The 71,235-nt window shown below is 44.6% G+C and overlaps 1 protein-coding gene and 1 long non-coding RNA gene across 2 annotated transcripts; one reads left to right on the forward strand and one right to left on the reverse strand.

Annotated features, from left to right (window-relative positions):
- Positions 1-2,182: 2,182 nt before the first annotated feature.
- Positions 2,183-3,531, reverse strand: LOC125906768 (uncharacterized). The gene is made up of 3 exons (XR_007452108.1): positions 2,937-3,531; positions 2,744-2,846; positions 2,183-2,665 (listed from the first exon to the last, which is right to left on the reverse strand). It is a non-coding gene; the product is annotated as an uncharacterized LOC125906768 (long non-coding RNA).
- Positions 3,532-16,907: 13,376 nt separating this feature from the next.
- LOC125908328 (uncharacterized) lies at positions 16,908-31,388 on the forward strand. Its single transcript, XM_049611026.1, has 2 exons — positions 16,908-17,672; positions 31,380-31,388. The coding sequence occupies exons 1-2, from the start codon at positions 16,908-16,910 to the stop codon at positions 31,386-31,388; spliced, it is 774 nt and encodes a 257-aa protein (XP_049466983.1).
- Positions 31,389-71,235: the final 39,847 nt, after the last annotated feature.

The raw sequence follows: 71,235 nt of genomic DNA on the forward strand, positions 1-71,235 counted from the left end.
GCCGACTCTGGGTTTCAAGATCGGAAGTTAACCTCCGACTTGTACGTTGCGAGGTCTCTACTAGTCCTCTCTGGAGCCACCATATATTTTCCGCACCGAGTCTGAACTCGTTGGGAAGCGCCAAGACAGGAGGATTTTACCGTCCGACTTGGCTTGGAACAGACAAACAACTTAGTCTTTGAGTTCTTGTGCTTGAAAGTCGATTTATTCATGCTTATTCCTGACTTATATACTAATTTTCTGCTGATCGATCGCGATCAGCAGTTTTTATTTGGTCGATATTGTTTACATTAGATTTGCTTACAATTGTTTTCGTTCGGTCGGTCAGTTCCCAGGCCGTGATGACCTAATTATGCGGCGCTGTCATCAACACCATCCTTTCCCTCCTTTCCCTCCTTTCCGTATGTCGCTTACGATAATTTAGCCTTAAAAACAAAGTGTTGCTAGGTAGCAATACTTGCGTTATGCAACGCGCCAGCGATTAAACGCGCTTAACGATTAAATGGAATTTAACGATTAAATGGAAAACATAGGCTAAGAAGAAAATGCTGATCGACGACGGTCAGCATTTTTAGAGTATAAATTCAATTGAAAAAATTAATGAAGGCATCATTTGCCAAGAGCCAGTTGGTGCGTTTATTATTGTGCTTAAGTCGGCGTGTACTGTGCCTGTCTTGGGCTGCTGCTCCGAAAGATAGTTTCGTGTGCGCGACCAATGGTGGCTCCAGAGAGGATGCATCAACCAACGGATCGGCAAGTAGTCCAATGCCCTCCTTTCCCTTCTTTCTCTCCTTCCCTCCTTTTCCTCCTTTCCCTCCTTTCCAACCTTTCCCTCCTTTCCCTTCTTTTCCTCCTTTCCCTCCTTTCCCTCCTTTCCCTCCTTTCCCTCCTTTCCAACCTTTCCCTCCTTTCCCTCCTTTCCCTCATTTCCCTCCTTTCCATCCTTTCCCTTCTTTCCCTCCTTTCCCTCCGTTCCCTCCATTCCCTCATTTTCTTCCTTTCCCTCCTTTTTCGCCTTTCCATCCTTTCCCTCCTTCCCTCCTTTCCGTATGTCGCTTACGATAATTTAGCCTTAAAAACAAAGTGTTGCTAGGTAGCAATACTTGCGTTATGCAACGCGCCAGCGATTAAACGCGCTTAACGATTAAATGGAATTTAACGATTTAATGGAAAACATAGGCTAAGAAGAAAATGCTGATCGACGACGGTCAGCATTTTTAGAGTATAAATTCAATTGAAAAAATTAATGAAGGCATCATTTGCCAAGAGCCAGTTGGTGCGTTTATTATTGTGTTTAAGTCGGCGTGTACTGTGCCTGTCTTGGGCTGCAGCTCCGAAAGACAGTTTCGTGTGCGCGACCAATGGTGGCTCCAGAGAGGATGCATCAACCAACGGATCGGCAAGTAGTCCAATGCCCTCCTTTCCCTTCTTTCTCTCCTTCCCTCCTTTCCCTCCTTTCCATCCTTTCCCTCCTTTCCCTCCTTTCCCTTCTTTTCCTCCTTTCCCTCCTCTCCCTCCGTTCCATCCTTTCTCTTCTTTCCCTCCTTTCCCTCCTTACCCTCCTTTCCCTCCTTTCCCTCCTTTCCCTTTGTTCCCTCCATTTTCTCATTTCCTTCCTTTCCCTCCTTTCTCGCCTTTCCATCCTTTCCCTCCTCATTCCTTTCCCTCCTTTTCCTTCTTTCCGTCTGTCGCTTACGATAATTTAGCCTTAAAAACAAAGCGTTGCTAGGTAGCAATACTTGCTGAATAGCTACGTTATGCAACGCGCCAGCGATTAAGCGATTAGTGGCTCCAGAGAGGATGCATTAACCAACGGATCGGCAAGTAGTGAAATTAATTTATAAAACATAAATAGGCTGCAAAAGCATCTGAAAGGTTAAGCACTTCGTGCAGTTAGCGGATCAATGCTTAACCCAGAAAACCGTTGCGCTCGTAATAACCAGGCTCGACAAAATGGTCGGGAACCCTGAAAGCATTTACATGTCTTTACTGCTAGAATTACTAGTGATAAAACATATAACGACAGATAATCCTTCAGCATTTTTAGAATTTTCCAACGCTTTGCGCAATCTCATTGACAACATGGTGTTGTTGAAGCAAGAAGGATTTTTGAATGACCAAAGGCTGCTAAACGATTTAACATCAAGGTTTTCAACCGAACTTCGGAACGAAAGGTTCCCAGATAGCAAAGCCGAAGGCCTTTGTATGGGAGCCATCGCGCTGATCAAGGCTCACTTTTTCGCGCGCATAAAGCAAAATGTGCGCGAAGGCGAAAAAAAACCCGAAAGCGCTTCGTGTCCTCTCTCGTGTTTCTAGTTTTATTCTCTCTCGCATGTCCCAGTTTTTCGACCCCAGACTCTCTCCCAGTTTTTCGGATTGAAATGAGAATTCACTCTCTTGATTTGGTTGCGGCAGTCTAGCTGCTTCACACTCTTTATTCTCTTCTTTTTGCAGTTCCCACAAGAAGATTCACACATGTGTTCTCACATACTTACATACACACACACGGTGGTTGGAAGCCTGGCGCGGCTGTTTCCAATTCTGTCTTTTCTTCTTCCCTCTTCACACCGCGCTGGAGCCCGTGGTGGTGCGCGTGTTCAGCCTGCTTGGTTCAGGAAAGATGTCATCAGATTTGGCGCGCCTCAACCGCGGTGTTGTATGAAGGCTGTTGATGAAAGTACACAATTAATAGACACACTTTGTTAAAAAGATTACACTTGATTTAAAGATGTGACAAACTTACCTTTGTGCTTGAGGATCAATTGAAACTCTAACGCCTGTGCACACAGTGTCACACTTTTTAAGTAGTTTGAGGAACAGCTAGCGGTAGCAGCACACATCTGAAACTTGTAATGTGCAAAACATTGCATATTAGAATAATATTAGAATTAGAATAAATGTCACATAGCACTAGACACTTAGAAAAGGACACTTACCCAAACAATTAGATGATAAAAATTCGTCCTCCGATGAAGCAGAAAGAACACCGCGGATGGCGCAGTATGGAAAGTGTTTCACGCAGGAAAAATAGTTCACGCAGCACACAAACACACACTCTCACATCCACGGTTCAGAGCACACTGAAGTCGCTCTTTGGCTTGGATGGAAAAGAGCAAACACCCTGATGAGTGCGATGGAAGAAAATGACGTGTGTTCAACAGGGATGGGTAGAATCCAACATACGAAGTGTGCAGGAGAATTCTCTTCGTGTGGCAAGAGAGAATTGACTAACACCCTGATGAGCGAGAACGCAACAAACGTTGTGGAATGTAGAAACGGGATAGGAATAGTAAGCGAAGGCAGTTTTTGGACATGAGGGGGTTGAAACTGGGAGAAAAAAGCTTCGGTTGCTACTTGGGTTGAACGAGAATCGAACCGTTCGAACAGTTCGGTAAAGTGCACGAACGAACGAGATTCTTAACAAAAAACGACCAGGACTTTTGGAAGAAACTGACTACACCGAACGCGTTCGAACGTTCCGTTCATTGTTCGACGACACACATAAATGTGGTAATGAAACGTGCAAAATCATATTGCTTTCTCGCTCTTTCTCGCACCGTGCGAACGGGTCGTCAGAGATCAAAATGTACCCTGTTGGTGTTGAAATCGTACCCATACAACTCAATTCCTCGAACGCCGTCGAATTTGTCAGGCAGTGTTCGATACGTGTGCTGCAAGGTGTTATAAATGACAAGGTGAAGTTGTTCAGAGCAAAATGACATTTCTCGACTTGACATTTCTCTTCCGGGGGCTACGGTATAAAAATCGGGGAGGGCTGGTGCGGGGTAATGAAATTTGTATGCAGAGAGTGACAGATGTCCCCCACAATGTCGCCCAGCAAAAGCGATAAAAATCAACCTTCTAAATACATTATCCTTGGTGTGCTGTTGGTTTGGAAATCGTATCTATACGACTGAATTCATCGAACGCGTTCGAACTGGTGCTCGATCTGTGTTCTGTTGGTGTGTAAATCGTACCTACACAACTGAATTCATCGAACGCGTTCGAACTGGCTCATTTGTGTTCGATCTGTGCTCTGTTGGTGTGGAAATTATACATATACAATTCAATAGATCGATCCCGTTCAAACGGATTATTCATTATTCGCGAATGAACTGAACTGGAATTGCGCTCATCATGTTGATCCATATTTAAGTAGTTTTTTTTATAGAATCCTTGAGTGTGTATAAGGCATAGGGTACAATATATGCTGGAGGCATCTATGCTCGTATTAGTTTTATACATGCTAGTTTTTGGTCGGTTTTTCGATAGCTAGCCAGACAGCAGATGGGCCGAGTCTTTAATGTTTTTAAATTATTGGTGTCAACCGCAGAATGAGTACTTCTTTGGCTACAGTATGCGTCTATGGCGGGTAAATGAAAAAGATAACGAGCGTTCTTTGTAAATAAACACCCCATGAAAAAAAGAACGAAAGAATCGTCGTTCACGTACGGTTCTTTTTGGTGAGCGAACTAGTTCGTTCGCGTTCGGTGAAAAGAATCGTTTTGCCCATGCCTAGTTGAAACACACGATAAGTACGAAACAAGATAACAAGAATCTTACGCTACAAGACCTAGCAGAATGGCTGAAACCCTCTGAAGAACTAGCCATTATGCGGCCACGAACGAAGGAGTATCCAAGCAAGAAAGGTCGAAACATCAAAATATACAGCATTGTCACAAAGGGCCAGAAAAGGAAACAATATGTATAATTTGTGGATTTCCTCACGAAACCACTCGTTGCAGGCAATTGAACGGTAAGACACCCAATATAAAATTAACTCTTTTTATTCGGCATAGAATTTGCACCAATTGCTGCAAGTACAGCAACCATAACACCAAAAACTGTCGCCTATCAGCACAATGTAGTGTGGTACGGTTACGGCAAAAGGCATCATAGTATCTGTTGTGTACTGGATTGCCAAACTACGATGAGTTTCAATCGATAGGTTTATTCAAACTGAACGTGTTATTTGCATTCCCTACTTTTTATAGTTCAGAATGTAACAACGTGAACTATGATCAATTAATAATTATTACATGAAAATGTTATGATTGCAATGTGTGCTATGATCCAACATCTCCCCCCTTATAACCGCAGGACTCCACACAGCATAACACGGAGCGCAACATAACAACTGACAGCTGCTTAACGCTTCAGCAAACGCTGTATTGCCGGTACCATGTTATGAATATCCGTAGCAGGCCGCTCATTTCTCATTGGAAAGCTACCAACCTGTACCGACAGTTAATGAAACGCTTTACCTCCTTTCCCAAGCGTTTTCTTACGCGTTTGGCAGCAGTCAGTTGTTATGTTGCGCTCCGTGTTATGCTGTGTGGAGTCCTGCGGTAACTGAATGATCCAACATCTCTCCCCTTAATTGGTACTTCTGGAATGAATTGAGTGTTCGGTAGCTGTTTGGTAGCTCGGAGATGCCTAATCCCGGAAACAATGTTTGAAGGTGTGTATTATGGATCTGTTGGTTAAAACATCTGTCTTCAAATTCAACCAGTTGGTGTGTGCTCGTATCGATTCCGGCTCAGCTCCTCCGTGCTTACTTGGGCTGAGAAGCGACGAAACAGTTTGAAACGGTATGGAAATATACCTGCAGTAACTTTTTCGTCCCAATTGGTGGTTCGAAATACATTTGATTGTGCGTTTCGAAATACTTTCCCTCCTTTCCCTCATTTCCCTCCTTTCCCTCCTTTCCATCCTTTCCCTCCTTTCCCTCCTTTCCCTCCTTTCCCTCCTTTCCCTCCTTTCCTCCTTTCCCTCCTTTCCCTCCTATCCCTCCGTTCCATCCTTTCCCTCTTTTCCCTCCTTTCCCTCCTTTCCTCCTTTTCCTCCTTTCCCTCTTTTCCCTCTTTTCCCACCTTTCCCTCCTTTCATTCTTTTCCCTCCTTTTTATCTTTCCCTCTGTCGCTGACGATAATTAAGCTTTAAAAACGAAGCGTTGCTGGTCACTACTTGCTGAATAGCTACGTTATGCAACGCGCCAGCGATGCGTGCTTTTTCAACGATTTTATGGAAAACATAGGCTAAGAAGAAAATACTGATGGACGACGGTCAGCATTTTTTGAGTATAAATTCAATTGAAACCAGTTGGTGCGTTTATTATTGTGCTTAAGTCGGCGTGTACTGTGCCTGTCTTGGGTTGCTGCTCCGAAAGACACTTTCGTGTGCGCGACAAATGGTGGCTCCAGAGAGGATGCATCAACCAACGGATCGGCAAGTAGTCAAATGCCCTCCTTTCCCTTCTTTCTCTACTTCCCTCCTTTCCCTCCTTTCCCTCCTTTCCAACCTTTCCCTCCTTTTCCTCCTTTCCCTCCTTTCCCTCCTTTACCTCCTTTCCCTCCTTTCCCTCCTTTCCCTCCTTTCCCTCCTTTCCCTCTTTTCCCTCTTTTCCCACCTTTCCCTCCTTTCATTCTTTTCCCTCCTTTTTATCTTTCCCTCTGTCGCTTACGATAATTAAGCTTTAAAAACGAAGCGTTGCTGGTCAATACTTGCTGAATAGCTACGTTATGCAACGCGCCAGCGATGCGTGCTTTTTCAACGATTTTATGGAAAACATAGGCTAAGAAGAAAATACTGATGGACGACGGTCAGCATTTTTTGAGTATAAATTCAATTGAAACTAGTTGGTGCGTTTATTATTGTGCTTAAGTCGGCGTGTACTGTGCCTGTCTTGGGTTGCTGCTCCGAAAGACATTTTCGTGTGCGCGACAAATGGTGGCTCCAGAGAGGATGCATCAACCAACGGATCGGCAACTAGTCAAATGCCCTCCTTTCCCTTCTTTCTCTCCTTCCCTCCTTTCCCTCCTTTCCCTCCTTTCCCTCCTTTCCCTACTTTTCCTCCTTTCCCTCCTTTCCCTCCTTTCCCTCCTTTTCCTCCTTTCCCTCCTTTCCCTCCTTTCCCTCCTTTCCCTCCTTTCCCTCCTTTCCCTCCTTTCCAACCTTTCCCTTCTTTCCCTCCGTTCCCCCAATTCCCTCATTTCCATCCTTTCCCTCCTCATTCCTTTCCCTCCTTTTCCTCCTTTCCGTCTGTCGCTTACGATAATTTAGCCTTAAAAACAAAGTGTTGCTAGGTAGCAATACTTGCTGAATAGCTACGTTATGCAACGCGCCAGCGATTAAACGCGCTTAACGATTAAATGGAATTTAACGATTTAATGAAAAACATAGGCTAAGAAGAAAATGCTGATCGACGACGGTCAGCATTTTTAGAGTATAAATTCAATTGAAAAAAAAATAATGAAGGCATTATTTGCCAATAGCCAGTTGGTGCGTTTATTATTGTGCTTAAGTCGGCGTGTACTGTGCCTGTCTTGGGCTGCTGCTCCGAAAGACACTCTCATGTGCTCGACAAATGGTGGCTCCAGAGAGGATGCATCAACCAACGGATCGGCAAGTAGTCCAATGCCCTCCTTTCCCTCCTTTCCCTCCTTTTCCTTCTTTCCGTCTGTCGCTTACGATAATTTAGCCTTAAAAACAAGCGTAGCAATACTTGCTGAATAGCTACGTTATGCAACGCGCCAGCGATTAAACGCGCTTAACAATTCAATGGAATTTAACGATTTAATGGAAAACATAGGCTAAGAAGGAAATGCTGATCGACGACGGTCAGCATTTTTAGAGTATAAATTCAATTGAAAAAAAAAATAATGAAGGCATTATTTGCCAAGAGCTAGTTGGTGCGTTTAATATTGTGCTTTCCCTCCTTTCCCTCCTTTCCCTTTTTACCCTCCTTTCCCTCTTTTCCATTCTTTCCCTCTTTTCCCTCCTTTCCCTCCTTTCCCTAATTTCCCTCCTTTCCCTCCTTTCCCTCCTTTCCCTCCTTTCCCTCCTTTCCCTTCTTTCCCTCCTTTCCCTCCTTTCCCTCCTTTCCCTCCTTTCCCTCCTTTCCCTCCTTTCCCTCATTTCCCTCCTTTCCCTCCTTTCCCTCCGTTCCATCCTATCCCTCCTTTCCAACCGTTCCCTCCTTTCCCTCCTTTACCTCCTTTCCCTCCTTTCTCTCCTTTCCCTCCTTTCCCTCCTTTCCAACCGTTCCCTCCTTTCCCTCTTTTCCCTCCTTTCCCTCCTTTCCCTCCTTTCCCTCCTTTCCCTCCTTTCCCTCCTTTCCCTCCTTTCCCACCTTTCCCTCCTTTCCCTCCTTTCCCTCCTTTTACTCCTTTCCCTCATTTCCCTCCTTTCCATCCTTTCCCTTCTTTCCCTCCTTTCCCTTCTTTCCCTCCTTTCATTCCTTTCCCTCCTTTCCAACCTATCCCTCCTTTCCAACCTATCCCTCCTTTCCAACCGTTCCCTTCTTTCCCTCCTTTCCCTCCTTTCTCTCCTTTCCCTCCTTTCCCTCCTTTCCCTCCTTTCCCTGCTTTCCCTGCTTTCCCTCCTTTCCCTCCTTTCCCTCCTTTCCCTCCTTTTTCTCCTTTCCCTCCTTTCCCACCTTTCCCTCCTTTCCCTCCTTTTCCTCCTTTTCCTCCTTTCCCTCCTTTCCCTCCTTTTCCGCCTTTCCCTCCTTTCCCTCCTTTCCCTCCTTTAACTCCTTTCCCACCATTCCCTCCTTTCCATCCTTTCCCTCATTTCCCTCCTTTCCATCCTTTCTCTTCTTTCCCTCCTTTCCCTTCTTTCGAACCGTTCCCTCCTTTCCCTCTTATCCCTCCTTTTCCTCCTTTCCCTCCTTTCCAACCTTTCCCTCCTTTCCCTCCTTTCCCTCCTTTCCCTCCTTTCCCTCCTTTCCCTCCTTTCCCTGCTTTCCCTCATTTCCCTCCTTTCCCTACTTCCCCTCCTTTCCCTCCTTTCCCTCCTTTCCCACCTTTCCCTCCTTTCCCTCCTTTCCCTCCTTTCCCTCCTTTTCCTCCTTTCCCTCATTTCCCTCCTTTCCATCCTTTCCCTTCTTTCCCTCTTTTCCCTTCTTTCCTACCGTTCCCTCCTTTCCCTCTTTTTCCTCCTTTCCCTCCTTTCCATCCTTTCCCTCCTTTTCCTTGTTTCCGTCTGTCGCTTACGATAATTTAGCCTTAAAAACAAAGCGTTTCTAGGTAGCACTAATTGCTGAATAGCTACGTTATGCAACGCGCCAGCGATGCGCGCTTTTTCAACGATTTTATGGAAAACATAGGCTAAGAAGAAAATGCTGCTCGACGATGGTCAGCATTTTTAGAGTATAAATTCAATTGAAAAAATTAATGAAGGCATCATTTGCCAAGAGCCAGTTGGTGCGTTTATTATTGTGCTTAAGTCGGCGTGTACTGTGCCTGTCTTGGGCTGCAGCTCCGAAAGACACTTTCGTGTGCGCGACAAATGGTGGCTCCAGAGAGGATGCATCAACCAACGGATCGGCAAGTAGTCCCTCATTTCCTTCCTTTCCCTCCTTTCTCGCCTTTCCATCCTTTCCCTCCTCATTCCTTTCCCTCCTTTTCCTTCTTTCCGTCTGTCGCTTACGATAATTTAGCCTTAAAAAAAAAGCGTTGCTGGGTAGCAATACTTGCTGAATAGCTACGTTATGCAGCGCGCCAGCGATTAAGCGATTAGTGGCTCCAGAGAGGATGCTTTAACCAACGGATCGGCAAGTAGTGAAATTAATTTAGAAAACATAAATAGGCTGCAAAAGCATCTGAAAGGTTAAGCACTTCGTGCAGTTAGCGGATCAATGCTTAACCCAGAAAACCGTTGCGCTCGTAATAACCAGGCTCGACAAAATGGTCGGGAACCCTGAAAGCATTTACAAGTCTTTACTGCTAGAATTTCCAACGCTTTGCGCAATCTCATTGGCAACATGGTGTTGTTGAAGCAAGAAGGATTTTTGAATGACCAAAGGCTGCTAAACGATTTAACATCAAGGTTTTCAACCGAACTTCGGAACGAAAGGTTGAACGAGAATCGAACCGTTCGAACAGTTCGGTAAAGTGCACGAACGAACGAGATTCTTAACAAAAAACGACCAGGACTTTTGGAAGAAACTGACTACACCGAACGCGTTCGAACGTTCCGTTCATTGTTCGACGACACACATAAATGTGGTAATGAAACGTGCAAAATCATATTGCTTTCTCGCTCTTTCTCGCACCGTGCGAACGGGTCGTCAGAGATCAAAATGTACCCTGTTGGTGTTGAAATCGTACCCATACAACTCAATTCCTCGAACGCCGTCGAATTTGTCAGGCAGTGTTCGATACGTGTGCTGCAAGGTGTTATAAATGACAAGGTGAAGTTGTTCAGAGCAAAATGACATTTCTCGACTTGACATTTCTCTTCCGGGGGCTACGGTATAAAAATCGGGGAGGGCTGGTGCGGGGTAATGAAATTTGTATGCAGAGAGTGACAGATGTCCCCCACAATGTCGCCCAGCAAAAGCGATAAAAATCAACCTTCTAAATACATTATCCTTGGTGTGCTGTTGGTTTGGAAATCGTATCTATACGACTGAATTCATCGAACGCGTTCGAACTGGTGCTCGATCTGTGTTCTGTTGGTGTGTAAATCGTACCTACACAACTGAATTCATCGAACGCGTTCGAACTGGCTCATTTGTGTTCGATCTGTGCTCTGTTGGTGTGGAAATTATACATATACAATTCAATAGATCGATCCCGTTCAAACGGATTATTCATTATTCGCGAATGAACTGAACTGGAATTGCGCTCATCATGTTGATCCATATTTAAGTAGTTTTTTTTACAGAATCCTTGAGTGTGTATAAGGCATAGGGTACAATATATGCTGGAGACGTCTATGCTCGTATTAGTTTTATACATGCTAGTTTTTGGTCGGTTTTTCGATAGCTAGCCAGACAGCAGATGGGCCGAGTCTTTACAGGGTTTTACAAGTCAGAATCGAATGTCAGCAAAACAATTTCAGAAGCTCAAGATGCAGTTTAGCTGTCAAAAGTTGTTGTTTCACCGCACCGATGCTATTTTCAATAGCGCAATTTGATTTTTAAATCGCTCAAGTTGTTTTTTTTAGAGGCCTTTCGCATCGTTTTGCAAATTCAAACACGAATTTTGAGATTATTTGTATACAAATCAATTATTTAGTGCATTTATAGCGTTATATTTATGAAACATTACGTATTTATTGTAAAAAATGAGTGTTTCTGTGCAAAAAGCTACGAGCACTTGCGTATGTAAACATGTACACTGTTTATGTAGCTTTTTGTACAGAAAATCGCCATTTTTACCATAAATACGTAATATTTCATAAATATAATGCTTAAATGAATAAAAGCATTGATCTCAATCATATAATCAAATAATGAGTGTTTGAATTTGCAAAATGATGCGAAAGGCCTCTAAAAAAACAACTTGAGCGATTTAAAAATCAAATTGCGCTATTGAAAATAGCATCGGTGCGGTGAAACAACAACGTTTGACAGCTAAACTGAATCTTGAGCTTCTGAAATTATTTTGCTGACATTCTATTCTGACTTGTAAAACCCTGTAATGTTTTTAAATTATTGGTGTCAACCGCAGAATGAGTACTCCTTTGGCTACAGTATGCGTCTATGGCGGGTAAATGAAAAAGATAACGAGCGTTCTTTGTAAATAAACACCCCATGAAAAAAAGAACGAAAGAATCGTCGTTCACGTACGGTTCTTTTTGGTGATCGAACTAGTTCGTTCGCGTTCGGTGAAAAGAATCGTTTTGCCCATGCCTAGTTGAAACACACGATAAGTACGAAACAAGATAACAAGAATCTTACGCTACAAGACCTAGCAGAATGGCTGAAACCCTCTGAAGAACTAGCCATTATGCGGCCACGAACGAAGGAGTATCCAAGCAAGAAAGGTCGAAACATCAAAATATACAGCATTGTCACAAAGGGCCAGAAAAGGAAACAATATGTATAATTTGTGGATTTCCTCACGAAACCACTCGTTGCAGGCAATTGAACGGTAAGACACCCAATATAAAATTAACTCTTTTTATTCGGCATAGAATTTGCACCAATTGCTGCAAGTACAGCAACCATAACACCAAAAACTGTCGCCTATCAGCACAATGTAGTGTGGTACGGTTGCGGCAAAAGGCATCATAGTATCTGTTGTGTACTGGATTGCCAAACTACGATGAGTTTCAATCGATAGGTTTATTCAAACTGAACGTGTTATTTGCATTCCCTACTTTTTATAGTTCAGAATGTAACAACGTGAACTATGATCAATTAATAATTATTACATGAAAATGTTATGATTGCAATGTGTGCTATGATCCAACATCTCCCCCCTTATAACCGCAGGACTCCACACAGCATAACACGGAGCGCAACATAACAACTGACAGCTGCTTAACGCTTCAGAAAACGCTGTATTGCCGGTACCATGTTATGAATATCCGTAGTAGGCCGCTCATTTCTCATTGGAAAGCTACCAACCTACTGCGATTACCGACAGTTAATGAAACGCTTTACCTCCTTTCCCAAGCGTTTTCTTACGCGTTTGGCAGCTGTCAGTTGCTATGTTGCGCTCCGTGTTATGCTGTGTGGAGTCCTGCGGTAACTGAATGATCCAACATCTCTCCCCTTAATTGGTACTTCTGGAATGAATTGAGTGTTCGGTAGCTGTTTGGTAGCTCGGAGATGCCTAATCCCGGAATCAATGTTTGAAGATGTGTATTGTGGATCTGGTGGTTAAAACATCTGTCTTCAAATTCAACCAGTTGGTGTGTGCTCGTATCGATTCCGGCTCAGCTCCTCCGTGCTTACTTGGGCTGAGAAGCGACGAAACAGTTTGAAACGGTATGGAAATATACCTGCAGTAACTTTTTCGTCCCAATTGGTGGTTCGAAATACATTTGATTGTGCGTTTCGAAATACTTTCCCTCCTTTCCTTCCTTTCCCTCCTTCCCCTTCTTTCCCTGCTTTTCCTCCTTTCCATCCTTTCCCTCCTTTCCCTCCTTTCCCTCCTTTCCCACCTTTCCATCCTTTCCCTCTTTTCCCTCTTTTCCCTCCTTTCCCTCCTTTCCCTCCTTTCCCTCCTTTCCCTCTTTTCCCTCCTTTCCCTCCTTTCCCTCCTTCCCCTCCTTTCCCTCCTTTCCCTCCTTTCCCTCCTATCCCTCCTTTCCATCCTTTCCCTCTTTTCCCTCCTTTCCCTCCTTTCCTCCTTTCCAACCTTTCCCTCTTTTCCCTCTTTTCCCACCTTTCCCTCCTATCATTCTTTTCCCTCATTTCATTCTTTTCCCTCCTTTTTATCTTTCCCTCTGTCGCTGACGATAATTAAGCTTTAAAAACGAAGCGTTGCTGGTCAATACTTGCTGAATAGCTACGTTATGCAACGCGCCAGCGATGCGCGCTTTTTCAACGATTTTATGGAAAACATAGGCTAAGAAGAAAATGCTGATGGACGACGGTCAGCATTTTTAGAGTATAAATTCAATTGAAACCAGTTGGTGCGTTTATTATTGTGCTTAAGTCGGCGTGTACTGTGCCTGTCTTGGGTTGCTGCTCCGAAAGACACTTTCGTGTGCGCGACAAATGGTGGCTCCAAAGAGGATGCATCAACCAACGGATCGGCAAGTAGTCAAATGCCCTCCTTTCCCTTCTTTCTCTCCTTCCCTCCTTTCCCTCCTTTCCCTCATTTCCATCCTTTCCCTCCTTCTCCTCCTTTCCCTCCTTTCCCTCCTTTCCCTCCATTCCCTCCTTTCCCTCCTTTCCCCCCTTTCCCTCCTTTCCCTCCTTTCCCTCCTTTCCCTCCTTTCCCTCCTTTCCCTCCGTTCCCTCCTTTCCCTCCTTTCCCTCCTTTCCCTCCTTTCCCTCCGTTCCCTCCATTCCCTCATTTCCATCCTTTCCCTCCTTTCTCTCCTTCCCTCCTTTCCCTCCTTTCCCTCCTTTCCAACTGTTGTTACGCCTGGTAACAATCTGTTTATTTTGGTAGCTGGTTAGACTTTCTTGTAACTGGCTCTCGCGTATAGGGTTTTCGCCGCACAGTTCAAAAAATAGTCTTTCTTCTTTCTATGTAAGTTTGCTACTGTCCCTTTTACGATGGCGGCATTTTACTCGATCAGCTGATCTCCTTGACCTCTTTTGCCCTTAAGTTGACCGTAGATGAACTATTTCCTAATTGGCCCTAATGTTGGAGATCTAGCTGTCTCGTATTTTCGTCCTTGTCTGTATCTGTAAAGCGCCATCTGAGGGATTTATTGCGACTTATTCTATATATTGCGACTATTATCAAGATAGCTCGATATATGTCAACATTCGCCAGACAGATCTCGCACGAGGTCGATATCGTGCCAACACTTTCCCTCCTTTCCCTCCTTTCCCTCCTTTCCCTCCTTTCCCTCCTTTCCCTCCTTTCCCTCCTTTCCCTCCTTTCCCTCCTTTCCCTTCGTTCCCTCCATTCCCTCATTTTCTTACTTTCCCTCCTTTCTCGCCTTTCCATCCTTTCCCTCCTTTCCCTCCTTTCCCTCATTTCCCTCCTTTCCCTCCTTTCCCTCCTTTCCCTCCTTTCCAACCGTTCCCTCCTTTCCCTCCTTTCTCTCCTTTCCCTCCTTTCTCTCCTTTCCCTCCTTTCCCTCCTTTCCCTCCTTTCCCTCCTTTCCCTCCTTTCCATCCTTTCCCTCTTTTCCCTCCTTTCCTTCCTTTCCTCCTTTCCCTCCTTTCCCTCTTTTCCCTCTTTTCCCACCTTTCCCTCCTTTCATTCTTTTCCCTCCTTTTTATCTTTCCATCTGTCGCTGACGATAATTAAGCTTTAAAAACGAAGCGTTGCTGGTCAATACTTGCTGAATAGCTACGTTATGCAACGCGCCAGCGATGCGCGCTTTTTTAACGATTTTATGGAAAACATAGGCTAAGAAGAAAATGCTGCTCGACGACGGTCAGCATTTTTAGAGTATAAATTCAATTGAAAAAATTAATGAAGGCATCATTTGCCAAGAGCCAGTTGGTGCGTTTATTATTGTGCTTAAGTCGGCGTGTACTGTGCCTGTCTTGGGCTGCAGCTCCGAAAGACACTTTCGTGTGCGCGACAAATGGTGGCTCCAGAGAGGATGCATCAACCAACGGATCGGCAAGTAGTCAAATGCCCTCCTTTCCCTTCTTTCTCTACTTCCCTCCTTTCCCTCCTCATTCCTTTCCCTCCTTTTCCTTCTTTCCGTCTGTCGCTTACGATAATTTAGCCTTAAAAACAAAGCATTGCTAGGTAGCAATACTTGCTGAATAGCTACGTTATGCAACGCGCCAGCGATTAAGCGATTAGTGGCTCCAGAGAGGATGCTTTAACCAACGGATCGGCAAGTAGTGAAATTAATTTAGAAAACATAAATAGGCTGCAAAAGCATCTGAAAGGTTAAGCACTTCGTGCAGTTAGCGGATCAATGCTTAACCCAGAAAACCGTTGCGCTCGTAATAACCAGGCTCGACAAAATGGTCGGGAACCCTGAAAGCATTTACAAGTCTTTACTGCTAGAATTTCCAACGCTTTGCGCAATCTCATTGACAACATGGTGTTGTTGAAGCAAGAAGGATTTTTGAATGACCAAAGGCTGCTAAACGATTTAACATCAAGGTTTTCAACCGAACTTCGGAACGAAAGGTTGAACGAGAATCGAACCGTTCGAACAGTTCGGTAAAGTGCACGAACGAACGAGATTCTTAACAAAAAACGACCAGGACTTTTGGAAGAAACTGACTACACCGAACGCGTTCGAACGTTCCGTTCATTGTTCGACGACACACATAAATGTGGTAATGAAACGTGCAAAATCATATTGCTTTCTCGCTCTTTCTCGCACCGTGCGAACGGGTCGTCAGAGATCAAAATGTACCCTGTTGGTGTTGAAATCGTACCCACGGATTATTCATTATTCGCGAATGAACTGAACTGGAATTGCGCTCATCATGTTGATCCATATTTAAGTAGTTTTTTTTTATAGAATCCTTGAGTGTGTATAAGGCATAGGGTACAATATATGCTGGAGACGTCTATGCTCGTATTAGTTTTATACATGCTAGTTGTTCACGCCTAGAGCGTAGCCTAACCATGTATATACTAGTGTTAGTGATAGGATTAGGATGAAATAGGATAATGTAGGAATAATTGTAAAATAAAGTTTAGTCTAAGCCCACAAGCCGTCTCAGCAACATCGTTTATTTGAGCTATTGAACATTGGTCCTTCGAACCGGATATACTGTGACATTGATTAAGTTGGAGTTAGTTAATTTTGCCGTTCGGCATGTTGTTTGAATAAGGAGTGTGTGGCTAGACTCGTGGCACAATTATTGGGCGCTGGATCGGGTACGAACTGTTGCGGATGATTAGTGAACTTGTGCTAGGACAGTTGAGGCATATTGGCATCAGAGAGTGAACTTTTGAACTGCGTTCAATTAGTGTGGTCTACCAAATTGTAGTTTGTGTTATTTGCACCAATTTGAGTGTGACTGGAGCGTAGTGTTTTCTTGTGATAGGAGGTTTACGTTTCTCGTGCAGCCATGATGGCCTATTGAGTTGGGTTTGTGTGTGTAGCCTCAACCAAACGGTTTTTATGCGTACCACAGCAAGAGTGTGTAAGGACAGTGTGCGTGGAAAGTGTTCGTGTATTGCCCTGCAGTGTACGTGTAAAACGCACTCGAATAGGGAGAGAGCTACGTATTGGTCACCCTCAGCAGGGTTGTCTAACGCATAATAGCGGGAGAGTGTATAGAGACTGTGAAGGATTGCGCTAGAAAGGAAAGTGTGTGCGTGAACACTGGGCTGAGTACAAGCATCTAATAGCTGAGGCAAGATTGAGTGAACGTGCGTTAAATTTGAGTCTTTGCAATAGTGTGTTTGAGAGGTTGTTGACTCGTTCTGGATTGCGACAGTGTTAGATACGGTGCGCGTAAGGCTTAGAATTTTGAGAAGAATAATTTTTGGTGTGTGATTAATTCAACGAATCGGAACATTGTTGCTTACAGTTTGTTAAAAAACTTGGAAGAAGTCAACATGACGCTTAAGGCTCAAGCGATTAAGCAACTGAAGCGTACGTATGATGATCGGTTACGTGCGATTGATGCGTTTGTGCAGTTTAAGGAGGGTTATAATGCGACAACGCATTATACTCAGTTAGCGAGTCGATTGCAGGCGTTAGAAGAAGCTAAGCGAGAGTTTGAAAGTGTGAGGGACAAGGTATTGCTGGAGCTGGACGATTATGATGAACAATTAATTAACGAAGAACGAAACCAGTTTTACGAACAGTATCACAGTGTAAAGGGTTTTCTCAGTGACAAACGAGGTGTAGAGGAAGGGGAACGTCCATTTTCCAACAGTACGATGGCGGTGTCAATGAACTCGAGTGCGAGAGTAAGGCTACCTAAGATTGAGTTACCAACGTTTGATGGCGACATAACTCAATGGGTAACCTTTAAGGATCGATTTGTATCGATGGTGCATGAAGTGGCAGAAATATCGGAAGTGATGAAGCTGCAGTATTTGCTAGCCTCGCTGAAGGGCGACGCATTGGCATCTTTCGAACACGTCCAGCTCGTCGCAGAAAATTATGATACAACATGGAAGACGCTGCTGGAACGCTATGATGATAGCAAGATTCTTCGTCGGGAATATTTCAAGGCGCTGTACCGGCTGGAGCCCATGACCGCTGCTTCCGCAGAGGAACTCACTCGAGTGGTAAACGAATGTAAACGTTTAGTGAGAGGCATGGAAAGGTTGAAGGAACCCATTAATCAGTGGGACACCCCGCTCACCAGCATGGTAAGATGGAAATTACATTCAAAATTACTAATAGCGTGGGAACAATTTTCAGCCGACGAGAAAACCGATACGTACGAAATGATGATGAACTTTTGTGAACGACAAATCAAGATGTTGACCAGCACGGCCCTTCACCATGGTAACTCGATCCTCACGAAGCCAGTCACCCAAGGCAGCAGCTTCCAACGTCAAGCGGTTCATCGAGGCTGGACACCGCGGACAGCAGAGAAGACAGTGAAAAGGGCACCTGGTACATGGATGACATGTGCTGCACAAATGACACCGCAAGATCCTTCGAAATGTGTGTATTGCCAAAACAATCATCAGTTAGCAAGCTGCACAGCGTTTGAAGGTTTATCTGTCGCCGAAAGATTTGGAATTGTACAAGATCGCAGGGTTTGTTACAAATGCCTGAGGCGAGGGCATGGTGCACGTTGGTGTAAGGTGAGAGGTAATTGTAACAAGTGTGAAGGCCGACATCATATGTTGATATGTATGAGAGAAGTACCATCAGACGCGCAAGTAGCTATTCCTATGGTGCAACCAGCATCGGTAGAAAATCAGCCACAAACTGGGACGATAACTGCTACTACTTACGGAATTGTAAGGAAAACTGGTATGGTGTGGTTATCTACAGCGATCATTTGGGTCAGTGGACAGGATGGGCAAGAGTTTCCTGCTAGGGCACTTTTGGACCAAGGGTCGCAAGCAAACTTCATTTCTGAGCGATTAGTGCAGCAGCTGCAGTTACGAAAAAGACGCTTAGAAAAACCATTGCATGGTATAGGATCGGTCTCTCTAACGACAGCCAGTATGGTGACAGCAAACATAAGATCACGAGTAACACCTTTTACGGCATGTTTAGATTACTTAGTACTACCTAAGGTAATCACGGATTTTCCACCTCGGCGTGTGGATGTTAAGGATTGGAATATTCCAGAAGCACTGTTACTTGCAGATCCATTGTTCTCAGAGCCAGACAGTATAGATATATTAATTGGTGCTGAAATATTCGTTGAACTATTGGAGCAAGGCCAGTTGCGCTTAGCGCCTCATTTGCCCATGTTATTAAACACAAAGTTTGGTTGGGTCGTATGTGGCAGGGAGCAGAGCAAGGATAAGGAAACCAATATCCAAGTAATTGCGTGTGGAATGTTTGATGAGGGAATAAAAAAGGCAATGGACCGATTGGTGATGTTGGAAGGCGTTCCCGAAGAGAGAGTAAAAACAATGAAGGAAACGGTAATACAGAAGTTGTATCTCAGCACTACGTCTCGAACAAGAGAAGGAAGATACATAGTTGAATTGCCAAAAATAGTTCAACACGATGCTATGTTAGGTGCCTCAGGATCAACTGCACTGAAGAGATTTTTGGCAATTGAAAGGCGAATGAAAGTTGATCCTATTTTACGGAAGGAATATCACAAATTCATGAGTGAATATGAAAGTATGGGACACATGTCGCTGATTTGTGATTATAGTAAGGAAATTGGAGAAAATGAAGCTTTTTATTACATGCCACATCACGCAGTCTGGAAACCTGGCAGTACTACCACAAAATGTAGAGTGGTGTTCGATGCGTCATGTAAGACAGGTAGTGGTCATTCATTAAACGACATTCTTATGATTGGTCCACAATTACAGGACGATATTTTGTTGATCTTGTTGAGGTTTCGAATGAGAGCGGTAGCCATGATAGCAGATGTCGAAAAAATGTATCGGCAAATTTTGATTAAAGAAGAAGATAGGAAACTTCAACGAATATTATGGCGAGAAAACGAAAACGAACCTGTCAAGGTATACGAGCTTCAAACAGTAACCTACGGCACAGCATGTGCTCCATACTTGGCCATCAGAACGCTGAGAAAGGTGTTTGAAGATCATGAAAATGAGTTTCCTAAGGCACAAGAGTGGCGTGATGATTTTTACGTTGACGACCTTATCAGCGGAGCCAACAATGTCGAGCAGGCTAAGGAGATAGCTAAACAAGTGTCAGTGATGCTGAGTAAGGCAGGTTTCAAGCTAAGAAAGTGGGCTTCAAACGCGTTGGAGGCCTTAGACCATGTCCCAGAAGATGATTGCGCACAGTCAGATGAATTTAATGTGGATAACGAAGATGTGTCAACATTAGGGCTGATTTGGATCCCTCGGACGGATCAATTTCGTATACAAATCCCAGCACTAGATGCTGAAAAACCCATCACAAAGAGAGCGGTTATGAGCGATGTGGCAAGGATTTATGATCCGTTAGGCTTTCTAGATCCGATCAAAATGACAGCAAAACTATTATTACAAAGGATCTGGTCTATGAAGAATAATAGTGGAAAAAACTGGTCGTGGGATGAACTGCTACCAGAAGCGATGCAAATAGAATGGAAGGCTTTCGTAAACCAACCTAATAGATTGGAACAGATTCGTATTCCAAGAAGGTTACTTATGGATGGCGAATGGCAGTATCATATATTTTGTGATGCGTCTGAGAGGGGTTACGGTGCAACGGTGTACGTAAGAAACGCGGAGGCAAGGAGAGGGATTGAGGTAGAGCTACTAATGTCAAAATCGAAGGTGGCGTCATTGTCGAAAAGGCTTACCATTGCTAGGTTGGAATTGTGTGGAGCATTGTTGGCTAGTAGATTGTATCAAACAATGAGGAGAGCAAATATGGCTAAGGGAGTTTGCTATTTGTGGACTGATTCCATGACAGTTTGGCACTGGATAAACGCACCACATAATCACTGGAAAACGTTCGTAGCTAATCGGGTAGCAAAGATTCAGGAGTTAACAGAAGGCTGTTACTGGCGACATGTACCAGGCGTTATGAATCCAGCAGACCTCGTATCACTGATTCCATGAGTGATACGATTCCATAGTGATATCCACTGGATAAACGCACCACATAATCACTGGAAAACGTTCGTAGCTAATCGGGTAGCAAAGATTCAGGAGTTAACAGAAGGCTGTTACTGGCGACATGTACCAGGCGTTATGAATCCAGCAGACCTCGTATCACGAGGCTGTGAGCCAGATAGTTTCTCGGAGAATACCTTATGGTGGTCGGGGCCACAGTGGTTGAGGGAAGGAGTGGAGAGATGGCCAGGAATTCCAACTAAGGGAGAAACAACCAGCGAAGAAAAACGGGTGACGGTAGCACTAGTTTCTTCTGGAACGGAAGAAAGCTTCTGTAGTTATTTGTTCAGTCGAACATCATCGTATACAACGCTTCGAAGAGTTGTCGGATATTGTTTGCGTTAAATTGAAAGTCGACTTAACCAATGCAAGCAAGAGAGAGGAAGTGCGTTAACGACTGAGGAACTATACCGAGCAGAAAGAGCCATTTGTCGAGTAGTACAATCCGAGCATTTTCCAGAAGAGATCAAATTGTTAAAGAAAGGCGAATTGGTCGCCAGGCGTTCAGAACTCGCAACACTTAGTCCATATATGGATGAAACTGGTTTGATTCGAGTAGGTGGTAGACTGGGACGATCTACAGTAAATGCGAATACTAAACACCCAATTGTTATACCGAGGGGTTGTCAGTTAGCCACATTATTGGTAGAATGCTTCCATAAAAGATATCTACATGCGGCGCCTCAATTGTTAGCAACTACGTTAAGGCAAAGATTTTGGTTAATTAAGGCTAGATCCAGTATGAGAAAGGTTACAAGACAGTGCGTGCGGTGTTTTCGAACTAAACCACCATCATGTGTAACACAACCAATGTCAGATTTGCCAACATCACGTGTGACAGAGGCTAGGCCATTTGCAATCTCCGGTGTAGACTACTGCGGTCCATTTTATGTGAAGAGTAATCAACGCAAATCAGTACCAACCAAGGCATTTGTCGCCGTATTTGTGTGTTTTGTTACACGAGCAATTCATCTCGAGCTAGTTTCAGATTTGAGCACGTCAGCATTTTTAGCAGCCTTAAGAAGATTTGTAGCTAGAAGAGGGTTGGTAACAGAGATGAACTCGGATAATGGGACAAATTTTAAGGGAGCTGCTAATGAACTTCGTAAACTACACGATCTATTTAGGTCTGTACAATTTCAGGAGAGTGTGCAATCGTGGAGTAGTCAGCAAGGCATCAAGTGGAAGTTTATACCCCCTCGCGCTCCACATTTTGGGGGCCTTTGGGAAGCAGCTGTGCGATCTATGAAATTTCACCTTCGACGTGTGATCGGAGATTCTCCCATGACGTACGAAGATCTCTTAACGGTTTTAGTTGAGATCGAAGGATGTCTCAATTCACGGCCTCTAACGTCGCTATCAGATGATCCTGCGGATATGGAAGTGCTCACGCCAGGACACTTCCTTACGGGGTCAAATATGCAGCAAATTGCGGAGCTTGATGTTAGCGATATTCCTGATAATAGACTAAATCATTGGCGTGCGGTGCAAAAGCGGGTACAACATTTTTGGGCACGGTGGAGAAAAGAATACCTTCAGCAGTTACAGGCTAGAACAAAATGGCACGGGCCAGCTGTCAAGATTAGTCCTGGAATGATGGTGCTTATAAGGGAGGATAATGTGCCCCCTGGCAAATGGCCGTTAGGAAGAATTATAGAAGTACATCCAGCAGAAGACGGGGTAGTAAGAGTGGTAACTATCAAAACGGCACAAGCAGAAAGGGTAAAACGACCTGTTGCTAAAATTTGTATTTTGCCATTTAATGCTAAGAGCATAGAAGAAGGTAGTGAAATAAGAGAGGCTAATTAGAATGTTATGATTGAATTGTATTGAATTAATGGGTGCGATAAAATTAGAATTTTATGGTGGTCGGGATGTTCACGCCTAGAGCGTAGCCTAAGCATGTATATACTAGTGTTAGTGATAGGATTAGGATGAAATAGGATAATGTAGGAATAATTGTAAAATAAAGTTTATTCTAAGCCCACAAGCCGTCTCAGCAACATCGTTTATTTGAGCTATTGAACACTAGTTTTTGGTCGGTTTTTCGATAGCTAGCCAGACAGCAGATGGGCCGAGTCTTTAATGTTTTTAAATTATTGGTGTCAACCGCAGAATGAGTACTTCTTTGGCTACAGTATGCGTCTATGGCGGGTTAATGAAAAAGATAACGAGCGTTCTTTGTAAATAAACACCCCATGAAAAAAAGAACGAAAGAATCGTCGTTCACGTACGGTTCTTTTTGGTGAGCGAACTAGTTCGTTCGCGTTCGGTGAAAAGAATCGTTTTGCCCGTGCCTAGTTGAAACACACGATAAGTACGAAACAAGATAACAAGAATCTTACGCTACAAGACCTAGCAGAATGGCTGAAACCCTCTGAAGAACTAGCCATTATGCGGCCACGAACGAAGGAGTATCCAAGCAAGAAAGGTCGAAACATCAAAATATACAGCATCGTCACAAAGGGCCAGAAAAGGAAACAATATGTATAATTTGTGGATTTCCTCACGAAACCACTCGTTGCAGGCAATTGAACGGTAAGACACCCAATATAAAATTAACTCTTTTTATTCGGCATAGAATTTGCACCAATTGCTGCAAGTACAGCAACCATAACACCAAAAACTGTCGCCTATCAGCACAATGTAGCGTAGTACGGTTGCGGCAAAAGGCATCATAGTATCTGTTGTGTACTGGATTGCCAAACTACGATGAGTTTCAATCGATAGGTTTATTCAAACTGAACGTGTTATTTGCATTCCCTACTTTTTATAGTTCAGAATGTAACAACGTGAACTATGATCAATTAATAATTATTACATGAAAATGTTATGATTGCAATGTGTGCTATGATCCAACATCTCCCCCCTTATAACCGCAGGACTCCACACAGCATAACACGGAACGCAACATAACAACTGACAGCTGCTTAACGCTTCAGAAAACGCTGTATTGCCGGTACCATGTTATGAATATCCGTAGTAGGAAGCTCATTTCTCATTGGAAAGCTACCAACCTACTGCGATTACCGACAGTTAATGAAACGCTTTACCTCCTTTCCCAAGCGTTTTCTTACGCGTTTGGCAGCTGTCAGTTGTTATGTTGCGCTCCGTGTTATGCTGTGTGGAGTCCTGCGGTAACTGAATGATCCAACATCTCTCCCCTTAATTGGTACTTCTGGAATGAATTGAGTGTTCGGTAGCTGTTTGGTAGCTCGGAGATGCCTAATCCCGGAAACAATGTTTGAAGGTGTGTATTATGGTTATTATGTTGGTTAAAACATCTGTCTTCAAATTCAACCAGTTGGTGTGTGCTCGTATCGATTCCGGCTCAGCTCCTCCGTGTTTACTTGGGCTGAGAAGCGACGAAACAGTTTGAAACGGTATGGAAATATACCTGCAGTAACTTTTTCGTCCCAATTGGTGGTTCGAAATACATTTGATTGTGCGTTTCGAAAAACTTTCCCTCCTTTCCCTCCTTTCCCTCCTTTCCCTCCTTTCCATCCTTTCCCTCTTTTCCCTCCTTTCCCTCCTTTCCCTACTTTCCCTCCTTTCCCTCTTTTCCATCCTTTCCCTCCTTTCCCTCCTTCCCCTCCTTTCCCTCCTTTCCCTCCTTTCATTCCCTCCTTTACACCATTTCCTTTATTTCCCTCCTTTCCCTCCTTTCCCTCCTTTCCATCCTATCCCTCCTTTCCATCCTTTCCCTCTTTTCCAACCTTTCCCTCCTTTCCTCCTTTCCCTACTTTCCCTCTTTTCCCTCTTTTCCCACCTTTCCCTCCTTTCATTCTTTTCCCTCCTTTTTATCTTTCCCTCTGTCGCTGACGATAATTAAGCTTTAAAAACGAAGCGTTGCTGGTCAGTACTTGCTGAATAGCTACGTTATGCAACGCGCCAGCGATGCGCGCTTTTTTAACGATTTTATGGAAAACATAGGCTAAGAAGAAAATGCTGATGGACGACGGTCAGCATTTTTAAGGCCGGGCTACATTGATCGTACTCTCTGCTGTAATTTCAATTTTCACTAGCGCATCTGGCGGCGGCTGGAGGAAGCTTTTTTTGGTCGTCGAGGAAATGGTCGTGCCGGATCTCAAATTTAAGTTGTTTTTTCATCGTTTTTTGCCATGAAAATGGATGCAATGCGTACAGGACATGTGCATCTACCTTTTACAAAACTTTTCTTGTCCAAATTAGGTTAAAATCATAGAAAAATTACATATTTTCTGAAGCGGCTTCAAATTGTTTGGAAAAATGCTTCGGTCAACCGCCGCCAGGTGCGCTAATGAAATTCAAAATTACACCAGAGAGTACGATCAATGTAGCCCGGCCTTTAGAGTATAAATTCAATTGAAACCAGTTGGTGCGTTTATTATTGTGCTTAAGTCGGCGTGTACTGTGCCTGTCTTGGGTTGCTGCTCCGAAAGACACTTTCGTGTGCGCGACAAATGGTGGCTCCAGAGAGGATGCATCAACCAACGGATCGGCAAGTAGTCAAATGCCCTCCTTTCCCTTCTTTCTCTCCTTCCCTCCTTTCCCTCCTTTCCCTCCTTTCCAACTGTTGTTACGCCTGGTAACAATCTGTTTATTTTGGTAGCTGGTTAGACTTTCTTGTAACTGGCTCTCGCGTATAGGGTTTTCGCCGCACAGTTCAAAAAATAGTCTTTCTTTTTTCTATGTAAGTTTGCTACTGTCCCTTTTACGATGGCGGCATTTTACTCGATCAGCCTGACAGATCTCGCACGAGGTCGATATCGTGCCAACACCCCACACCGTAAATCCTTAGAAAAGCAGGATTTGCTTATAATTAGCACGATATACCAATTTCATGCTTCTCGACTCAAGTGTGGGATAAAAGGTTTCACAATATGTCGCCTGATTATTCGCCGTTTCCAACGCTCATCATTGCGTTTCATCTCGTTCGGTTTGTTTACTTTCTGCGCTACAAACTTTAAGCGGTCACGCCTGCGCCTTCCCTCAATCAATCTTTCACTCAACCGTAGCTGGCACTCTGATGATTTTACGCTATCTAGCTCGTTTGCCCTACCGTTTTGTTTTGGGACACGAAGACGTAGATTTGTTTGGCCTATATTCCTGTTTCGCAACGCGGATGGTAGCAACTTAACCTCAACTGTGTCGATACTGGTGAGTGCGTGTGTGTACAGATTCCTAATTTGCGCATTGTTATTTTTTAGCTCTGCTACACCGTTTTGTTGTACGCCGGGGAATATGTGTCGCGTTCGGCCTCTGCCGGTAGTGGGCCCGTCGAGGCTGCCGAATCCATGGTTCATCAATCTCAAACGGCTTCTCCCGGTTGCAGGGTTGTCGGTGCTGCGAATGTCGAGTGATGCCACTGAATCGATGCGTTGAGTCCCGATCATTGACCTCAACTCCCCTTTCAGGAACGGTAGAGTCGACAGTCCCTGAAAGTGAGTAAAGTCAATGGTTAATGCGATGAAGTACGGTTCTTGAAGCGGCAAACTTAGCTGTTTGACGGAACGAGTGTTGGCAAACTCGTGTTGTCTGCTGTTGCCGCACGCCGAAATTGCCAAGTTGGTCCGCCTCACAGTTGAATCGCCCCTCGCCGCGCCTCCTGTGCAGCTCCTTTCCGATGGTTTTGTTTTACCCGTTACACCGGCGCATCGTGCCAGTTGTGATAGCAGAAGAGCTGGTGCTGATCCGACGTCGGGGGTGTTGACGGTTTGTTGTCCATGTTGCAAAGGTGTGACAGACGCTACACCAAATGGTTCTCTCGGTACCCACATTCTCGACGCATCGTGCAGGAGTGCGGTGTTATGTGGTTCGGAAGATCGCTGCTCCTCTGCATCAAGCTCAGGAAGGACTGTTTCATCCCTGACTGCCACTGCCGAAGGAGTCCCCGATTTGATGCATGCACTTTCATTTGTAGCTACATCACACGGCTGCCGATGCTGCTGCGGCTGCTGATGTTGCTTATGCTGCTGCGGCTGCTGATGCTGCAGTTGATGTTGCTGTTGCTGCTGCTGCAGCTGCTTGCAATTCGTCTGTTCTGTGAATGTTTTCTTCACGGAAGATCGAATCGATTCTCGTTTGTACTCGAATTGAAGCCGAATCTTTTCTTGCTCGAACTTTAGATTGGCCATTTTGAGTTCGAACTTCTTCAAGGCCATTTCTCGTTCTAGATGCTACACTTTTACAAGTCGTGTAAGTGCAGCTTGTATTGTGCTTTTTGTTGACGCTCTTTTTGATGCGTTCGTGGTAGATGTCATCCTTGCAGCGTGGATCATCATGGGCACTTCTTCTCCTGTGGACAGCTTGTTCGCCGAGGTTTCGCCCTCGCTAGATACTGCTTCTTTGGCCTTATTATAACCGTCGCAACTATCTGCAGGCTTCCTCGTCTTCGCGTTCGCTTCCTGGGAGGTCATTGTGTAACCCGTCTCCTTAGCTTCGCACTTTGACACCTTTATCACACACGAATCGCAACACAACGCTCGGTATTTTGTCACTGTGGTGACGCCGACACATCCGTGGTGGTACCTCATTTTGCACTTATTGCACAGCACCATATCATTCACAGTAATATGCCGCTCGCAGCCACCACAATTAAACCCGCGTTGGCTCATCGCGATAACTATTTGCAAGAATTGTAGTTTTCGAAAGAAATATTCGCACGTATTTTTTGAATGTTGTTACGCCTGGTAACAATCTGTTTATTTTGGTAGCTGGTTAGACTTTCTTGTAACTGGCTCTCGCGTATAGGGTTTTCGCCGCACAGTTCAAAAAATAGTCTTTCTTCTTTCTATGTAAGTTTGCTACTGTCCCTTTTACGATGGCGGCATTTTACTCGATCAGCTGATCTCCTTGACCTCTTTTGCCCTTAAGTTGACCGTAGATGAACTATTTCCTAATTGGCCCTAATGTTGGAGATCTAGCTGTCTCGTATTTTCGTCCTTGTCTGTATCTGTATAGCTTTATTTTATTGAGGGATTTATTGCGACTTATTCGAGCTATTATCAAGCTAGCTCGATATATGTCAACATTCGCCAGACAGATCTCGCACGAGGTCGATATCGTGCCAACATTTTCCCTCCTTTCCCTCCTTTCCCTCCTTTCCCTCCATTCCCTCCTTTCCCTCCTTTCCCTCCTTTAATTCCTTTCCCTCCTTTCCCTCCTTTCCCTCCTTTCCCACCTTTCCCTCCTTTCCAACCGTTCCCTCCTTTCCCTCCTTTCCCTCCTTTCACTCCTTTCCCTCCTTTCCCTCCTTTCCCTCCTTTCCATCCTTTCCCTCCTTTCCCTCCTTTCCCTCCTTTCCCTCCTTTCACTCCTTTCCCTCCTTTCCCTCCTTTCCCTCCTTTCCCTCCTTTCCCTCCTTTCCCTCCTTTCCCTCCTTTCCCTCCTTTCACTCTTTTCCCTCCTTTCCTTCCTTTCCCTCCTTTCCAACCTATCCCTCCTTTCCAACCGTTCCTTCCTTTCCCTCCTATCTCTTTTCCCTCATTTCCCTCCTTTCCAACCTTTCCCTCCTTTCCCTCCTTTCCCTCCTTTCCATCCTTTCCCTCCTTTCCCTCCTTTCCCTCCTTTCCCTCCTTTCCCTCCTTTCCCTCCTTTCCCTCCTTTCCCTCCTTTCCCTCCTTTCCCTCCTTTCCAACCGTACCCTCCTTTCCCTCTTTTCCCTCCTTTTCCTCCTTTCCCTCCTTTCCATCCTTTCCCTCCTTTTTCTTCTTTCCGTCTGTCGCTTACGATAATTTAGCCTTAAAAACAAAGCGTTGCTAGGTAGCAATACTTGCTGAATAGCTACGTTATGCAACGCGCCAGCGATGCGCGCTTTTTTAACGATTTTATGGAAAACATAGGCTAAGAAGAAAATGCTGATCGACGACGGTCAGCATTTTTAGAGTATAAATTCAATAAAAAAAATTAATGAAGGCATCATTTGCCAAGAGCCAGTTGGTGCGTTTATTATTGTGCTTAAGTCGGCGTGTACTGTGCCTGTCTTGGGCTGCTGCTCCGAAAGACAGTTTCGTGTGCACGATCAATGGTGGCTACAGAGAGGATGCATCAACCAACGGATCGGCAAGTAGTCCAATGCCCTCCTTTCCCTTCTTTCCCTCCTTCCCTCCTTTTCCTCCTTTCCCTCCTTTCCCTCCTTTCCAACCTTTCCCTCCTTTCCCTCCTTTCCCTCCTTTCCCTCCTTTCCCTCCTTTCCCTTCGTTCCCTCCATTCCCTCATTTTCTTACTTTCCCTCCTTTCTCGCCTTTCCATCCTTTCCCTCCTCATTCCTTTCACTCCTTTTCCTTCTTTCCGTCTGTCGCTTACGATAATTTAGCCTTAAAAACAAAGTGTTGCTAGGTAGCAATACTTGCTGAATAGCTACGTTATGCAACGCGCCAGCGATTAAACGCGCTTAACGATTCAATGGAATTTAACGATTTAATGGAAAACATAGGCTAAGAAGAAAATGCTGATCGACGACGGTCAGCATTTTTAGAGTATAAATTCAATTGAAAAAAAAATAATGAAGGCATTATTTGCCAATAGCCAATTGGTGCGTTTATTATTGTGCTTAAGTCGGCGTGTACTGTGCCTGTCTTGGGCTGCTGCTCCGAAAGACACTCTCGTGTGCGCGACAAATGGTGGCTCCAGAGAGGATGCATCAACCAACGGATCGGCAAGTAGTCCAATGCCCTCCTTTCCCTCCTTTCCCTCCTTTTCCTCCTTTCCGTCTGTCGCTTACGATAATTTAGCCTTAAAAACAAGCGTAGCAATACTTGCTGAATAGCTACGTTATGCAACGCGCCAGCGATTAAACGCGCTTAACGATTCAATGGAATTTAACGATTCAATTATTATTATTATTATTATTATTATTATTATTATTATTATTATTATAATTATTTATTCCCAAAGTTATCCAGCTGGTATAAGCTTACATAACATACTTATTTCTATAGTTAATGCTAAAGAACAGTGCTAACAAAAACGCATCAAAAACCATAACAAGTTTAACTGTCAATCAACCAAATAAAAATAAAAAAACAACATAAACTGTGGAAGCGTCATATTAAGCTATGTAAAAAGGTCCGTAAATTGTTTAAGTTTGAGTTCAAGTCGACATTGTTTCCTAGCGAGTTATAAGCACTTAACATTTTTAATAAAGGATCGTTAGATCCAAAATTAGTCGATCTGAATTCTATGTTAAATAATGTCCTGGTTCTTATAATTCTACTGGGGGCCTGAAAGTTCAATTTACTCAGAATTGACGGGGCGTCTAAAGATCCGGTAACAAGTTTGTGTATAAATAAGCACTGTGCCGTCTTTCTTCTATGTTGCAGAGGTTCTAGTCCAAATTGCAGGCACCTTGTACGGTAAGAGGGACAAACAGAATTACGAGACCACGGGAGACGGTAAAACAATGAACGAGTGAGCTTACGTTGAACCGATTCTAGCCTATCTATTAAATATTGCTGTGTCGGAGTCCAAATAATACTAGCGAATTCTAAGGTAGGACGGACAATTGCACAATACAGAGCTTTTATACTGAATGGATCTTTGAAGTCTTTCGCAACACGCAAAATGAATCCTAACAAACGGAAGGCTTTTGAAAGTATTGCTTCATAGTGGTTCTGTAACGTTAGTCTGCTATCTAACTGGACGCCTAAATCGCGAATCACATTTTTACGCGGCACTGATCTATCATCAATTTTATAATCGTAAACAATGGGGGTTCTTTTTCTAGTGTAGGATATAACAGAGCATTTAGATATGTTGAGACGCATACAATTTGATTTACACCATGAGTTAAATCGAGTTAAGCAGTTTTGAAGGGTAAAACAATCGGTTTGATCTGATATCGGTAGAAACATTTTCATATCATCTGCATAAAACAATTTTTCGCAATCTGGTATAACATAAATAACATCGTTTATGAAAATGTTAAAAAGAATAGGTCCGAGAATACTGCCTTGTGGAACCCCGGACGTGTTGGTGAATGGTGCAGATATAGAGGAGGAAATATTCACTGTTATATGCCTATCACTTAAATAACAGGAGAGCCAATGAACTAGCGCCCCATTTACTCCGTAGCTTGATAGTTTTGAAATTAGCATTGAATGATTTACGGAGTCAAAGGCAGCACTGAAGTCGGTGTAGATTACGTCTACCTGTTTACCATTGTCCATTGCAGGATAGCAGGTGCTCAATAAAGAGAAAAGGTTTGTTTCAATTGAGCGGTTGGGTAGAAAGCCGTGCTGATCATTGGAGATTATATTTTTAAAACCACTTGATAGGTGTTTCGAAATGGTGATCTCAAAAATTTTGCTGACTGCACATAACATATAAATACCACGGTAATTACATATGTCATTTCTATTTCCATTTTTGTAAACCGGGAACATGAATGAAGATTTCCATGCTTGAGGGAAGCGTTTCTGCTGCAAAGACTTGTTGAACAATGTGGTCAAGACAGGAGTTAAAGCATCTCTGCAGCGTTTGAAAATAGCACTGGGTATAGCGTCAGGCCCAGTAGCGAATGAAAGCTTCAACTCGTTGATAGCCGAGGCAATGTCAGCTTCAGACAGAACAGGAAGAGGAATGTCGGCAGCATCAGGTATATGGTTGGACGTAACAGCATTAGTGACTGGTGGCGAGTTACTCACGTATGTTGATGAAAAGTAATCAGCAAATGCTTGACTGATTTCAACATTACCGGTGTACGATCTTCCGTTCAGAAGCATCATTGATGGAAGTCTGTTACTATCTCGTTTTTGTCGAGCAAAACTAAAAAACGTTCTTGGATCCCTTTTAAATCGGTTTTCTATTTTTCTTACGTAGTTGGCGTAGGCTCGGCGATTAAGTGTCTGGTACAGACGGGCAGCTTTAATAAATATTCTTCTATTGACCTCGTTCTTATGTTGACGGAACATTTTATGGAGTCTTTTTTTCTGTTTTCTCAAGTCTTTTAACCGTGAGTTAGACCAGGGTGGCTTGGTTGGGGTCCGATAACGAGGGACAAACTGATCGTAAAAGCTTGTGATTTTATTTGTAAACGACAAAATGTTTTGATTGAGATCCGGGTCTCTGGTGATATGGCTCCAGTCAACGTTGGTAAGGGCCGATGAGAGACCTATAAAATTCGTCTTTCGGAAGTTCCGACTCTGAATATTTGAAGTATGTTGTGGTGTTGTAGTGTGGTTTGATTCAGAAAATATGCGGAGAGCAATCACCGGGTGGTAGGAGTCTGGTTGAATCCAAGGGTCAAGAACGAGCTCCAACTTTAATAAATGGTAAGGAATCCCATCATCAGCCAAAATAAGGTCCAGTATAGAACCATGGGGATTCATGTAGCAGTTTAGTTGAGACAGTCCTGCATAGTTAAATTCATCGAGAAGAACTGAACAGGAAGGATTAATCCGGGATTCCGATGTATTTAAAACTGCAACACTTTAATGGAAAACATTCCCTCCTTTCCCACCTTTCCCTTCTTTCCAACCTTTCCCTCCTTTCCCTCCGTTCCCTCCATTCCCTCATTTCCATCCTTTCCCTCCTTTCTCGCCTTTCCATCCTTTCCCTCCTTATTCCTTTCCCTCCTTTTCCTCCTTTCCGTCTGTCGCTTACGATAATTTAGCCTTAAAAACAAAGTGTTGCTAGGTAGCAATACTTGCTGAATAGCTACGTTATGCAACGCGCCAGCGATTAAACGCGCTTAACGATTAAATGGAATTTAACGATTTTATGGAAAACATAGGCTAAGAAGAAAATGCTGATGGACGACGGTCAGCATTTTTAGAGTATAAATTCAATTGAAACCAGTTGTTGCGTTTATTATTGTGCTTAAGTCGGCGTGTACTGAGCCTGTCTTGGGTTGCTGCTCCGAAAGACACTTTCGTGTGCGCGACAAATGGTGGCTCCAGAGAGGATGCATCAACCAACGGATCGGCAAGTAGTCAAATGCCCTCCTTTCCCTTCTTTCTCTACTTCCCTCCTTTCCCTCCTTTCCCTCCTTACAAACCTTTCCCTCCTTTCCCTCCTTTCCCTCCTTTCCCTCCTTTCCCTCCTTTCCCTCCTTTCCCTTCTTTCCCTCCTTTCCCTCCTTTCCCTCCTTTCCCTCCTTTCCCTCCTTTCCCTCCTTTCCCTCCTTTCCCTCCTTTCCCTCCTTTCCCTCCTTTCCCTCCTTTCCCTCCTTTCCCTCCTTTCCCTCCTTTCCCTCCATCCACTCCTTTCCCTCCTTTCCATCCTTTCCCTCCTATCCCTCCTTTCCATCCTTTCCCTCTTTTCCCTCCTTTCCCTCCTTTCCTCCTTTCCTCCTTTCCCTACTTTTCCTCTTTTCCCTTTTTTCCCACCTTTCGCTCCTTTCATTCTTTTCCCTCCTTTTTATCTTTCCCTCTGTCGCTGACGATAATTAAGCTTTAAAAACGAAGCGTTGCTGGTCAATACTTGCTGAATAGCGACGTTATGCAACGCGCCAGCGATGCGCGCTTTTTTAACGATTTTATGGAAAACATAAGCTAAGAAGAAAATGCTAATGGACGACGGTCAGCATTTTTAGAGTATAAATTCAATTGAAACCAGTTGTTGCGTTTATTATTGTGCTTAAGTCGGCGTGTACTGTGCCTGTCTTGGGCTGCTGCTCCGAAAGACACTCTCGTGTGCGCGACAAATGGTGGCTCCAGAGAGGATGCATCAACCAACGGATCGGCAAGTAGTCAAATGCTCTCCTTTCCCTTCTTTCTCTCCTTCCCTCCTTTCCCTCCTTTCCCTCCATTCCAACCTTTCCCTCCTTTCCCTCCTTTCCCTCCTTTCCATCCTTTCCCTTCTTTCCCTCCTTTCCCTCCTTTCCCTCCTTTCCCTCCTTTCCCTCCTTTCCCTCCTTTCCCTCCTTTCCCTCCTTTCCCTCCTTTCCCTCCTTTCCCTCCTTTCCCTCCTTTCCGTCCTTTCCTTCCTTTCCCTCCTTTCCCTCCTTTCCCTCCTTTCCCTCCTTTCCCTCCTTTCCCTCCTTTCCATCCTTTCCAACCTTTCCCTCCGTTCCCTCCATATCCTCATTTCCATCCTTTCCCACCTACCTCGCCTTCCCATCCTTTCCCTCCTCATTCCTTTCTCTCCTTTTCCTCCTTTCCGTCTGTCGCTTACGATAATTTAGCCTTAAAAACAAAGTGTTGCTAGGTAGCAATACTTGCTGAATAGCTACGTTATGCAACGCGCCAGCGATTAAACGCGCTTAACGATTAAATAGAATTTAACGATTTAATGGAAAACATAGGCTAAGAAGAAAATGCTGATCGACGACGGTCAGCATTTTTAGAGTATAAATTCAATTGAAAAAAATAATGAAGGCATTATTTGCCAATAGCCAGTTGGTGCGTTTATTATTGTGCTTAAGTCGGCGTGTACTGTGCCTGTCTTGGGCTGCTGCTCCGAAAGACACTCTCGTGTGCGCGACAAATGGTGGCTCCAGAGAGGATGCATCAACCAACGGATCGGCAAGTAGTCCAATGCCCTCCTTTCCCTCCTTTCCATCCTTTTCCTCCTTTCCGTCTGTCGCTTACGATAATTTAGCCTTAAAAACAAGCGTAGCTATACTTGCTGAATAGCTACGTTATGCAACGCGCCAGCGATTAAACGCGCTTAACGATTCAATGGAATTTAACGATTTAATGGAAAACATAGGCTAAGAAGGAAATGCTGATCGACGACGGTCAGCATTTTTAGAGTATAAATTCAATTGAAAAAAAAAATAATGAAGGCATTATTTGCCAAGAGCCAGTTGGTGCGTTTATTATTGTAATTTCCCTCCTTTCCCTCCTTTCCTTCCTTTCCCTCCTTTCCCTCCTTTCCCTCCTTTCCCTCCTTTCCCTCCTTTCCCTCCTTTCCGTCCTTTCCCTCCTTTCCCTCCTTTCCATCCTTTCCATCCTTTTACTTCTTTCCCTCCTTTCCCTCTTTTCCAACCGTTCCCTCCTTTCCCTCTTTTCCCTCCTTTTCCTCCTTTCTCGCCTTTCCATCCTTTCCCTCCTTTTCCTTCTTTCCGTCTGTCGCTTACGATAATTTAGCCTGAAAAACAAAGCGTTGCTAGGTAGCAATACTTGCTGAATAGCTACGTTATGCAACGCGCCAGCGATGCGCGCTTTTTTAACGATTTTATGGAAAACGTCCTTTCCCTCTTTTCCCTCTTTTCCCACCTTTCCCTCCTTTCATTCTTTTCCCTCCTTTTTATCTTTCCCTCTGTCGCTGACGATAATTAAGCTTTAAAAACGAAGCGTTGCTGGTCAATACTTGCTGAATAGCGACGTTATGCAACGCGCCAGCGATGCGCGCTTTTTTAACGATTTTATGGAAAACATAGGCTAAGAAGAAAATGCTGATGGACGACGGTCAGCATTTTTAGAGTATAAATTGAATTGAAACCAGTTGTTGCGTTTATTATTGTGCTTAAGTCGGCGTGTACTGAGCCTGTCTTGGGTTGCTGCTCCGAAAGACACTTTCGTGTGCGCGACAAATGGTGGCTCCAGAGAGGATGCATCAACCAACGGATCGGCAAGTAGTCAAATGCCCTCCTTTCCCTTCTTTCTCTACTTCCCTCCTTTCCCTCCTTTCCCTCCTTACAAACCTTTCCCTCCTTTCCCTCCTTTCCCTCCTTTCCCTCCTTTCCCTCCTTTCCCTCCTTTCCCTTCTTTCCCTCCTTTCCCTCCTTTCCCTCCTTTCCCTCCTTTCCCTCCTTTCCCTCCTTTCCCTCCTTTCCCTCCTTTCCCTCCTTTCCCTCCTTTCCCTCCTTTCCCTCCTTTCCCTCCTTTCCCTCCTTTCCCTCCTTCCACTCCTTTCCCTCCTTTCCATCCTTTCCCTCCTATCCCTCCTTTCCATCCTTTCCCTCTTTTCCCTCCTTTCCCTCCTTTCCTCCTTTCCTCCTTTCCCTACTTTTCCTCTTTTCCCTTTTTTCCCACCTTTCGCTCCTTTCATTCTTTTCCCTCCTTTTTATCTTTCCCTCTGTCGCTGACGATAATTAAGCTTTAAAAACGAAGCGTTGCTGGTCAATACTTGCTGAATAGCGACGTTATGCAACGCGCCAGCGATGCGCGCTTTTTTAACGATTTTATGGAAAACATAAGCTAAGAAGAAAATGCTAATGGACGACGGTCAGCATTTTTAGAGTATAAATTCAATTGAAACCAGTTGTTGCGTTTATTATTGTGCTTAAGTCGGCGTGTACTGTGCCTGTCTTGGGCTGCTGCTCCGAAAGACACTCTCGTGTGCGCGACAAATGGTGGCTCCAGAGAGGATGCATCAACCAACGGATCGGCAAGTAGTCAAATGCCCTCCTTTCCCTTCTTTCTCTCCTTCCCTCCTTTCCCTCCTTTCCCTCCATTCCAACCTTTCCCTCCTTTCCCTCCTTTCCCTCCTTTCCATCCTTTCCCTTCTTTCCCTCCTTTCCCTCCTTTCCCTCCTTTCCCTCCTTTCCCTCCTTTCCCTCCTTTCCCTCCTTTCCCTCCTTTCCCTCCTTTCCCTCCTTTCCCTCCTTTCCCTCCTTTCCCTCCTTTCCGTCCTTTCCGTCCTTTCCTTCCTTTCCCTCCTTTCCCTCCTTTCCCTCCTTTCCCTCCTTTCCCTCCTTTCCCTCCTTTCCATCCTTTCCAACCTTTCCCTCCGTTCCCTCCATATCCTCATTTCCATCCTTTCCCACCTATCTCGCCTTCCCATCCTTTCCCTCCTCATTCCTTTCTCTCCTTTTCCTCCTTTCCGTCTGTCGCTTACGATAATTTAGCCTTAAAAACAAAGTGTTGCTAGGTAGCAATACTTGCTGAATAGCTACGTTATGCAACGCGCCAGCGATTAAACGCGCTTAACGATTAAATAGAATTTAACGATTTAATGGAAAACATAGGCTAAGAAGAAAATGCTGATCGACGACGGTCAGCATTTTTAGAGTATAAATTCAATTGAAAAAAAATAATGAAGGCATTATTTGCCAATAGCCAGTTGGTGCGTTTATTATTGTGCTTAAGTCGGCGTGTACTGTGCCTGTCTTGGGCTGCTGCTCCGAAAGACACTCTCGTGTGCGCGACAAATGGTGGCTCCAGAGAGGATGCATCAACCAACGGATCGGCAAATAGTCCAATGCCCTCCTTTCCCTCCTTTCCATCCTTTTCCTCCTTTCCGTCTGTCGCTTACGATAATTTAGCCTTAAAAACAAGCGTAGCAATACTTGCTGAATAGCTACGTTATGCAACGCGCCAGCGATTAAACGCGCTTAACGATTCAATGGAATTTAACGATTTAATGGAAAACATAGGCTAAGAAGGAAATGCTGATCGACGACGGTCTGCATTTTTAGAGTATAAATTCAATTGAAAAAAAAAATAATGAAGGCATTATTTGCCAAGAGCCAGTTGGTGCGTTTATTATTGTAATTTCCCTCCTTTCCCTCCTTTCCTTCCTTTCCCTCCTTTCCCTCCTTTCCCTCCTTTCCCTCCTTTCCCTCCTTTCCCTCCTTTCCGTCCTTTCCCTCCTTTCCCTCCTTTCCATCCTTTCCATCCTTTTACTTCTTTCCCTCCTTTCCCTCCTTTCCAACCGTTCCCTCCTTTCCCTCTTTTCCCTCCTTTTCCTCCTTTCTCGCCTTTCCATCCTTTCCCTCCTTTTCCTTCTTTCCGTCTGTCGCTTACGATAATTTAGCCTTAAAAACAAAGCGTTGCTAGGTAGCAATACTTGCTGAATAGCTACGTTATGCAACGCGCCAGCGATGCGCGCTTTTTTAACGATTTTATGGAAAACGTCCTTTCCCTCTTTTCCCTCTTTTCCCACCTTTCCCTCCTTTCATTCTTTTCCCTCCTTTTTATCTTTCCCTCTGTCGCTGACGATAATTAAGCTTTAAAAACGAAGCGTTGCTGGTCAATACTTGCTGAATAGCGACGTTATGCAACGCGCCAGCGATGCGCGCTTTTTTAACGATTTTATGGAAAACATAGGCAAAGAAGAAAATGCTGATGGACGACGGTCAGCATTTTTAGAGTATAAATTCAATTGAAACCAGTTGTTGCGTTTATTATTGTGCTTAAGTCGGCGTGTACTGAGCCTGTCTTGGGTTGCTGCTCCGAAAGACACTTTCGTGTGCGCGACAAATGGTGGCTCCAGAGAGGATGCATCAACCAACGGATCGGCAAGTAGTCAAATGCCCTCCTTTCCCTTCTTTCTCTACTTCCCTCCTTTCCCTCCTTTCCCTCCTTACAAACCTTTCCCTCCTTTCCCTCCTTTCCATCCTTTCCCTCCTTTCCCTCCTTTCCCTCCTTTCCCTTCTTTCCCTCCTTTCCCTCCTTTCCCTCCTTTCCATCCTTTCCCTCCTTTCCCTCCTTTCCCTCCTTTCCCTCCTTTCCCTCCTTTCCCTCCTTTCCCACCTTTCCCTCCTTTCCAACCTTTCCCTCCTTTCCCTCCGTTCCCTCCATATCCTCATTTCCATCCTTTCCCTCCTTTCTCGCCTTTCCATCCTTTCCCTCCTCATTCCTTTCCCTCCTTTTCCTCCTTTCCGTCTGTCGCTTACGATAATTTAGCCTTAAAAACAAAGTGTTGCTAGGTAGCAATACTTGCTGAATAGCTACGTTATGCAACGCGCCAGCGATTAAACGCGCTTAACGATTAAATGGAATTTAACGATTTAATGGAAAACATAGGCTAAGAAGAAAATGCTGATCGACGACGGTCAGCATTTTTAGAGTATAAATTCAATTGAAAAAAATAATGAAGGCATTATTTGCCAATAGCCAGTTGGTGCGTTTATTATTGTGCTTAAGTCGGCGTGTACTGTGCCTGTCTTGGGCTGCTGCTCCGAAAGACACTCTCGTGTGCGCGACAAATGGTGGCTCCAGAGAGGATGCATCAACCAACGGATCGGCCAGTAGTCCAATGCCCTCCTTTCCCTCCTTTCCCTCCTTTTACTCCTTTCCGTCTGTCGCTTACGATAATTTAGCCTTGAAAACAAGCGTAGCAATACTTGCTGAATAGCTACGTTATGCAACGCGCCAGCGATTAAACGCGCTTAACGATTCAATGGAATTTAACGATTTAATGGAAAACATAGGCTAAGAAGGAAATGCTGATCGACGACGGTCAGCATTTTTAGAGTATAAATTCAATTGAAAATAAAATAATGAAGGCATTATTTGCCAAAAGCCAGTTGGAGCGTTTATTATTGTGCTTTCCCTCCTTTCCCTCCTTACCCTTTTTTCCCTCCTTTCCCTCTTTTCCATCCTTTCCCACTTTTCCCTCCTTTCCCTCCTTTCCCTCATTTCCATCCTTTCCCTCCTTTCCCTCCTTACCCTCCTTTCCCTTCTTTCCCTCCTTTCCCTCCTTTCCCTCCTTTCCCTCCTTTCCCTCATTTCCCTCCTTTCCCTCCTTTCCCTCCTTTCCAACCTATCACTCCTTTCTAACCGTTCCCTCCTTTCCCTGCTTTCCCTCCTTTCCCTCGTTTCCCTCCTTTCCCTCCTTTCCCTCCTTTCCCTCCTTTCCATCCTTTCCCTCCTTACCCTCCTTTCCCTCCTTTCCCTCCTTTCTCTCCTTTCCCTCCTTTCCCTCCTTTCCCTCCTTTCCCTCCTTTCCCTCCTTTCCCTCCTATCACTCCTTTCCCTCCTTTCCCTCCTTTCCCTTCTTTCCCACCTTTCCCTCCTTTCCCTCCTTTCCCTCCTTTCCCTCATTTCCGTCCTTTCCCTCCTTTCCCTCCTTTCCAACCTATCCCTCCTTTCTAACCGTTTCCTCCTTTCCCTCTTTTCCCTCCTTTCCCTCCTTTCCCTCTTTTCCATCCTTTCCCTCCTTTTCCTTCTTTCCGTCTGTCGCTTACGATAATTTAACCTTAAAAACAAAGCGTTGCTAGGTAGCAATACTTGCTGAATAGCTACGTTATGCAACGCGCCAGCGATGCGCGCTTTTTTAACGATTTTATGGAAAACATAGGCTAAGAAGAAAATGCTGATCGACGACGGTCAGCGTTTTTAGAGTATAAATTCAATTGAAAAAAATAATGAAGGCATCATTTGCCAAGAGCCAGTTGGTGCGTTTATTATTGTGCTTTCCCTTCTTTCCCTCCTTTCCCTCCTTTCCCTCCTTTCCCTCCTTTCCCTCCTTCTACTCCTTTCCCTCATTTCCCTCCTTTCCATCCTTTCCCTCCTTTCCACCCCTTTCCCTCCTTTCCCTCCTTTCCCTCCTTTCCCTCCTTTCCCTCCTTTCCCTCCTTTCCCTCCTTTCCCTCCTTTCCCTCCTTTCCCTCCTTTCCCTTCTTTCCCTCCTTTCCCTCCTTTCCCTCCTTTCCCTCCTTTCCCTCCTTTCCCTCCTTTCCCTCCTTTCCCACCTTTCCCTCCTTTCCATCCTTTCCCTCCTTTCCCTCCTTTCCAACCGTTCCCTCCTTTCCCTTTGTTCCCTCATTTCCTTCCTTTCCCTCCTCATTCATTTCCCTCCTTTTCCTTCTTTCCGTCTGTCGCTTACGATAATTTAGCCTTAAAAACAAAGCGTTGCTAGGTAGCAATACTTGCTGAATAGCTACGTTATGCAACGCGCCAGCGATTAAGCGATTAGTGGCTCCAGAGAGGATGCATTAACCAACGGATCGGCAAGTAGTGAAATTAATTTAGAAAACATAAATAGGCTGCAAAAGCATCTGAAAGGTTAAGCACTTCGTGCAGTTAGCGGATCAATGCTTAACCCAGAAAACCGTTGCGCTCGTAATAACCAGGCTCGACAAAATTGTCGGGAACCCTGAAAGCATTTACAAGTCTTTACTGCTAGAATTACTAGTGATAAAACATATAACGACAGATAATCCTTCAGCATTTTTAGAATTTTCCAACGCTTTGCGCAATCTCATTGACAACATGGTGTTGTTGAAGCAAGAAGGATTTTTGAATGTCCAAAGGCTGCTAAACGATTTAACATCAAGGTTTTCAACCGAACTTCGGAACGAAAGGTTGAACGAGAATCGAACCGTTCGAACAGTTCGGTAAAGTGCACGAACGAACGAGATTCTTAACAAAAAACGACCAGGACTTTTGGAAGAAACTGACTACACCGAACGCGTTCGAACGTTCCGTTCATTGTTCGACGACACACATAAATGTGGTAATGAAACGTGCAAAATCATATTGCTTTCTCGCTCTTTCTCGCACCGTGCGAACGGGTCGTCAGAGATCAAAATGTACCCTGTTGGTGTTGAAATCGTACCCATACAACTCAATTCCTCGAACGCCGTCGAATTTGTCAGGCAGTGTTCGATACGTGTGCTGCAAGGTGTTATAAATGACAAGGTGAAGTTGTTCAGAGCAAAATGACATTTCTCGACTTGACATTTCTCTTCCGGGGGCTACGGTATAAAAATCGGGGAGGGCTGGTGCGGGGTAATGAAATTTGTATGCAGAGAGTGACAGATGTCCCCCACAATGTCGCCCAGCAAAAGCGATAAAAATCAACCTTCTAAATACATTATCCTTGGTGTGCTGTTGATTTGGAAATCGTATCTATACGACTGAATTCATCGAACGCGTTCGAACTGGTGCTCGATCTGTGTTCTGTTGGTGTGTAAATCGTACCTACACAACTGAATTCATCGAACGCGTTCGAACTGGCTCATTTGTGTTCGATCTGTGCTCTGTTGGTGTGGAAATTATACATATACAATTCAATAGATCGATCCCGTTCAAACGGATTATTCATTATTCGCGAATGAACTGAACTGGAATTGCGCTCATCATGTTGATCCATATTTAAGTAGTTTTTTTTATAGAATCCTTGAGTGTGTTTAAGGCATAGGGTACAATATATGCTGGAGACGTCTATGCTCGTATTAGTTTTATACATGCTAGTTTTTGGTCGGTTTTTCGATAGCTAGCCAGACAGCAGATGGGCCGAGTCTTTAATGTTTTTAAATTATTGGTGTCAACCGCAGAATGAGTACTTCTTTGGCTACAGTATGCGTCTATGGCGGGTAAATGAAAAAGATAACGAGCGTTCTTTGTAAATAAACACCCCATGAAAAAAAGAACGAAAGAATCGTCGTTCACGTACGGTTCTTTTTGGTGAGCGAACTAGTTCGTTCGCGTTCGGTGAAAAGAATCGTTTTGCCCATGCCTAGTTGAAACACACGATAAGTACGAAACAAGATAACAAGAATCTTACGCTACAAGACCTAGCAGAATGGCTAAAACCCTCTGAAGAACTAGCCATTATGCGGCCACGAACGAAGGAGTATCCAAGCAAGAAAGGTCGAAACATCAAAATATACAGCATCGTCTCAAAGGGCCAGAAAAGGAAACAACATGTATAATTTGTGGATTTTCTCACGAAACCACTCGTTGCAGGCAATTGAACGGTAAGACACCCAATATAAAATTAACTCTTTTTATTCGGCATAGAATTTGCACCAATTGCTGCAAGTACAGCAACCATAACACCAAAAACTGTCGCCTATCAGCACAATGTATCGTGGTACGGTTGCGGCAAAAGGCATCATAGTATCTGTTGTGTACTGGATTGCCAAACTACGATGAGTTTCAATCGATAGGTTTATTCAAACTGAACGTGTTATTTGCATTCCCTACTTTTTATAGTTCAGAATGTAACAACGTGAACTATGATCAATTAATAATTATTACATGAAAATGTTATGATTGCAATGTGTGCTATGATCCAACATCTCCCCCCTTATAACCGCAGGACTCCACACAGCATAACACGGAGCGCAACATAACAACTGACAGCTGCTTAACGCTTCAGAAAACGCTGTATTGCCGGTACCATGTTATGAATATCCGTAGCAGGCCGCTCATTTCTCATTGGAAAGCTACCAACCTACTGCGATTACCGACAGTTAATGAAACGCTTTACCTCCTTTCCCAAGCGTTTTCTTACGCGTTTGGCAGCTGTCAGTTGTTATGTTGCGCTTCGTGTTATGCTGTGTGGAGTCCTGCGGTAACTGAATGATCCAACATCTCTCCCCTTAATTGGTACTTCTGGAATGAATTGAGTGTTCGGTTGCTGTTTGGTAGCTCGGAGATGCCTAATCCCGGAAACAATGTTTGAAGGTGTGTATTATGGATCTGTTGGTTAAAACATCTGTCTTCAAATTCAACCAGTTGGTGTGTGCTCGTATCGATTCCGGCTCAGCTCCTCCGTGCTTACTTGGGCTGAGAAGCGACGAAACAGTTTGAAACGGTATGGAAATATACCGGCAGTAACTTTTTCGTCCCAATTGGTGGTTCGAAATACATTTGATTGTGCGTTTCAAAATACTTTCCCTCCTTTCCCTCCTTTCCCTCCTTTACACCATTTCCATTATTTCCCTCATTTCCCTACTTTCCATCCTTTCCCTCCTTTCCCTCCTTTCCATCATTTCCCTCCTTTTTCTGCATTCCCTCCTTTCCCTCTTTTCCCTCCTTTCCCTCCTTTCCCTCCTTTCCCTCCTTTCCTCCTTTCCCTCCTTTCCATCCTATCCCTCCGTTCCATCCTTTCCCTCTTTTCCCTCCTTTCCCACTTTTCCCTCTTTTCCCACCTTTCCCTCCTTTCATTCTTTTCCCTCCTTTTTATCTTTCCCTCTGTCGCTGACGATAATTAAGCTTTAAAAAATGTAAAATGCCCTCCATTCCCTTCTTTCTCTCCTTCCCTCCTTTCCCTCCTTTCCCTCCTTTCCCTCCTTTCCAACCTTTCCCTCCTTTCCCTCCTTTCCCTCCTTTCTCTCCTTTCCCTCCTTTCCCTCCTTTCCCTCCTTTACCTCCTTTCCCTTCTTTCCCTCCTATCCCTTCTTTACCTACTTTCCCTCCTTTCCCTCCTTTCTCACCTTTACCTCCTTTCCCTCCTTTCCCTCCTTTCCCTCCTTTCCCTCCTTTCCCTCCTTTCCCTCCTTTCCCTCCTTCCCCTCCTTTCCCTCCTTTCCCTCCTTTCCCTCCTTTCCCTCCTTTCCATCCTTTCCCTCTTTTTCCTCCTTTCCCTCCTTTCCTCCTTTCCCTCCTTTCCCACTTTTCCCTCTTTTCCCACCTTTCGCTCCTTTCATTCTTTTCCCTCCTTATCCTCCTATCCCTCCTTTCCATCCTTTCCCTCTTTTCCCTCCTTTCCCTACTTTCCTCCTTTCCCTCCTTTCCCTTTTTTCCCTCTTTTCCCACCTTTCCCTCCTTTCATTCTTTTCCCTCCTTTTTATCTTTCCCTTTGTCGCTGACGATAATTAAGCTTTAAAAACGAAGCGTTGCTGGTCAATACTTGCTGAATAGCTACGTTATGCAACGCGCCAGTGATGCGCGCTTTTTTAACGATTTTATGGAAAACATAGGCTAAGAAGAAAATGCTGATGGACGACGGTCAGCATTTTTTGAGTATAAAATCAATTGAAACCAGTTGGTGCGTTTATTATTGTGCTTAAGTCGGCGTGTACTGTGCCTGTCTTGGGTTGCTGCTCCGAAAGACACTTTCGTGTGCGCGACAAATGGTGGCTCCAGAGAGGATGCATCAACCAACGGATCGGCAAGTAGTCAAATGCCCTTCTTTCCCTTCTTTCCCTCCTTTCTCTCCATCCCTCCTTTCCCTCCTTTCCCTCCTTTCCCTCCTTTCCCTCCTTTCCCTCCTTTCCTTCCTTTCCCTCCTTTCCCTCCTTTCCCTCCTTTCCCTCATTTCCCTCCTTTCCCTCCTTTCCCTCATTTCCCTCCTTTCCCTCCTTTCCCTCCTTTCCCTCCTTTCCCTTCTTTCCCTCCTTTCCCTCCTTTCCCTCCTTTCCCACCTTTCCCTCCGCTTACGATAATTTAGCCTTAAAAACAAAGTGTTGCTAGGTAACAATACTTGCTGAATAATTACGTTATGCAACGCGCCAGCGATTAAACGCGCTTAACGATTAAATGGAATTTAACGATTTAATGGAAAACATAGGCTAAGAAGAAAATGCTGATCGACGACGGTCAGCTTTTTTAGAGTATAAATTCAATTGAAAAAAAATAATGAAGGCATTATTTGCCAACAGCCAGTTGGTGCGTTTATTATTGTGCTTAAGTCGGCGTGTACTGTGCCTGTCTTGGGCTGCTGCTCCGAAAGACACTCTCGTGTGCGCGACAAATGGTGGCTCCAGAGAGGATGCATTAACCAACGGATCGGCAAGTAGTCAAATGCCCTTCTTTCCCTTCTTTCCCTTCTTTCTCTCCATCCCTCCTTTCCCTCCTTTCCCTCCTTTCCCTCCTTTCCCTCCTTTCACTCCTTTCCCTCCTTTCCCTCCGTTCCCTCCTTTCCCTTCTTTCCCTCCTTTCCCTCCTTTCCCTCCTTTCCCTCCTTTCCCTCATTTCCCTCCTTTCCCTCCTTTCCCTCCTTTCCCTCCTTTCCCTTCTTTCCCTTCTTTCCCTCCTTTCCCTCCTTTCCCACCTTTCCCTCCGCTTACGATAATTTAGCCTTAAAAACAAAGTGTTGCTAGGTAGCAATACTTGCTGAATAGCTACGTTATGCAACGCGCCAGCGATTAAACGCGCTTAACGATTCAATGGAATTTACCGATTTAATGGAAAACATAGGCTAAGAAGGAAATGCTGATCGACGACGGTCAGCATTTTTAGAGTATAAATTCAATTGAAAAAAAATAATGAAGGCATTATTTGCCAAGAGCCAGTTGGTGCGTTTATTATTGTGCTTTCCCTCCTTTCTCTCCTTTCCCTTTTTACCCTCCTTTCCCTCTTTTCCATTCTTTCCCTCTTTTCCCTCCATTCCCTCCTTTCCCTCATTTCCATCCTTTCCCTCCTTTCCCTTTTTACCCTCCTTTCCCTCTTTTCCATTCTTTCCTTTTTTCCATTCTTTCCCTCTTTTCCCTCATTTCCCTCCTTTCCCTCATTTCCATCCTTTCCCTCCTTTCCCTCCTTTCCCTCCTTTCCCACCGTTCCCTCCTTTCCCTTCTTTCCCTCCTTTCCCTCCTTTCCCTCCTTTCCCTCCTTTCCCTCCTTTCCGTTCTTTCCCTCCTTTCCCTCCTTTCCCACCTTTCCCTCCTTTCCCTCCTTTCCCTCCTTTTACTCCTTTCCCTCATTTCCCTCCTTTCCATCCTTTCCCTTCTTTCCCTCCTTTCCCTTCTTTCCAACCGTTCCCTCCTTTCCCTCTTTTCCCTCCTTTTCCTCCTTTCCCTTCTTTCTATCCTTTCCCTCATTTTTCTTCTTTCCGTCTGTCTCTTACGATAATTTAGCCTTAAAAACAAAGCGTTGCTAAGTAGCAATACTTGCTGAATAGCTACGTTATGCAACGCGCGCGATGCGCGCTTTTTTAACGATTTTATGGAAAACATAGGCTAAGAAGAAAATGCTGATCGACGACGGTCAGCATTTTTAGAGTATAAATTCAATTGAAAATAATAATCAAGGCATCATTTGCCAAGAGCCAGTTGGTGCGTTTATTATTGTGCTTAAGTCGGCGTGTACTGTGCCTGTCTTGGGCTGCTGCTCCGAAAGACACTCTCGTGTGCGCGACCAATGGTGGCTCCAGAGAGGATGCATCAACCAACGGATCGGCAAGTAGTCCAAAGCCCTCCTTTCCCTTCTTTCTCTCCTTCCCTTCTTTCTCTCCTTTCCCTCCTTTCCAACCTTTCCAACCCTTCCCTTCTTTTCCTCCTTTCCCTCCTTTCACTCCTTTTCCTTCTTTCCCTCCTTTCCCTCCTTTCCCTCCTTTCCCTCCTTTCCCTCCTTTCCCTCCTTTCCCTCCTTTCCCTCCTTTCTTTCCTTTCCCTCCTTTCCCTCCTCATTCCTTTCCCTCCGTTCCCTCCTTTCCCTCCTTTCCCTCCTTTCCCTCCTTTCCCTTCGTTCCCTCCATTCCCTCATTTCCTTCCTTTCCTTCCTTTCCTTCCTTTCCCTCCTCATTCCTTTCACTCCTTTTCCTTCTTTCCGTCTGTCGCTTACGATAATTTAGCCTTAAAAACAAAGCGTTGCTAGGTAGCAATACTTGCTGAATAGCTACGTTATGCAACGCGCCAGCGATTAAGCGATTAGTGGCTCCAGAGAGGATGCATTACTCAACGGATCGGCAAGTAGTGAAATTAATTTAGAAAACATAAATAGGCTGCAAAAGCATCTGAAAGGTTAAGCACTTCGTGCAGTTAGCGGATCAATGCTTAACCCAGAAAACCGTTGCGCTCGTAATAACCAGGCTCGACAAAATGGTCGGGAACCCTGAAAGCATTTACAAGTCTTTACTGCTAGAATTACTAGTGATAAAACATATAACGACAGATAATCCTTCAGCATTTTTAGAATTCTCCAACGCTTTGCGCAATCTCATTGACAACATGGTGTTGTTGAAGCAAGAAGGATTTTTGAATGACCAAAGGCTGCTAAACGATTTAACATCAAGGTTTTCAACCGAACTTCGGAACGAAAGGTTGAACGAGAATCGAACCGTTCGAACAGTTCGGTAAAGTGCACGAACGAACGAGATTCTTAACAAAAAACGACCAGGACTTTTGGAAGAAACTGACTACACCGAACGCGTTCGAACGTTCCGTTCATTGTTCGACGACACACATAAATGTGGTAATGAAACGTGCAAAATCATATTGCTTTCTCGCTCTTTCTCGCACCGTGCGAACGGGTCAGAGATCAAAATGTACCCTGTTGGTGTTGAAATCGTACCCATACAACTCAATTCCTCGAACGCCGTCGAATTTGTCAGGCAGTGTTCGATACGTGTGCTGCAAGGTGTTATAAATGACAAGGTGAAGTTGTTCAGAGCAAAATGACATTTCTCGACTTGACATTTCTCTTCCGGGGGCTACGGTATAAAAATCGGGGAGGGCTGGTGCGGGGTAATGAAATTTGTATGCAGAGAGTGACAGATGTCCCCCACAATGTCGCCCAGCAAAAGCGATAAAAATCAACCTTCTAAATACATTATCCTTGGTGTGCTGTTGGTTTGGAAATCGTATCTATACGACTGAATTCATCGAACGCGTTCGAACTGGTGCTCGATCTGTGTTCTGTTGGTGTGTAAATCGTACCTACACAACTGAATTCATCGAACGCGTTCGAACTGGCTCATTTGTGTTCGATCTGTGCTCTGTTGGTGTGGAAATTATACATATACAATTCAATAGATCGATCCCGTTCAAACGGATTATTCATTATTCGCGAATGAACTGAACTGGAATTGCGCTCATCATGTTGATCCATATTTAAGTAGTTTTTTTTATAGAATCCTTGAGTGTGTATAAGGCATAGGGTACAATATATGCTGGAGACGTCTATGCTCGTATTAGTTTTATACATGCTAGTTTTTGGTCGGTTTTTCGATAGCTAGCCAGACAGCAGATGGGCCGAGTCTTTAATGTTTTTAAATTATTGGTGTCAACCGCAGAATGAGTACTTCTTTGGCTACAGTATGCGTCTATGGCGGGTAAATGAACAAGATAATGAGCGTTCTTTGTAAATAAACACCCCATGAAAAAAAGAACGAAAGAATCGTCGTTCACGTACGGTTCTTTTTGGTGAGCGAACTAGTTCGTTCGCGTTCGGTGAAAAGAATCGTTTTGCCCATGCCTAGTTGAAACACACGATAAGTACGAAACAAGATAACAAGAATCTTACGCTACAAGACCTAGCAGAATGGCTGAAACCCTCTGAAGAACTAGCCATTATGCGGCCACGAACGAAGGAGTATCCAAGCAAGAAAGGTCGAAACATCAAAATATACAGCATCGTCACAAAGGGCCAGAAAAGGAAACAATATGTATAATTTGTGGATTTCCTCACGAAACCACTCGTTGCAGGCAATTGAACGGTAAGACACCCAATATAAAATTAACTCTTTTTATTCGGCATAGAATTTGCACCAATTGCTGCAAGTACAGCAACCATAACACCAAAAACTGTCGCCTATCAGCACAATGTAGCGTGGTACGGTTGCGGCAAAAGGCATCATAGTATCTGTTGTGTACTGGATTGCCAAACTACGATGAGTTTCAATCGATAGGTTTATTCAAACTGAACGTGTTATTTGCATTCCCTACTTTTTATAGTTCAGAATGTAACAACGTGAACTATGATCAATTAATAATTATTACATGAAAATGTTATGATTGCAATGTGTGCTATGATCCAACATCTCCCCCCTTATAACCGCAGGACTCCACACAGCATAACACGGAGCGCAACATAACAACTGACAGCTGCTTAACGCTTCAGAAAACGCTGTATTGCCGGTACCATGTTATGAATATCCGTAGTAGGCCGCTCTTTTCTCATTGGAAATAGATATGGGCAAGAAGAACGGGAATCATAAGGTTCGCTCGCTCCCATTAATGAGCGGGCGCTCGCCGCTCTTCATTCCAGAAAAATATGATTCGCCCGCTCACATAAAAAAATAAAAAAAAATCGTTTGAAATTAGCTGCTCCGAGAAAAAAATAGAAATCTATAATACTGTTGGGCTTACACGGAATGTAAATAGCCGCAAGTAAAAACAACAAATATTTTTATTGTCGTTAAAACTAAAACTCAAATAAATGTTTTATTGAAAAAAAAAACATGACAAGCTACTGTCGTCGACCCACACTGCCTATTCAAAACACACGTATAAAACATCGTAGAGCGCGAACGCATCGTATGTGCGAAACACAGAGATAACACAAAAACAGAGAAAAAACAGCCCGGCTTGCAAGCGCACTGCTTGTCCAAAATACGTAGCGAGAAGATCAGGGTAGCTCGCGAGCGCACTGCCTATCCAAAATGCATGCAGAAAAAAACAGCCTAGCTCGCGAGCGCGCTGCCCATCCAAAATAAGTAGCGAGAAGAACAGGGTAGCTCGCGAGCGCACTGCCTATCCAAAATCCATGCAGAAAAAAACAGCCTAGCTCGCGAGCGCGCTGCCCATCCAAAATACGTAGCGAGAAGAACAGGGTAGCTCGCGAGCGCACTGCCTATCCAAAATCCATGCAGAAAAAAACAGCCTAGCTCGCGAGCGCACTGCCTATCCAAAATCCATGCAGAAAAAAACAGCCTAGCTCGCGAGCGCACTGCCTATCCAAAATCTATGCAGAAAAAAACAGGGTAGCTCGCGAGCGCACTGCCTATCCAAAATCTATGCAGAAAAAAACAGGGTAGCTCGCGAGCGCACTGCCTATCCAAAATCCATGCAGAAAAAAACAGGGTAGCTCGCGAGCGCCCTGCCCATCCAAAATACGTAGCGAGAAGAACAGGGTAGCTCGCGAGCGACCGGTTGGCCCAAAATCCATTTGGTGAAAAAACTGTTTTTTTCTGCATGGATTTTGGATAGGCAGTGCGTTCGCGAGCTACCCTGTTCTTCTCGCTACGTATTTTGGATGGGCAGCGCGCTCGCGAGCTAGGCTGTTTTTTCTGCATGAATTTTGGATAGGCAGTGCGCTCGCGCTTAGTCTGAATTTCTTCGCTGTATTCGCTGCAGGAAACCAGTTATTACGATAAAGAATATCAGTTGTTTTGTAATAGAAAAAAAAGTATTTCAATTGCCTTACGCTATGTCTTTTTTTATACAGGAGGACGGCTTTGCCTTATAGCTTAAAGACTCACTATAATAATGATTTGAGTAACATTCGTTCACAGAGTGACATTTTGTTTTTCTTCCTGCCTGATTATTATTTCATTCCTGCTAAAAAGATCATTATTTTATTAATGAACAGATGCCACGGATGAAAAAAATGGGGAGCACAATTAATGAAATGGAAACTCATTAGTGATTGTTTTGCTCCCATTTAAGATGTACAAAATGTGTATTTTTGTGTATTGATTTTTTCTCGCCATTAACTCTATACTCTATTATTCGAGAACAACCTGCATTAATTAAGCAATACCTCACGAAAAATATCACCTATATCTCCTGTCCAATTAAAGGTATGGCTAGCGCGAGCGGACGAATCACCGCTCGCTCGTGATTCGCAGTAAGCAAAAGAGCCAGCTCGCTCGAATCGTCGCAAAGAATCATTTTGCCCATGTCTAATTGGAAAGCTACCAACCTACTGCGATTACCGACAGTTAATGAAACGCTTTACCTCCTTTCCCAAGCGTTTTCTTACGCGTTTGGCAGCTGTCAGTTGTTATGTTGCGCTCCGTGTTATGCTGTGTGGAGTCCTGCGGTAACTGAATGATCCAACATCTCTCCCCTTAATTGGTACTTCTGGAATGAATTGAGTGTTCGGTAGCTGTTTGGTAGCTCGGAGATGCCTAATCCCGGAAACAATGTTTGAAGGTGTGTATTGAGGATCTGGTGGTTAAAACATCTGTCTTCAAATTCAACCAGTTGGTGTGTGCTCGTATCGATTCCGGCTCAGCTCCTCCGTGCTTACTTGGGCTGAGAAGCGACGAAACAGTTTGAAACGGTATGGAAATATACCGGCAGTAACTTTTTCGTCCCAATTGGTGGTTCGAAATACATTTGATTGTGCGTTTCGAAATACTTTCCCTCCTTTCCCTCCTTTCCCTCCTTTCCCTCCTTTCCCTCCTTTCCCTCCTTTCCCTCCTTTCCCTCCTTTCCCTCCTTTCCCTCCTTTCCCTCCTTTCCCTCCTTTCCCTCCTTTCCCTCCTTTTCCTCCTTTCCCTCCTTTCCCTCCTTTCCCTCCTTTCCCTCCTTTCCCTCCTTTCCCTCCTGTTCAACCTTTCCCACCTTTCCCTCCGTTCCCTACATTCCCTGATTTCCATACTTTCCCTCATTTCCCTCCTTTCCATCCTTTCCCTTCTTTCCCTTCTTTCCCTCCATTCCAACCGTTCCCTCCTTTCCCTCTTTTCCCTCCTTTTCCTCCTTTCCCTCCTTTCCCTGCTTTCCCTCCTTTTCCTTCTTTCCGTCTGTCGCTTACGATAATTTAGCCTTAAAAACAAAGCGTTGCTAGGTAGCAATACTTGCTGAATAGTTACGTTATGCAACGCGCCAGCGATGCGCGCTTTTTTAACGATTTTATGGAAAACATAGGCTATGAAGAAAATGCTGCTCGACGACGGTCAGCATTTTTAGAGTATAAATTCAATTGAAAAAATTAATGAAGGCATCATTTGCCAAGAGCCAGTTGGTGCGTTTATTATTGTGCTTAAGTCGGCGTGTACTGTGCCTGTCTTGGGCTGCTGCTCCGAAAGACACTTTCGTGTGCGCGACCAATGGTGGCTCCAGAGAGGATGCATCAACCAACGGATCGGCAAGTAGTCCAATGCCCTCCTTTCCCTTCTTTCTCTCCTTCCCTCCTTTTCCTCCTTTCCCTCCTTTCCAACCTTTCCCTCCTTTCCCTTCTTTTCCTCCTTTCCCTCCTTTCCCTCCTTTCCCTCCTTTCCCTCCTTTCCCTCCTTTCCCTTCGTTCCCTCCATTCCCTCATTTCCTAACTTTCCCTCCTTTCTCGCCTTTCCATCCTTTCCCTCCTCATTCCTTTCCCTCCTTTTCCTTCTTTCCGTCTGTCGCTTACGATAATTTAGCCTTAAAAACAAAGCGATGCTAGGTAGCAATACTTGCTGAATAGCTACGTTATGCAACGCGCCAGCGATTAAGCGATTAGTGGCTCCAGAGAGGATGCATTAACCAACGGATCGGCAAGTAGTGAAATTAATTTAGAAAACATAAATAGGCTGCAAAAGCATCTGAAAGGTTAAGCACTTCATGCAGTTAGCGGATCAATGCTTAACCCAGAAAACCGTTGCGCTCGTAATAACCAGGCTCGACAAAATGGTCGGGAACCCTGAAAGCATTTACAAGTCTTTACTGCTAGAATTACTAGTGATAAAACATACAACGACAGATAATCCTTCAGCATTTTTAGAATTTTCCAACGCTTTGCGCAATCTCATTGACAACATGGTGTTGTTGAAGCAAGAAGGATTTTTGAATGACCAAAGGCTGCTAAACGATTTAACATCAAGGTTTTCAACCGAACTTCGGAACGAAAGGTTGAACGAGAATCGAACCGTTCGAACAGTTCGGTAAAGTGCACGAACGAACGAGATTCTTAACAAAAAACGACCAGGACTTTTGGAAGAAACTGACTACACCGAACGCGTTCGAACGTTCCGTTCATTGTTCGACGACACACATAAATGTGGTAATGAAACGTGCAAAATCATATTGCTTTCTCGCTCTTTCTCGCACCGTGCGAACGGGTCAGAGATCAAAATGTACCCTGTTGGTGTTGAAATCGTACCCATACAACTCAATTCCTCGAACGCCGTCGAATTTGTCAGGCAGTGTTCGATACGTGTGCTGCAAGGTGTTATAAATGACAAGGTGAAGTTGTTCAGAGCAAAATGACATTTCTCGACTTGACATTTCTCTTCCGGGGGCTACGGTATAAAAATCGGGGAGGGCTGGTGCGGGGTAATGAAATTTGTATGCATAGAGTGACAGATGTCCCCCACAATGTCGCCCAGCAAAAGCGATAAAAATCAACCTTCTAAATACATTATCCTTGGTGTGCTGTTGGTTTGGAAATCGTATCTATACGACTGAATTCATCGAACGCGTTCGAACTGGTGCTCGATCTGTGTTCTGTTGGTGTGTAAATCGTACCTACACAACTGAATTCATCGAACGCGTTCGAACTGGCTCATTTGTGTTCGATCTGTGCTCTGTTGGTGTGGAAATTATACATACAGTCTTTCCCCGAGTTACGCGACACTCGAGTTACGCGAATTCGAGTTACGCGAATTTTTATTTTTGACAGTTCAGATGTCAAATCAGTACAATTTTCTACATCAATTGTCAAATGAAAAATAATTACCAAATTATTTTCAAATGATCAAATCAAATGATCAAATGATAAATAACCAAACTTTCTACACCAATTGCATCAAATAAGTATTAAATTACATAAATGAAGTAAATTCAATCAAAAATTATGATAAATAAAGTATATTTTTGCTGTAACATGTGATATTCGACTTACGCGAAAATCCGAGTTACGCGAATGTCTCCGGAACGCATTATTCGCGTAACTCGGGGAAAGACTGTATACAATTCAATAGATCGATCCCGTTCAAACGGATTATTCATTATTCGCGAATGAACTGAACTGGAATTGCGCTCATCATGTTGATCCATATTTAAGTAGTTTTTTTTATAGAATCCTTGAGTGTGTATAAGGCATAGGGTACAATATATGCTGGAGACGTCTATGCTCGTATTAGTTTTATACATGCTAGTTTTTGGTCGGTTTTTCGATAGCTAGCCAGACAGCAGATGGGCCGAGTCTTTAATGTTTTTAAATTATTGGTGTCAACCGCAGAATGAGTACTTCTTTGGCTACAGTATGCGTCTATGGCGGGTAAATGAAAAAGATAATGAGCGTTCTTTGTAAATAAACACCCCATGAAAAAAAGAACGAAAGAATCGTCGTTCACGTACGGTTCTTTTTGGTGAGCGAACTAGTTCGTTCGCGTTCGGTGAAAAGAATCGTTTTGCCCATGCCTAGTTGAAACACACGATAAGTACGAAACAAGATAACAAGAATCTTACGCTACAAGACCTAGCAGAATGGCTGAAACCCTCTGAAGAACTAGCCATTATGCGGCCACGAACGAAGGAGTATCCAAGCAAGAAAGGTCGAAACATCAAAATATACAGCATCGTCTCAAAGGGCCAGAAAAGGAAACAACATGTATAATTTGTGGATTTCCTCACGAAACCACTCGTTGCAGGCAATTGAACGGTAAGACACCCAATATAAAATTAACTCTTTTTATTCGGCATAGAATTTGCACCAATTGCTGCAAGTACAGCAACCATAACACCAAAAACTGTCGCCTATCAGCACAATGTATCGTGGTACGGTTGCGGCAAAAGGCATCATAGTATCTGTTGTGTACTGGATTGCCAAACTACGATGAGTTTCAATCGATAGGTTTATTCAAACTGAACGTGTTATTTGCATTTCCTACTTTTTATAGTTCAGAATGTAACAACGTGAACTATGATCAATTAATAATTATTACATGAAAATGTTATGATTGCAATGTGTGCTATGATCCAACATCTCCCCCCTTATAACCGCAGGACTCCACACAGCATAACACGGAGCGCAACATAACAACTGACAGCTGCTTAACGCTTCAGAAAACGCTGTATTGCCGGTACCATGTTATGAATATCCGTAGCAGGCCGCTCATTTCTCATTGGAAAGCTACCAACCTACTGCGATTACCGACAGTTAATGAAACGCTTTACCTCCTTTCCCAAGCGTTTTCTTACGCGTTTGGCAGCTGTCAGTTGTTATGTTGCGCTTCGTGTTATGCTGTGTGGAGTCCTGCGGTAACTGAATGATCCGACATCTCTCCCCTTAATTGGTACTTCTGGAATGAATTGAGTGTTCGGTTGCTGTTTGGTAGCTCGGAGATGCCTAATCCCGGAAACAATGTTTGAAGGTGTGTATTATGGATCTGTTGGTTAAAACATCTGTCTTCAAATTCAACCAGTTGGTGTGTGCTCGTATCGATTCCGGCTCAGCTCCTCCGTGCTTACTTGGGCTGAGAAGCGACGAAACAGTTTGAAACGGTATGGAAATATACCGGCAGTAACTTTTTCGTCCCAATTGGTGGTTCGAAATACATTTGATTGTGCGTTTCGAAATACTTTCCCTCCTTTCCCTCCTTTCCCTCCTTTACACCATTTCCCTTATTTCCCTCATTTCCCTACTTTCCATCCTTTCCCTCCTTTCCCTCCTTTCCATCATTTCCCTCCTTTTTCTGCATTCCATCCTTTCCCTCTTTTCCCTCCTTTCCCTCCTTTCCCTCCTTTCCCTCCTTTCCTCCTTTCCCTCCTTTCCATCCTATCCCTCCGTTCCATCCTTTCCCTCTTTTCCCTCCTTTCCCTCTTTTCCCTCTTTTCCCACCTTTCCCACCTTTCATTCTTTTCCCTCCTTTTTATCTTTCCCTCTGTCGCTGACGATAATTAAGCTTTAAAAAATGTAAAATGCCCTCCTTTCCCTTCTTTCTCTCCTTCCCTCCTTTCCCTCCTTTCCCTCCTTTCCCTCCTTTCCAACCTTTCCCTCCTTTCCCTTCTTTCCCTCCTTTCTCTCCTTTCCCTCCTTTCCCTCCTTTCCCTCCTTTACCTCCTTTCCCTTCTTTCCCTCCTATCCCTTCTTTCCCTCCTTTCCCTCCTTTCCCACCTTTCTCTCCTTTCCCTCCTTTCCTTCCTTTCCCTCCTTTCCCTCCTTTCCCTCCTTTCCCTCCTTTCCCTCCTTCCCCTCCTTTCCCTCCTTTCCCTCCTTTCCCTCCTTTCCCTCCTTTCCATCCTTTCCCTCTTTTTCCTCCTTTCCCTCCTTTCCTCCTTTCCCTCCTTTCCCACTTTTCCCTCTTTTCCCACCTTTCGCTCCTTTCATTCTTTTCCCTCCTTTTAATCTTTCCCTCTGTCGCTGACGATAATTAAGCTTTAAAAACGAAGCGTTGCTGGTCAATACTTGCTGAATAGCGACGTTATGCAACGCGCCAGCGATGCGCGCTTTTTTAACGATTTAATGGAAAACATAGGCTAAGAAGAAAATGCTGATGGACGACGGTCAGCATTTTTAGAGTATAAATTCAATTGAAACCAGTTGGTGCGTTTATTGTGCTTAAGTCGGCGTGTACTGTGCCTGTCTTGGGTTGCTGCTCCGAAAGACACTTTCGTGTGCGCGACAAATGGTGGCTCCAGAGAGGATGCATCAACCAACGGATCGGCAAGTAGTCCAATGCCCTCCTTTCCCTTCTTTGTCTCCATCCCTCCTTTCCCTCCTTTCCCTCCTTTCCCTCCTTTCCCTCCTTTCCCTCCTTTCCCTCCTTTCCCTCCTTTCCCTGCTTTCCCTCCTTTCCCTCCTTTCCCTCCTTTCCAACCTTTCCCTCCGTTCCCTCCTTTCCCTCATTTCCATCCTTGCCCTCCTTTTTCGCCTTTCCATCCTTTCCCTCCTCATTCCTTTCCCTCCTTTTCCTCCTTTCCGTCTGTCGCTTACGATAATTTAGCCTTAAAAACAAAGTGTTGCTAGGTAGCAATACTTGCTGAATAGCAACGTTATGCAACGCGCCAGCGATTAAACGCGCTTAACGATTAAATGGAATTTAACGATTTAATGGAAAACATAGGCGAAGAAGAAAATGCTGATCGACGACGGTCAGCATTTTTAGAGTATAAATTCAATTGAAAAAATAATGAAGGCATTATTTGCCAATAGCCAGTTGGTGCGTTTATTATTGTGCTTAAGTCGGCGTGTACTGTGCCTGTCTTGGGCTGCTGCTCCGAAAGACACTTTCGTGTGCGCGACAAATGGTGGCTCCAGAGAGGATGCATCAACCAACGGATCGGCAAGTAGTCCAATGCCCTCCTTTCCCTCCTTTCCCTCCTTTTCCTCCTTTCCGTCTGTCGCTTACGATAATTTAGCCTTAAAAACAAAGCGTAGCAATACTTGCTGAATAGCTACGTTATGCAACGCGCCAGCGATTAAACGCGCTTAACGATTCAATGGAATTTAACGATTTAATGGAAAACATAGGCTAAGAAGGAAATGCTGATCGACGATGGTCAGCATTTTTAGAGTATAAATTCAATTGAAAAAAAATAATGAAGGCATTATTTGCAAGAGCCAGTTGTAGCGTTTATTATTGTGCTTTCCCTCCTTTCCCTCTTTTCCTTTTTTTCCCTCCTTTTCTCTTTTCCATCCTTTCCCTCTTTTCCCTCCTTTCCCTCCTTTCCCTCCTTTCCCTCCTTTCCCTCATTTCCCTCCTTTCCCTCCTTTCCCTTCTTTCCCTCCTTTCCCTCCTTTCCCTCCTTTCCCTCCTTTCCCTCCTTTCCTTCCTTTCCCTCCTTTCCCTGCTTTCCCTCCTTTCCCTCCTTTCCAACCTATCCCTCCTTTCCCTCCTGTCCCTCCTTTCCCTCCTTTCCCTCCTTTCCCTCCTTTCCCTCCTTTCCCTCCTTTCCCTCCTTTCCCTTCTTTCCCTCCTTTCCCTTCTTTCCAACCGTTCCCTCCTTTCCCTTTTTTCCCTCCTTTTCCTCCTTTCCCTCCTTTCCATCCTTTCCCTCCTTTTCCTTCTTTCCGTCTGTCGCTTACGATAATTTAGCCTTAAAAACAAAGCGTTGCTAGGTAGCAATACTTGCTGAATAGCTACGTTATGCAACGCGCCAGCGATGCGCGCTTTTTTAACGATTTTATGGAAAACATAGGCTAAGAAGAAAATGCTGATTGACGACGGTCAGCATTTTTAGAGTATAAATTCAATTGAAAAAATTAATGATGGCATCATTTGCCAAGAGCCAGTTGGTGCGTTTATTATTGTGCTTAAGTCGGCGTGTACTGTGCCTGTCTTGGGCTGCAGCTCCGAAAGACACTCTCGTGTGCGCGACAAATGGTGGCTCCAGAGAGGATGCATCAACCAACGGATCGGCAAGTAGTCCAATGCCCTACATTCCCTTCTTTCTCTCCATCCCTCCTTCTCCTCCTTTCCCTCCTTTCCCTTCTTTCCCTACTTTCCCTCCTTTCCCCCCTTTCCCTCTTTTCCCCCCTTTCTCGCCTTTCCCTCCTTTCCCTCCTTTCCCTCCTTTCTCTCCTTTCCCTCCTTTCCCTCCTTTCCCTCCTTTCCCTCCTTTTCCTCCTTTCTCTCCTTTCCCTCCTTTCCCTCCTTTCCCTCCTTTCCCTCCTTTCCCTCCTTTTCCTCCTTTCCCTCATTTCCCTCCTTTCCATCCTTTCCCTTCTTTCCCTCCTTTCCCTACTTTTCAACCGTTCCCTCCTTTCCCTCCTTTCACTCCTTTTCCTCCTTTCCCTCCTTTCCATCCTTTCCCTCCTTTTCCTTCTTTCCGTCTGTCGCTTACGATAATTTAGCTTTAAAAACAAAGCGTTGCTACGTAGCAATACTTGCTGAATAGCTACGATATGCAACGCGCCAGCGATGCGCGCTTTTTTAACGATTTTATGGAAAACATAGGCTAAGAAGAAAATGCTGATTGACGACGGTCAGCATTTTTAGAGTATAAATTCAATTGAAAAAATTAATGATGGCATCATTTGCCAAGAGCCAGTTGGTGCGTTTATTATTGTGCTTAAGTCGGCGTGTACTGTACCTGTCTTGGGCTGCAGCTCCGAAAGACACTTTCGTGTGCGCGACAAATGGTGGCTCCAGAGAGGATGCATCAACCAACGGATCGGCAAGTAGTCAAATGCCCTCCTTTCCCTTCTTTCTCTCCTTTCCATCCTTTCCCACCTTTCCCTCCTTTCCCTCCTTTCACTCCTTTCCCTCCTTTCCCTCCTTTCCCTCCTTTCCCTCCTTTCCCTCCTTTCCCTCCTTTCCCTCCTTTCCCTCCTTTCCCTCCTTTCCCTCCTTTCCTTCCTTTCCCTCCGTTCCCTCCATTCCCTCATTTCCATCCTTTCCCTCCTCATTCCTTTCCCTCCTTTTCCTTCTTTCCGTCTGTTGCTTACGATAATTTAGCCTTAAAAACAAAGTGTTGCTAGGTAGCAATACTTGCTGAATAGCAACGTTATGCAACGCGCCAGCGATTAAACGCGCTTAACGATTAAATGGAATTTAACGATTTAATGGAAAACATAGGCGAAGAAGAAAATGCTGATCGACGACGGTCAGCATTTTTAGAGTATAAATTCAATTGAAAAAATAATGAAGGCATTATTTGCCAATAGCCAGTTGGTGCGTTTATGATTGTGCTTAAGTCGGCGTGTACTGTGCCTGTCTTGTGCTGCTGCTCCGAAAGACACTCTCGTGTGCGCGACAAATGGTGGCTCCAGAGAGGATGCATCAACCAACGGATCGGCAAGTAGTCCAATGCCCTCCTTTCCCTCCTTTCCCTCCTTTCCGTCTGTCGCTTACGATAATTTAGCCTTAAAAACAAAGCGTAGCAATACTTGCTGAATAGCTACGTTATGCAACGCGCCAGCGATTAAACGCGCTTAACGATTCAATGGAATTTAACGATTTAATGGAAAACATAGGCTAAAAAGGAAATGCTGATCGACGATGGTCAGCATTTTTAGAGTATAAATTCAATTGAAAAAAACATAATGAAGGCATTATTTGCAAGAGCCAGTTGGTGCGTTTATTATTGTGCTTTCCCTCCTTTCCCTCTATTCCTTTTTTTCCCTCCTTTTCTCTTTTCCATCCTTTCCCTCTTTTCCCTCCTTTCCCTCCTTTCCCTCCTTTCCAACCTTTCCCTCCTTTCCCTCCTTTCCCTCCTTTCCCTCCTTTCCCTTCTTTCCCTCCTTTCCCTCCTTTCCCTCCTTTCCCTCCTTTCCTTCCTTTCCCTCCTTTCCCTCCTTTCCCTCCTTTCCCTCCTTTCCAACCTATCCCTCCTTTCCCTCCTGTCCCTCCTTTCCCTCCTTTCCCTCCTTTCCCTCCTTTCCCTCCTTTCCCTCCTTTCCCTCCTTTCCCTTCTTTCCCTCCTTTCCCTTCTTTCCAACCGTTCCCTCCTTTCCCTCTTTTCCCTCCTTTTCCTCCTTTCCCTCCTTTCCATCCTTTCCCTCCTTTTCCTTCTTTCCGTCTGTCGCTTACGATAATTTAGCCTTAAAAACAAAGCGTTGCTAGGTAGCAATACTTGCTGAATAGCTACGTTATGCAACGCGCCAGCGATGCGCGCTTTTTTAACGATTTTATGGAAAACATAGGCTAAGAAGAAAATGCTGATTGACGACGGTCAGCATTTTACAGTATAAATTCAATTGAAAAAATTAATGATGGCATCATTTGCCAAGAGCCAGTTGGTGCGTTTATTATTGTGCTTAAGTCGGCGTGTACTGTGCCTGTCTTGGGCTGCAGCTCCGAAAGACACTTTCGTGTGCGCGACAAATGGTGGCTCCAGAGAGGATGCATCAACCAACGGATCGGCAAGTAGTCCAATGCCCTACATTCCCTTCTTTCTCTCCATCCCTCCTTCTCCTCCTTTCCCTCCTTTCCCTCCTTTCCCTACTTTCCCTCCTTTCCCCCCTTTCCCTCTTTTCCCCCCTTTCCCGCCTTTCCCTCCTTTCCCTCCTTTCCCTCCTTTCCCTCCTTTCCCTCCTTTCCCTCCTTTCTCTACTTTCCCTTCTTTCCCTCCTTTCCCTCCTTTCCCTCCTTTCCCTCCTTTCCCTCCTTTCCCTCCTTTCCCTCCTTTCCCTCCTTTCCCTCCTTTCCCTCCTTTCCCTCCTTTTCCTCCTTTCCCTCATTTTCCTCCTTTCCATCCTTTACCTTCTTTCCCTCCTTTCCCTACTTTTCAACCATTCCCTCCTTTCCCTCCTTTCCCTCCTTTTCCTCCTTTCCCTCCTTTCCCTCCTTTCCCTCCTTTCCCTCCTTTCCCTCCTTTCCCTCCTTTCTCTACTTTCCCTCCTTTCCCTCCTTTCCCTCCTTTCCCTCCTTTCCCTCCTTTCCCTCCTTTCCCTCCGTTCCCTCCTTTCCCTCCTTTCCCTCCTTTCCCTCCTCATTCCTTTCCCTCCTTTTCCTTCTTTCCGTCTGTCGCTTACGATAATTTAGCCTTAAAAACAAAGTGTTGCTAGGTAGCAATACTTGCTGAATAGCTACGTTATGCAACGCGCCAGCGATTAAACGCGCTTAACGATTAAATGGAATTTAACGATTTAATGGAAAACATAGGCGAAGAAGAAAATGCTGATCGACGACGGTCAGCATTTTTAGAGTATAAATTCAATTGAAAAAATAATGAAGGCATTATTTGCCAATAGCCAGTTGGTGCGTTTATTATTGTGCTTAAGTCGGCGTGTACTGTGCCTGTCTTGGGCTGCTGCTCCGAAAGACACTCTCGTGTGCGCGACAAATGGTGGCTCCAGAGAGGATGCATCAACCAACGGATCGGCAAGTAGTCAAATGCCCTCCTTTCCCTTCTTTCTCTCCTTTCCATCCTTTCCCACCTTTCCCTCCTTTCCCTCCTTTCACTCCTTTCCCTCCTTTCCCTCCTTTCCCTCCTTTCCCTCCTTTCCCTCCTTTCCCTCCTTTCCCTCCTTTCCCTCCTTTCTCTCCTTTCCCTCCTTTCCCTCCTTTCCCTCCTTTCCTTCCTTTCCCTCCGTTCCCTCCATTCCCTCATTTCCATCCTTTCCCTCCTCATTCCTTTCCCTCCTTTTCCTTCTTTCCGTCTGTTGCTTACGATAATTTAGCCTTAAAAACAAAGTGTTGCTAGGTAGCAATACTTGCTGAATAGCTACGTTATGCAACGCGCCAGCGATTAAACGCGCTTAACGATTAAATGGAATTTAACGATTTAATGGAAAACATAGGCGAAGAAGAAAATGCTGATCGACGACGGTCAGCATTTTTAGAGTATAAATTCAATTGAAAAAATAATGAAGGCATTATTTGCCAATAGCCAGTTGGTGCGTTTATGATTGTGCTTAAGTCGGCGTGTACTGTGCCTGTCTTGTGCTGCTGCTCCGAAAGACACTCTCGTGTGCGCGACAAATGGTGGCTCCAGAGAGGATGCATCAACCAACGGATCGGCAAGTAGTCCAATGCCCTCCTTTCCCTCCTTTCCCTCCTTTCCGTCTGTCGCTTACGATAATTTAGCCTTAAAAACAAAGCGTAGCAATACTTGCTGAATAGCTACGTTATGCAACGCGCCAGCGATTAAACGCGCTTAACGATTCAATGGAATTTAACGATTTAATGGAAAACATAGGCTAAAAAGGAAATGCTGATCGACGATGGTCAGCATTTTTAGAGTATAAATTCAATTGAAAAAAAAATAATGAAGGCATTATTTGCAAGAGCCAGTTGGTGCGTTTATTATTGTGCTTTCCCTCCTTTCCCTCTTTTCCTTTTTTTCCCTCCTTTTCTCTTTTCCATCATTTCCCTCTTTTCCCTCCTTTCCCTCCTTTCCCTCATTTCCATCCTTTCCCTCCTTTCCCTCCTTTCCCTCCTTTCCCTCCTTTCCCTTCTTTCCCTCCTTTCCCTCCTTTCCCTCCTTTCCCTCTTTTCCTTCCTTTCCCTCCTTTCCCTCCTTTCCCTCCTTTCCCTCCTTTCCAACCTATCCCTCCTTTCCCTCCTGTCCCTCCTTTCCCTCCTTTCCCTCCTTTCCCTCCTTTCCCTCCTTTCCCTCCTTTCCCTCCTTTCCCTTCTTTCCCTCCTTTCCCTTCTTTCCAACCGTTCCCTCCTTTCCCTCTTTTCCCTCCTTTTCCTCCTTTCCCTCCTTTCCCTCCTTTCCCTCCTTTTCCTTCGTTCCGTCTGTCGCTTACGATAATTTAGCCTTAAAAACAAAGCGTTGCTAGGTAGCAATACTTGCTAAATAGCTACGTTATGCAACGCGCCAGCGATGCGCGCTTTTTTAACGATTTTATGGAAAACATAGGCGAAGAAGAAAATGCTGATCGACGACGGTCAGCATTTTTAGAGTATAAATTCAATTGAAAAAATAATGAAGGCATTATTTGCCAATAGCCAGTTGGTGCGTTTATGATTGTGCTTAAGTCGGCGTGTACTGTGCCTGTCTTGTGCTGCTGCTCCGAAAGACACTCTCGTGTGCGCGACAAATGGTGGCTCCAGAGAGGATGCATCAACCAACGGATCGGCAAGTAGTCCAATGCCCTCCTTTCCCTCCTTTCCCTCCTTTTCCTCCTTTCCGTCTGTCGCTTACGATAATTTAGCCTTAAAAACAAAGCGTAGCAATACTTGCTGAATAGCTACGTTATGCAACGCGCCAGCGATTAAACGCGATTTACGATTCAATGGAATTTAACGATTTAATGGAAAACATAGGCTAAGAAGGAAATGCTGATCGACGACGGTCAGCATTTTTAGAGTATAGATTCAATTGAAAAAAAAATAATGAAGGCATTATTTGCAAGAGCCAGTTGGTGCGTTTATGATTGTGCTTTCCCTCCTTTCCCTCCTTTCCTTTTTTTCCCTCCTTTTCTCTTTTCCATCCTTTCCCTCCTTTCCATCCTTTCCCTCATTTCCATCCTTTCTCTCCTTTCCCTCCTTTCCCTCCTTTCCCTCCTTTCCCTCCTTTCCCTCCTTTCCCTCCTTTCCCTCCTTTCCCTCCTTTCCCTCCTTTCCCTCCTTTCCCTCCTTTCCCACCTTTCCCCCCTTTTCCTCCTTTCCCTCCTTTCCAACCTATCCCACCTTTCCAACCGTTCCCTCCTTTCCCTCCTTTCCCTCCTTTCCCTCCTTTCCCTCCTTTCCCTCCTTTCCCTCCTTTCCCTCCTTTCCCTCCTTTCCCTCCTTTCCCTCCTTTCCCTCCTTTCACACCTTTCCCTCCTTTCCCTCCTTTCCCTCCTTTCCCTCCTTTCCCTCCTTTCCCTCCTTTCCCTCCTTTCCCTCCTTTCCCTCCTTTCCATCCTTTCCAACCTTTCCCACCTTTCCCACCTTTCCCTCCTTTCCCTCCTATCCCTCCTTTCCCTCCTTTCCCTCTTTTCCCTCCTTTCCCTCCTTTCCCTCCTTTCCCTTCTTTCCCTCCTTTCCCTCCTTTCCAACCGTTCCCTCCTTTCCCTCTTTTCCCTCCTTTTCCTCCTTTCCCTCCTTTCCATCCTTTCCCTCCTTTTCCTTCTTTCCGTCTGTCGCTTACGATAATTTAGCCTTAAAAACAAAGCGTTGCTAGGTAGCAATACTTGCTGAATAGCTACGTTATGCAACGCGCCAGCGATGCGCGCTTTTTTAACGATTTTATGGAAAACATAGGCAAAGAAGAAAATGCTGATCGACGACGGTCAGCATTTTTAGAGTATAAATTCAATTGAAAAAATTAATGATGGCATCATTTGCCAAGAACCAGTTGGTGCGTTTATTATTGTGCTTAAGTCGGCGTGTACTGTGCCTGTCTTGGGCTGCAGCTCCGAAAGACACTTTCGTGTGCGCGACCAATGGTGGCTCCAGAGAGGATGCATCAACCAACGGATCGGCAAGTAGTCCAATGCCCTCCTTTCCCTTCTTTGTCGCCATCCCTCCTTTCCCTCCTTTCCCTCCTTTCCCTACTTTCCTCCTTTCCCCCCTTTCCCTCCTTTCCCTCCTTTCCCTCCTTTCCCTCCTTTCCCTCCTTTCCCTCCTTTCCCTCCTTTCCCTCCTTTCCAACCTTTCTCACCTTTCCCTCCTTTCCCTCCTTTCCCTCCTTTCCCTCCTTTCTCTCCTTTCCCTCCTTTCCCTTCTTTTCCTCCTTTCCCTCTTTTCCCTCCTTTCCCTCCTTTCCCTCCTTTCCCTTCTTTCCCTCCTTTCCCTCCTTTCCAACCTTTCCCTCCTTTCCCTCTTTTCCCTCCTTTTCCTCCTTTCCCTCCTTTCCATCCTTTCCCTCCTTTTCCTTCTTTCCGTCTGTCGCTTACGATAATTTAGCCTTAAAAACAAAGCGTTGCTAGGTAGCAATACTTGCTGAATAGCTACGTTATGCAACGCGCCAGCGATGCGCGCTTTTTTAACGATTTTATGGAAAACATAGGCAAAGAAGAAAATGCTGATCGACGACGGTCAGCATTTTAAGAGTATAAATTCAATTGAAAAAAATAATGATGGCATCATTTGCCAAGAGCCAGTTGGTGCGTTTATTATTGTGCTTAAGTCGGCGTGTACTGTGCCTGTCTTGGGTTGCTGCTCCGAAAGACACTTTCGTGTGCGCGACAAATGGTGGCTCCAGAGAGGATGCATCAACCAACGGATCGGCAAGTAGTCAAATGCCCTCCTTTCCCTTCTTTCTCTCCTTTCCCTCCTTTCCCTCCTTTCCAACCTTTCCCTCCTTTCCCTCCTTTCCCTCCTTTCCCTCCTTTCCCTTCTTTTCCTCCTTTCCCTCCTTTCCCTCCTTTCCCTCCTTTCTCTCCTTTCCCTCCTTTCCCTCCTTTCCCTCCTTTCCCTCCTTTCCCTCCGTTCCCTCCATTCCCTCCTTTCCCTCCTTTCCCTCCTCATTCCTTTCCCTCCTTTTCCTTCTTTCCGTCTGTTGCTTACGATAATTTAGCCTTAAAAACAAAGTGTTGCTAGGTAGCAATACTTGCTGAATAGCTACGTTATGCAACGCGCCAGCGATTAAACGCGCTTAACGATTAAATGGAATTTAACGATTTAATGGAAAACATAGGCGAAGAAGAAAATGCTGATCGACGACGGTCAGCATTTTTAGAGTATAAATTCAATTGAAAAAATAATGAAGGCATTATTTGCCAATAGCCAGTTGGTGCGTTTATTATTGTGCTTAAGTCGGCGTGTACTGTGCCTGTCTTGGGCTGCTGCTCCGAAAGACACTCTCGTGTGCGCGACAAATGGTGGCTCCAGAGAGGATGCATCAACCAACGGATCGGCAAGTAGTCCAATGCCCTCCTTTCCCTCCTTTCCCTCCTTTCCCTCCTTTCCGTCTGTCGCTTACGATAATTTAGCCTTAAAAACAAAGCGTAGCAATACTTGCTGAATAGCTACGTTATGCAACGCGCCAGCGATTAAACGCGATTTACGATTCAATGGAATTTAACGATTTAATGGAAAACATAGGCTAAGAAGGAAATGCTGATCGACGACGGTCAGCATTTTTAGAGTATAGATTCAATTGAAAAAAAAATAATGAAAGCATTATTTGCAAGAGCCAGTTGGTGCGTTTATTATTGTGCTTTCCCTCCTTTCCCTCCTTTCCTTTTTTTCTCACCTGTTCTCTTTTCCATCCTTTCCCTCTTTTCCCTCCTTTCCCTCCTTTCCCTCATTTCCATCCTTTCCCTCCTTTCCCTCCTTTCCCTCCTTTCCCTTCTTTCCCTCCTTTCCTTTCTTTCCCACCTTTCCCTCCTTTCCCTCCTTTCCCTCCTTTCCCTCATTTCTCTCCTTTTCCTCCTTTCCCTCCTTTCCAACCTATCCCTCCTTTCCCTCCTGTCCCTCCTTTCCCTCCTTTCCCTCCTTTCCCTCCTTTCCCTCCTTTCCCTCCTTTCCCTCCTTTCCCTCCTTTCCCTCCTTTCCCTCCTTTCCCTCCTTTCCCTCCTTTCCCTCCTTTCCCTCCTTTCCCTCCTTTCCCTCCTTTTCCTCCTTTCCCTCCTTTCCCTCCTTTCCCTCCTTTCCCTCCTTTCCATCCTTTCCCTCCTTTCCCTTCTTTCCCTCCGTTCCCTCCTTTCCAACCGTTCCCTCCTTTCCCTCTTTTCCCTCCTTTTCCTCCTTTCCCTCCTTTCCAACCTTTCTCTCCTTTTCCTTCTTTCCGTCTATCGCTTACGATAATTTAGCCTTAAAAACAAAGCGTTGCTAGGTAGCAATACTTGCTGAATAGCTACGTTATGCAACGCGCCAGCGATGCGCGCTTTTTTAACGATTTTATGGAAAACATAGGCTAAGAAGAAAATGCTGATTGACGACGGTCAGCATTTTACAGTATAAATTCAATTGAAAAAATTAATGATGGCATCATTTGCCAAGAGCCAGTTGGTGCGTTTATTATTGTGCTTAAGTCGGCGTGTACTGTGCCTGTCTTGGGCTGCAGCTCCGAAAGACACTTTCGTGTGCGCGACAAATGGTGGCTCCAGAGGGGATGCATCAACCAACGGATCGGCAAGAAGTCAAATGCCCTCCTTTCCCTTCTTTCTCTCCTTCCCTCCTTTCCCTCCTTTCCCTCCTTTCCCTCCTTTCCCTCCTTTCCCTCCTTTCCCTCCTTTCCCTCCTTTCCCTCCTTTCCCTCCTTTCCCTCCTTTCCCTCCTTTCCCTCCTTTCCCTTCTTTCCCTCCTTTCCCTCCTTTCCCTCCGTTCCCTCCATTCCCTCATTTCCATCCTTTCCCTCCTCATTCCTTTCCCTCCTTTTCCTTCTTTCCGTCTGTTGCTTACGATAATTTAGCCTTAAAAACAAAGTGTTGCTAGGTAGCAATACTTGCTGAATAGCTACGTTATGCAACGCGCCAGCGATTAAACGCGCTTAACGATTAAATGGAATTTAACGATTTAATGGAAAACATAGGCTAAGAAGGAAATGCTGATCGACGACGGTCAGCATTTTTAGAGTATAGATTCAATTGAAAAAAAAAATAATGAAGGCATTATTTGCAAGAGCCAGTTGGTGCGTTTATGATTGTGCTTTCCCTCCTTTCCCTCCTTTCCTTTTTTTCCCTCCTTTTCTCTTTTCCATCCTTTCCCTCCTTTCCATCCTTTCCCTCATTTCCATCCTTTCCCTCCTTTCCCTCCTTTCCCTCCTTTCCAACCTTTCCCTCCTTTCCCTCCTTTCCCTCCTTTCCCTCCTTTCCCTCCTTTCCCTCCTTTCCCTCCTTTCCCTCCTTTCCCTCCTTTCCCTCCTTTCCCTCCTTTCCCTCCTTTCCCTCCTTTCCCTCCTTTTCCTCCTTTCCCTCCTTTCCAACCTATCCCTCCTTTCCAACCGTTCCCTCCTTTCCCTTCTTTCCCTCCTTTCCCTCCTTTCCCACCTTTCCCTCCTTTCCCTCCTTTCCCTTCTTTCCCTCCTTTCCCTCCTTTCCCTCCTTTCCCACCTTTCCCTCCTTTCCCTCCTTTCCCTCCTTTCCCTCCTTTCCCTCCTTTCCCTCCTTTCCCTCCTTTCCCTCCTTTCCCTCCTTTCCCTCCTTTCCATCCTTTCCCACCTTTCCCTCCTTTCCCTCCTTTCCCTCCTTTCCCTCCTTTCCCTCCTTTCCCTCCTTTCCCTCCTTTCCCTCCTTTCCCTCCTTTCCCTCCTTTCCCTTCTTTCCCTCGTTTCCCTCCTTTCCAACCGTTCCCTCCTTTCCCTCTTTTCCCTCCTTTTCCTCCTTTCCCTCCTTTCCATCCTTTCCCTCCTTTTCCTTCTTTCCGTTTGTCGCTTACGATAATTTAGCCTTAAAAACAAAGCGTTGCTAGGTAGCAATACTTGCTGAATAGCTACGTTATGCAACGCGCCAGCGATGCGCGCTTTTTTAACGATTTTATGGAAAACATAGGCTAAGAAGAAAATGCTGATCGACGACGGTCAGCATTTTTAGAGTATAAATTCAATTGAAAAAAATAATGAAGGCATCATTTGCCAAGAACCAGTTGGTGCGTTTATTATTGTGCTTAAGTCGGCGTGTACTGTGCCTGTCTTGGGCTGCAGCTCCGAAAGACACTTTCGTGTACGCGATAAATGGTGGCTCCAGAGAGGATGCATCAACCAACGGATCGGCAAGTAGTCCAATGCCCTCCTTTCCTTTCTTTGTCTCCATCCCTCCTTTCCCTCCTTTCCCTCCTTTCCCTCCTTTCCCTCCTTTCCCCCCTTTCCCTCCTTTCCCTTCTTTCCCTCCTTTCCCTCCTTTCCCTCCTTTCCCTCCTTTCCCTCCTTTCCCTCCTTTCCAACCTTTCCCACCTTTCCCACCTTTCCCTCCTTTCCCTCCTTTCCCTCCTTTCCCTCCTTTTCCTCCTTTCCCTCCTTTCCCTCCTTTCCCTCCTTTCCCTTCTTTCCCTCCTTTCCCTCCTTTCCATCCGTTCCCTCCTTTCCCTCTTTTCCCTCCTTTTCCTCCTTTCCCTCCTTTCCATCCTTTCCCTCCTTTTCCTTCTTTCCGTCTGTCGCTTACGATAATTTAACCTTAAAAACAAAGCGTTGCTAGGTAGCAATACTTGCTGAATAGCTACGTTATGCAACGCGCCAGCGATGCGCGCTTTTTTAACGATTTTATGGAAAACATAGGCTAAGAAGAAAATGCTGATCGACGACGGTCAGCATTTTTAGAGTATAAATTCAATTGAAAAAAATAATGAAGGCATCATTTGCCAAGAACCAGTTGGTGCGTTTATTATTGTACTTAAGTCGGCGTGTACTGTGCCTGTCTTGGGCTGCTGCTCCGAAAGACACTTTCGTGTGCGCGACCAATGGTGGCTCCAGAGAGGATGCATCAACCAACGGATCGGCAAGTAGTCCAATGCCCTCCTTTCCCTTCTTTCTCTCCTTCCCTCCTTTTCCTCCTTTCCCTCCTTTCCAACCTTTCCCTCCTTTCCCTTCTTTTCCTCCTTTCCCTCCTTTCCCTCCTTTCCCTCCTTTCCCTCCTTTCCCTCCTTTCCCTCCTTTCCCTCCTTTCCCTCCTTTCCCTTCGTTCCCTCCATTCCCTCATTTACTTCCTTTCCCTCCTTTCTCGCCTTTCCATCCTTTCCATCCTTATTCCTTTCCCTCCTTTTCCTTCTTTCCGTCTGTCGCTTACATTAATTTAGCTTTAAAAACAAAGCGTTGCTAGGTAGCAATACTCAGCGGATCAATGCTTAACCCAGAAAACCGTTGCGCTCGTAATAACCAGGCTCGACAAAATGGTCGGGAACCCTGAAAGCATTTACAAGTCTTTACTGCTAGAATTACTAGTGATAAAACATATAACGACAGATAATCCTTCAGCATTTTTAGAATTTTCCAACGCTTTGCGCAATCTCATTGACAACATGGTGTTGTTGAAGCAAGAAGGATTTTTGAATGACCAAAGGCTGCTAAACGATTTAACATCAAGGTTTTCAACCGAACTTCGGAACGAAAGGTTGAACGAGAATCGAACCGTTCGAACAGTTCGGTAAAGTGCACGAACGAACGAGATTCTTAACAAAAAACGACCAGGACTTTTGAAGAAACTGACTACACCGAACGCGTTCGAACGTTCCGTTCATTGTTCGACGACACACATAAATGTGGTAATGAAACGTGCAAAATCATATTGCTTTCTCGCTCTTTCTAGCACCGTGCGAACGGGTCGTCAGAGATCAAAATGTACCCTGTTGGTGTTGAAATCGTACCCATACAACTCAATTCCTCGAACGCCGTCGAATTTGTCAGGCAGTGTTCGATACGTGTGCTGCAAGGTGTTATAAATGACAAGGTGAAGTTGTTCAGAGCAAAATGACATTTCTCGACTTGACATTTCTCTTCCGGGGGCTACGGTATAAAAATCGGGGAGGGCTGGTGTGGAGTAATGAAATTTGTATGCAGAGAGTGACAGATGTCCCCCACAATGTCGCCCAGCAAAAGCGATAAAAATCAACCTTCTAAATACATTATCCTTGGTGTGCTGTTGGTTTGGAAATCGTATCTATACGACTGAATTTATCGAACGCGTTCGAACTGGCTCATTTGTGTTCGATCTGTGCTCTGTTGTGTTGTGTGGAAATTATACATATACAATTCAATAGATCGATCCCGTTCAAACGGATTATTCATTATTCGCGAATGAACTGAACTGGAATTGCGCTCATCATGTTGATCCATATTTAAGTAGTTTTTTTATAGAATCCTTGAGTGTGTATAAGGCATAGGGTACAATATATGCTGGAGACGTCTATGCTCGTATTAGTTTTATACATGCTAGTTTTTGGTCGGTTTTTCGATAGCTAGCCAGACAGCAGATGGGCCGAGTCTTTAATGTTTTTAAATTATTGGTGTCAACCGCAGAATGAGTATTTCTTTGGCTACAGTATGCGTCTATGGCGGGTAAATGAAAAAGATAACGAGCGTTCTTTGTAAATAAACACCCCATGAAAAAAAGAACGAAAGAATCGTCGTTCACGTACGGTTCTTTTTGGTGAGCGAACTAGTTCGTTCGCGTTCGGTGAAAAGAATCGTTTTGCCCATGCCTAGTTGAAACACACGATAAGTACGAAACAAGATAACAAGAATCTTACGCTACAAGACCTAGCAGAATGGCTGAAACCCTCTGAAGAACTAGCCATTATGCGGCCACGAACGAAGGAGTATCCAAGCAAGAAAGGTCGAAACATCAAAATATACAGCATCGTCACAAAGGGCCAGAAAAGGAAACAATATGTATAATTTGTGGATTTCCTCACGAAACCACTCGTTGCAGGCAATTGAACGGTAAGACACCCAATATAAAATTAACTCTTTTTATTCGGCATAGAATTTGCACCAATTGCTGCAAGTACAGCAACCATAACACCAAAAACTGTCGCCTATCAGCACAATGTA

The sequence above is a fragment of the Anopheles coluzzii genome, chromosome 2 (assembly GCF_943734685.1).
Source record: "Anopheles coluzzii chromosome 2, AcolN3, whole genome shotgun sequence".
NCBI classification, from domain to species: domain Eukaryota; kingdom Metazoa; phylum Arthropoda; class Insecta; order Diptera; family Culicidae; genus Anopheles; species Anopheles coluzzii.

Coding starts and splice junctions, on each gene's coding strand:
- LOC125908328 (XM_049611026.1), top strand. CDS start 16,908: ATGACGCTTAAGGCTCAAGCGATTAAGCAACTGAAGCGTACGTATGAT.